The following is a 70051-nucleotide window of genomic DNA, read 5'->3' on the forward strand; positions in this document are numbered from 1 at the left end:
TTTTTAGTGCAAACAGAAACAGTTACTGAAATAAAATATATAACGTGGGTTCAGACACTGAAGTTTCCATCGTGGCAGTGCCTGTAAGGAGATAGCAGCCGTAAGGGGATCAGGTGCTTCACTCAGCGCCATACGATCTTGTTTACCTTCTGCGTATTTTCAGGATGTAGATTACCTACTGGTGGTCCCAAGTGCGCAGGTGATTTATTGCTTATACTCGACCAGGCATAAACCTGGGAGTTCAGTGCAGTGCAAACAGCTCTCACCAAGGGGTCAGAAATCTGGGCAATCTAGCAAGGAGCAGAGAGAGCCTTGGCCCTGGACAAGCAGGATCGACGAATAATTGGCACTGGGATCATTTAACTGGGGTGCGGGCCAGATGAAGGAACCCAGGAGGCAGCAGAGGAGGTGACCCTTGAAACCTTTTCCTTCTCCCACAAGCAGTTCAGACCCTTTCCTCTAATTGGTGGCTGGCGTCTTGGGTTGTTATCTGCTGTGGATAGGAATGGTGATGGTTCCTTTTCCAATTTATTCCAGAGGAGTCCAGTGAGCACTGGAAGTTTGGCCTCTTGGGTTTAAGAAGGACCATAGGGCGCCTACCAAGAACTTGGACATTAGACTACAGCACAGAGGAGAGAGAGGCCAGCCTATGCCCTTGGGGGACTTGTGATCGGTTGATAAGAAAGGTAAATGTAAAATCAAAACAAGTGTAAAGGTATTGCGCAAATAATTCAGGGCTCGTTCACAAGCTATTTATCAAGGATTTGCTACTGCGAGAAAGGAACCAAGTTAAGGGTGGAGTCAGAACACAGGCCAGTCCAGTGCTGGCCTTAAGTCAGGTAGCAAAAAGAGGAACAAGGAGCTGACCTGGGAGATGGTACAGCGGTAAGGGGATAATTTCAGGTCTTAGCGGAATTGTAACTTGGATCAAAATCATCTGGGAGAGGATACTGGAGGAGGAGGAAAGGTGCAATGCTGGAAAATAGAAGAGATGTAGGAAGGAAGTGAACAAGTGAGCGAGAGAGGGACACAGTAAGCACGACTTTTGCAGCTACTTTTGACCCAGTTGGAAAGACACCTCTTCCATGAGTGTTCCCACTTAGAAGCAGACACTCGTGTCTCCAGTTCCCCAAACCCTCCCCCTGCATCTCCTGCTTGAATGTTTCCTTACTATTTGTCTTACCCGGAGAGCTGAGTTCTGTATTCACAGAGGAGTGCCTCCTTTTACTTTAGCTCTTTACTGGCTTTCTAAAGCACAGCTTTCATACAATAAAATGTACACGCCTTAAGTGGATGGCCCATTGATTTTTTTTTTGAAGATTTATTTATTTATTGCTGGAAAGTCAGATATACAGAGAGGAGGAGAGACAGAGGAAGATCTTGCGTCTGCTGATTTCCTCCCCAAGTGGCCACAACGGCCAGAGCTGAGCTGATCCGAAGCCAGAAGCCAGGAGCTTCTTCCTGGTCTCCCACAGAGGTGCAGGGTCCCAGGTCTTTGGGCTGTCCTCTGCTACTTTCCCAGGCCACAAGCAGGGAGCTGGATGGGAAGCAGGGATGGCCAGGACAGGAATCAGCATCCATTTGGATCCCAGTGTGTACAGGGCAAGGACTTTAGCCATTAGGCTACCATACCAGGCCCAGCCTAGTGAATTTCTTTTAAAAATTATTGTTATTAATTGTTTAGAAGACACCACATGAGAAAGCTTGGTGACTTTTTTTTAAATTCTTTTTATTGGAAAGGTAGCTTTACAAAGAGAAGGAGAGACAGAAAGATCTTCAGCCCTTGGTTCACTCCCTAAATGAATTTGTATATACGTTTATGCCTGTGTAATGTGAGGGCTGAAGGAAATTTCTCCTCCAACCTCTGGAATAATCAGACAAACATTAAATAGGAGAGAAGTGGGTGGGTTTATTAACAAGCAGAAGCAGAGAGCACGGCCTGGTGGTGGGGAACTCGCTTAGCATTGCTCACATACTCACACACTTCCTCTCTTTAAGGAGGGCAGGCGGTGAGTATGGGAAGCAGAGACACTTTGGAGGGATCACAAATGATGACTGGGGAATGGATGGTCCCAGAGACAGGAATCTGGGGGTCTGGGAACATGAATGAGGGGCAGAGTCACGCTGGAATGTAAGTGCCCTGGTGAGTTATTCCTCATTCTCCTGAGGCTAGAAAATAAGATTTTTAGGGAGTTTGGAAGGCAATTAGGTGCTTCTTTTCCATCTGTTCTTTGTACAGAGAAGGGGAATTCCAAAGCACTCTTCTCCCGTGCTCGAGGAGTGAGGAAGCTTAGAGGGACCTTGAAGCTGAGCCTACCTTCAAGACCTTTCCCTGACCTCAAGCTCAAACTGCTCCATGTGCCAAAGTGGCTCTGTGTGGGGGGCGTCGTTGTCTGGGCTTCAGCATTCCCACCCGAAGCATCCAAAGTTCGTGCAATCATACTGACTGTGGATACGAAAAACCGAGTGGGTAGCAGAGCAGCTATAGAAAACAGCCCAATCCCCAGGGCACAGTAAGATCCTGTTCCAGAAGATGGGGTAGCAGATGGGTTTTTCCCATCCAGCATCTTTGCAAGATGCAGGCGAACAGATCTGCTATGCAAGAAATTTCCATGAAAGCCAAAGAAAACCCAGAGCAGTTGGACTCAGTCTGTGCAGACACTGAGCCTGCAGGGCTGTCAGCTGAAGAGTGTTCTAGATTTTTGTCTTATGCACATTCAGTCGGAAGAGAAGCAGGCAGCGGCCACCTAACATTTTCCTGAATTGTAGTAGGTGGTGAGTTCTGAGTCTCAAAGTCAGCCAGCCTTGGCTTGAAGGAATCAGAAAAGGGCAGTTTTAAAGTCAGCAAGTCCAAGCCAGGGCACTGGGAGAAAACTGGCAAACATTTGGAGCCAGACAAGAATTCAGGATACAGCCCCAGTGGTAGGTCAACAATAAAATCTCAAAATTGTCATCATCATCAACGACTCCAGGGACAGGAGCATAACCATTTGCCTCAGAAGCATAGTTTTTCTCATTCCAGTCCGTCCCCATAATTTCACCAAAGGCAATCATAATAAAGTCCAACGTACATCTCAGTCTTGTTAAACGTGGCTTAATGACTTGCATAATGTGCAACCGGAAGTGACTAACCTTTTAGTTCCTTTAAGACATATTGTGCCAGAACTTTTCCAATAAAGAATCTCAAATTAGACTTCATAGAAGCCCCTCCCCGCCGGACTAGAAAGGCACGCCAAGGACTTGCTGCCAGGCTTCACCTGTGGCACCTCGGTGAACCTTTTGTTTCTTGAGGATCTGGGTACCTGAGGTCCCTGAGCCTGTTCATTCTTTGCTCTCTGCAAGGCCAGGACCCCTGTAAAGGAAGCCTGGTTCCAAGCTACTTCTCCCAAGGGCTATTTGTGACTTCATTAAGTCAGTCCTCACATCCTCAAAGTGGTCTGGTGGAGCCTGGCAACATTCCATCTCGGGCAAAGCTTAGTAATGGCCACTATCGCCCATTGCATCCTGTTACCAAGAGAACAGATCCCTACTGAATTGATGCAAACAACAACATTGTTATCAGATGATGAATACTCACAAGTAGTTTTGAATTCTGAGGGTCATATGGGGAGAACAATAAACACTTCAACTCTGTGGGAACAAAGTGACTTTACCCTACTGATGGGAGCCACAGTTGGACTCAAAGTGGGCTCAAGTTCCTGCTGCTCCATTTCCCATCCAACACCCTGCTAATGGGCCTGGAAAAGCAGTAGAAGATGGCCCAAGTGTTTGGGCCCCTACCACCCACATAGGTCCCTGGCTGAAGCTCCTGGCTCCCAGCTTCAGCCAGGTCCAGCCTTATTGTGGCCCAGCAGATGGAAGATAGGTCTCTCTGTGTCTCTTTCTCTTCTTCTCTCTCTATATAATTCTACCTTTCAAATAATTTTTTTTTAAACATTTATTTTTTATTTTTATTACAAAGTCAAATACACTGAGAGGAGGAGAGACAGAGAGGAAATGGAGCTGCTGGGATTAGAACCAGCGGCCATATGGGACCAAGGCGAGGACCTTAGCCACTAGGCCACACCGCTGAGCCCTCAAATAATTTTTTAAAAAAGATCTATCCATCTTTATTGGAAAGGCAGATATACACAGAGAGAAGGAGAGACAGAGAAAAGGGTCCTCCCCACCTGCTGGCTCACTCCCCATGAGGCCACAATGGCCAGAGCTGAGCATAACCAAAGACAGGAGCCAGCAGCCATCTCCAGGTCTCCTACATGAGTGCAGGGTCCCAAGGCTTTGGGCTGTCTTTGACCACCTTCCCAGGCCACAAGCACAGAACTGGAAGGGAAGTGGAGCAGCTGGGACAAACCAGTGCCCATATAGGATCCCGGTGTATGCAAGGCGAGGACCCAAGCCACTATATAATACAATATACAATATACTATATATATACATACATATATATATATATATAAAGAAGATGAAAAAGAGAACCCAGTAGCTATGATGCGGTCTGAACAGCCAGGAGCTGCCTCATGCCTTTTAACCACATAGTCTCTCATGTGTTCTTACATACCAGGCAACAAATTTCTAGCTAAAATGGAAACCCAAAAATTTCTCTGGTCTGAATTTAAAATTCTTTATCTTTGAAACGCCTTAATAAACAGATTTCTTTCTGGATATGTAGTTCTATTTAGCTCAGGAAAGAAGTTAGTGTAAAAAAATAAACAGAAACTACAGTAAACAAAGTCTCCATTATGTTCTGAATGCAAATTAAGATTGTAAACCTCTGCATACCTGCACATGGCTAAGGTAACTCTTGCAGGAGGGAAGATTCCGGCAGAGAGTATTCCAAAGCCAAGTCACACAGACCAGAACAAGTTCTTTCTTACAAATATTTCTTTCCTCAAAGGAAGTTAGCCAAGCAAATGGAGCTGTTGTGCATGAAGGGAGTTTTTTGTTTGTTTGTTTGTTTGTTTTTAAGATTTTTTATTGCAAAGTCAGATATTTAGAGAGCAGGAGAGACCCAATGGACTTTTTGGCTTAAAAGTTTCTGTGTTCAGGGCTCGGTGGTGTGGCCTAGTGGCTAAGGTCCTCGCCTTGATCCCATATGGCTGCTGGTTCTAATCCCGGCAGCTCCACCTCCTCTCTATCTCTCCTCCTCTCAGTATATCTGACTTTGTAATGGAAATGAAATAAATCTAAAAAAAAAAAAAAGTTTCTTTGTTCTAATTTGGTTTCTGTTTTAAATCTTAGTGAAAGATGAGGAGCAGTGTGTCTCGAGTGTTCCCAAGGTCACACAAACATGGAGCTTCCTGGGGACACCTCCAGTCACAGTCCTGTTCATTCTAACACCTGGCAGGCACCTCTAGGTCTGCACTGGCCCACCATTGACCAGGCCTTAAGAGTTCAGATGACAAATGGCCCTACCTCATGGAACTTCTTCTTTTAAATCAATTTATCCTTTAATTTTATTCTTCCAGGAACATTTTCCAAGAGATTTATTTATTTGTTTATAAGGACTCCACATCTGGGTTTTACCTTAAGGAATCTTTCCTGACAAGTGACACAGGAAGACAAAGGACAGAGAAAAGCAAAGTCTGTCTAGAGGAACGGGATCCAACGAGACAGAATCAAATCAACATATGCCGGTGTCGCTAAACCTAAAGACTAATCCATAGAAATCAAAGGCTTTTTGCCCAGTGATCTGAGTTTGGAGCCACAGAGAGATAAGCAGAGATTTTACTTTCTGCTTAAGCAGATTCTAGATATCAGGGCCTGAGTGATAAGAAAGCCTTCCCCTTCCGGCCACAGACACCTCACGTTCCATGTCTCCTTGACCTGGCCTCCAGCAAACCAGAGGAACTTTAGAATTTCTTGGACCCAAGTAAATTTCTCTTTTCATTTCATTTTTTTTCCATGAGCATTTTTCTTATCAAATACATTTTTATTTATTTTCTTCTACTTGAAAGAGTGACAGAGAGATCGTCTCTCCACTGGTTCAACTCCCTAAATGGCTGTCACAACCAGAGGTAAGTCAGATGAATGCCAGAAGTCTAGAATTCTGTCTCTAGATTCCAAACCTGCAGGGGCAAAGGGTCCCTCCACCCTCTGAAGATGCACTAGGCCAAACAAAGACTGATGAGAGGAAGATTCATGCAAGTTCTTACCACACCAAAAAAAGTCCAGATCTACAGGGACGGGAGTAGGATTATTCAGTTTCTTAACATTATTTACAAAATACCCATTTTTCTACAGGAGAGACAGAGAACTGAGGAAGTAGCAGTTTTCAGGGCTTATAGATAATTTTTAGGGAAACAAATGGCCCCAGAGACCATCTCTTTGGAATCTGGGTGATTCCAAGGAATATTGTCTTCTAATGTTCACACGGGTGTTTCAAAACACTCGTGGGGATGTCGGGCAGGTGTCGTGGTCCCTGGTACGCCCACATCCCCTCCTGGAGTGCTGATTTGAGTCTTGGCATCTCCACTTCTGATCCAGCTCCCTGCTAATACATCGTAAGAAACAGCAATGAGGGCTCAAGTGCTTGGGGCTGTGCTACCCACATGGGAGACCAGAATGAGTGCTTGGCTCCTGACTTCCTCCGGACCCAGCCCTATTAGTGAACCAGCCTGATGAAGACATTCACTCTCTCTCTGTCACTCTGCCTTTCAAGTAGATGAAAAAAAAAAATAAATGAAATAACATAACAAGAAAAGAAAAAACTCAACAAAATGAAAATTTAAAAATGTTTATTTTGTTATGTAAATCTTTGAAATCCACACATAGGCTTTTCATATCACATTTCTCATGGACTGATCACACATACAGTCCTCTATTCTGAGATCAATCATGAGAGCTCGGGGTAAGATCGAAAGGCAATTTTGTAACCCCCTATTTCTTGTCTGGACTTAATACACATAGGCTAGATTCCAGAGTCTTCTCCCTGAACCCCGGAAAGAGAAGGAAGAGAGGCTAGAGAATTCCTGGGGGACAGCCTGCTTTTCTCCAGCTCGCTTTGCTCAAAACTTGCTGCATTTTTGGGGTGCTGTTCTCTGAGCCCAAAAGTGGCCACATGGTAGTTCTCAGGGCATGGTGCCTGCAGCTGCAGGAGCTGGGAAGCATATCCAGGGAAATGACTGCAGGAGTGTGGGCCACAGGAGCAGTTCCCTGGGCAAGGTCACGGTCTGTGGAGGACTCATGTGCAGAGCAGTCAGACTGGCTCTGTGGGGAGCAGGTGTAGGGTGGAGTGGTTCAGGTCAGCCCAAGCCTCTTCCTGCAACCAGCACTGGCCCACAGTGGCAACGGCACCCCAGCCAGCAACAGGTTTGCTCAAGAGCAGCACTAGCCAGCAGCACCTAGCAGCAAAGGCAGATGAAGGCCACCAGGCTGACTGCAGGTTGTTCCTGCCAACGGCACATTTACATGGCCCTAGAATTCTGTTAGAGTGGCACAGAGCACTCAGTCCAAAACTCATGGTTGTAGTCCTACCTCAGTCCCAAGGACAACTCTGTACTTTATCACAAGTACTGTGCAGGCTGTCCACTCTCTAAGTACTGCCACCACCTACATGTGGACTGAACCCCAGGGACTCTGGTGTGTGCCTCTCTGGTGCTCTGGCTGGGGAGGTGCCCCTGTGAGACAAGACCAGTACTTGCAGGCGCAGTCGGCTGCCAACACTCCCACACCTCCTTGGTCCTTCCAGCCCTGGTCCCCAAGGGACCCTGGGCACAATGTCTTGGCTCCCACCACTCCTGCCGCTCCTCATACAGACGGCCAACGGCTGGATACAGGACCGTCTTGCTCTGCCTCTGGAACCTATGCAGGAAGCCAGCATGTCCTGCCTGCCACCGTTCAGGGCACAGGACAAGGGACTAGCAGTCTGGACTCCTGGGGAAGGGACAGCAAGGGACAGTGCCCTGGCTTCCCCCACCCCCAAGTCCCTACCCTTTCCCAAGGAGTTTTTCAGAATTTCTGCCACGATCCTTCAATTTTTGAGGTTACTGCCAAGGAGGGGGCCGGGGACGGGCCAAACCAGAGGGGTAAGGCGCCTTCGTGCTCCCTCCTGCACCTGCGCAGGGCGCAGAATGGCGGCGTCGTTGGAGAGGGCCTAGCTCGCTCCTAGGGTTTTCCTTGCAGACCAGAGGTGTTGATGAACGAAAGGCACGCACCTCCCCCAAGAACATCACCTCCACTTGAGACTTCACCGTCTGGGCGAAGGCGCAGGGAAGCTTGAACAGCCCCCCCCACGTCCAGCTGCGAAACCCCCACGTTTAAAGGGTCCGGGGACCGCTTTCCTCCACCGCAACACCCCACTGGTGTGTTTGCCCAGTGGGGAGCTCATCGTGGCTCTCCCGGAACCGGGAGAAGCGCTGGAGCGTCCCGTCCTTCAGCCTCGATCGGTTGTCTCGATTTGCAAATTGCCCAACTCCAAAGTGGGGAGCTCAGGTCCCGGGAGGGGGCTCCGAATAAACAAACGGGAGAGGCGGGCAGCTGGAGGGGGGGGGAGCGAGGACGCGGCGCCCGGTTGGTCCCTGCAGCCGAGGAAGGCGGGCCTGGGTGCTGAGCAGGAGCGGGAGCCGCGCCAGGTGCGGGGTCCAGGCGCCCTCGCCGCTGCCCGGCCGCAAGGCGGGGCCCCGGCGTGCGGCCCCTCCCCGCCCCGCCCGCCGCGGCGCGCACTCGGTCCCCGGGATCGCTAGCTCCGAGCCACTGGCGGAGCCGGCCGAGCCATGGGCTGCGACGGCCGCGTGTCGGGGCTGCTGCGCCGCAACCTGCAGCCCACGCTCACCTACTGGAGCGCCTTCTTCAGCTTCGGCCTGTGCCTCGCCTTCCTGGGGCCCACGCTGCTGGACCTGCGCTGCCAGACGCACAGCTCGCTGCCCCAGATCTCCTGGGTCTTCTTCTCGCAGCAGCTCTGCCTCCTACTGGGCAGCGCCCTCGGGGGCGTCTTCAAGAGGACGTGAGTGCCACCCCTGCTCCGCCACCCCCCTATCCCTGCTCCGCCACCCCCTCCCCATCCCCGATCCCCAGCCCCGCCGGCCAGGGCGGCCAAGGCGGTCTCCCTCCCCCCAGTCCAGCCCAGCTCTCCCCGGAAAACTCTCCAGAGACCCAAGATGACTTCTGCATTATGTGTTCGTGTTCACTGGCCCCCGGCCCGCCCCGGAAGAAGGTGATGGGATGAGCGGAGGTGGGCAGGGTCCGAGCTTCGCCGCAGGCACCTCCACCGGTGGACACCCCAACCCACCAGGGGCGGCGGCAGGGCCAGGAGCCAGGAGCTGGCCTGCGGCTTGACCGGGTGCCCAGGACCCTGTCAGTTCCACACCAGCGGGCAAGGTGCACCTAAAGGGGGCAAGGTGCACCCAAAGGGAGCCAGGACATACATGCTGGGATGGCCCCTAGAGACAGAGCCCTTTTCTGTGGCAAACTCGAGTAGGAAGGGCTTAGGTGTCTCAGGGAGGAGACTGCCACCAGGGTGCCAGGAGGCCCTTCTGTTGCCAATTCTGCCTACCCAGCACTGCCCACCCCCCACCCTCTGCCCCAGCACAGGGCCCTGGCCCTCCATCACACAGACCCCAGGGATGCGACTGTTCTGGAATCTCCCTTTCCTGGCAGTGCGGGTGGAGAGGACCACCTCCGCAGGGCCCTTCTGGAATGGCTGCTAGCACAACCGGGAAAGCAGAGCCAAGCATGGAGGAGCAAGTGACTTGGGATCCGCTGCGGGCTTGCCCTGGTCCCAGTTCCCAGCCCATTGCCATTCTGGACTCAGGCAAGCAGCTGGCCTGGGGACAACCATGCAGCCAGGCTCCCCCAGCAAAGAGTCTGGCCGCACACCCTTGGGCGCAGACTCCTCCCTGGAGTGTGGCGGTGGTGGAGAACAGCACAGGTGTCTGTACAGATGGCCCCCCCTTAAGCTGCTGAGGCATTCTCCATCAGGGAGTGATTATCCACCCACCCCCCTTTCCCCAAATCCTCTTGTAAACCACAGAATTCTCAGAAATGAGCGTCCTTCAGTACACTCGGGATTGTGTGGGTTTGGTGCAGGATTCGATGGAAATTATGTTTGGAAAACCTTTTTATTTATTTTTATTTTTTGAAGATTATTTGTATGAAAGGCTGTGTGACGAAGATGTGAAGATTTAGAGAGAGAGAGAAAGAGAAATCTCTTGTCTGCTGGTTTACTCCTCAAACGCCCACTACAGCCAGGGCTGGGCAGGCCAAAGCTGAGAACCCAGAACTCCAGCCAAGTCGCTCCCATGGGTGGCAAAGACCCAGATACTTGAGCCATCCTCTGCTACTTTCCTAGGCTGCTTAGCAGGGAGTTGTATAGGAAGCAGAGCAGTCAGGATTTGAACTGGTGCTGTGACATGGGATGTGGTCATCACAGGTGGTGGCATAGCCCATGTGCCACAATGCCAGCCCCCAAACATCTTCAAAACGAAAACAAAAACTCAAGATCCTTTGCCTAGAGGCTTAATTAGAAGTAAAGAAAAGGGATTGCTAAGCATCAGAGGTATTTTTGTTTATTTGTTTTTAAACTATTTGCACTTCCCAAAGCTCCCTTACCTGGAACTTTTTAGCTTACACAGTGCCAAGAGCAGGAAAGACAATGAGAGCAGCATGAGTCAGAAAGAGCAGCGTGGCAGGTCTGGCTTTGTGACACACCTGACTGGGCCACCTCTTCCGGGATAGCTCTGTGTCTCTCGTGGGGCTCTTCAACATCACCGGGGGCTCTTAATAGATAGCAGAGAGGGCTCTACTGCAGGAAGCAACTCCCAGAAAAGCCTCAAGTGATGACAGTGGCGATCACTAACTATGGAGCACCTGCTCTGTACCAGGCACTAGTATCTGTCCTCTGGCTGTACTGACCCATTTTGTCTTTCCAGAATCCCTGAAAAGTCAGGCCGTCGTGTCTCTCATATGCACAAGAAAGTTGAGACCCAAAGAAATCAAGAAACTTGCCTCACATCACACAGCTAGCCAGGATTCGAACCAGATAACCCAGGCAATGCCTCTTGCTTTCATGAATAATCAGCCTGCACTCTGCTGTTGGGACCCAAGCCTGGCATGAGTATCCTGTGAGCTCCAGCTGCTCCAGGGACAGCGATGCTGGACCTTGGGAAGGGGCTAGAGAGGGCAGGTCCTGTCTGTGGTTCAAGGTTAAATTCTTTTTTTTTTTTAAAGATTTGTTTATTTTGGACCCGGCGGCATGGCCTAGCGGCTAAAGTCCTCGCCTTGAACGCCCCGGGATCCCATATGGGTGCCGGTTCTAATCCCGGCAGCTCCACTTCCCATCCAGCTCCCTGCTTGTGGCCTGAGAAAGGAGCCAAGGACCACCCAAAGCCTTGGGTCCCTGAACCTGCGTGGGAGACCCAGAAGGAAGTTCCTGGCTCCTGGCTTCGGATCGGTGCAATACCAACCATTAAAGTCACTTGGGGAGTAAATCATCGGACGGAAGATCTTCCTCTCTCTCCTTCTCTCTAGACGGAGAGGAAGATCTTCCGTCCAATGATTCACTCCCCAAGTGAGCCGCAACGGCCAGTACGCACCGATCCAAAGCTGGGAACCAGGAACCTCCTCCAGGTCTCCCACGTGCGGTGCAGAGTCCCAAGGCATTGGGCCGTCCTTGATTGTTTTCCCAGGCCACAAACAGGGAGCTAGATGGGAAGCGGGGTGACCAGGATTAGAGCTGGTGCCCATGTGGGATCCTGGCGTGTCCAAGGCGAGGATCCTAACCACTATGCTATCATGCCGGGCCCTCAAGTTTAAATTCTGAACCTCAATCCTGCCACCCCCAAAACAGAATGTCATAAAGAATCTTTCCTTGGGTGGGGTGCCAGGTTGGACTTCCAGCAGCAGTGGGTGGATGGTCTTGGGTGGGATCTGAGTCTGCCACCTCCCACCTGACTCTGGGCAGCTCTTGTCACAGTCCCTGAGTACCCCCAAAAAAACAAACAGAACCTTCATCAGCCCCAAAAGTGACCTTTACACCTGGTAAGCTAGGACCTCACTGCATCTCGGTGAAGATGCCGATACCTCCCAGCTTCCAGTGCTTAGCAGCTAGCATGCTGCTGGACTGCCACGTGGGAGTGGGGGGCTGTGCCCACAGAGCTTCAAGGGCCAGCTGTTGCGAGGGAGGGGTTCCATGTGACACATGGGGGAGGAGAGTCAGGCGTGTCTCTTTTGATGGGGCTTCTTCTCAGATCCTGCCTGGCCTTTAGCCCAAACTCAGGGCCCCTGGCTTCAGGGATCTTTGGGAAGTCTCCATTGAGCTAGGGCAGGCACTGGAGGGGAAAGTGGATGTAGAGGAGGACTTGAGCCCTCACTGCCTGGACAGCACCAGCCATCCGCACCCGTCCTCTGCCTCCCACCCACCCCCAGCTTCTAGCATAGACTGCAAGATTGAAAGAGACTAGGAAGGAGGGAGGGGGTGCTGGGATGTAGCCAGAGGAAGACCTCTCTTGGGAAAAGCTGGCTTGCCGTGAGGAGGAAATGGCTCAGAGCAGGGAAAGCCAGGTGCCTGTGGTTGGCAGGGTTTGCCGCCGTGTCTTTTATCAGGGAAGGGGCACTCAGACAAAAGGCTAGGCTTTTCCTGGTAGTGGGGACCTGTTAAACCACCCTGAAGAGTTGCCCCTTATCTTAGAGGCATCATTAGGGCCGAGAAATGCCTTTGAGAGCTTCTCTGGCCTTCGCCCAGTCCCCTCCCACTTCCCTGTATACATGCTCCTCGTGAGAGGCTGGCTAAGTTCCTCTGTCATTTTCTCCAACTCCTTTTTGTCTGCGTGTCCTGCCTGGCCATGGCCCCAGCCCTGGCTCTGGCTCTGGCCCCAGCCCCAGCCTCAGCCTTGATCCTTGCCCCAGCCCTGGCCCCAGCCTCAGCTGTAACTCCATATTGAAGCTCCCAAAATTCTCAGACCTGCTCCCCAGTGGCTGACCCCTGCAGCATCTGGTACATAATATAAGTCAGTTGCCCAGGCTCTGAGCTGGGCTCTAGCTGGTCTGGTCTCCCTTTCAGAAAGCCCCTGTACCTGTGCCCCTGCCCCCTTTCAGCCCATTGTGAGTCCCTCACCAGAGGGGCTATTTTGGAAAAGGCCCCTCTCCTCCAGGTGACATTAAAGCTGACATCTGAATGACAAGAGACAGCCAGATGTGCAGGGATTGGAGAGGGGTGCTCCAGGACACAGAGTGAGGACCCAGCCAATACCAAAGGTCTCCTTTCTGTGCGTAGAATGCAGCCCCAGCATGATTCTGACAGATAGTCTTGCCCTAGGCTGGAGTGTCCCCAGACACAGGCTTATCTGTGCCCTCCCTCAGCTTTGTCAGAGTGGGGGCTGCAGGCGCCTGAGATAGAGGGTGCTTCCTCTCTCCAGCCCTCCCCAGCCTTCCCATCAGCCCTTCCCATTAGCCTGGGAAATTGAGATTCGATTCCAGTGTCCCCTCCTAGCTATAGGGGCTGCCTGTCCCTTTGGGGATGACTAAGAACTGGGCATACCCCCATCTGTAGTTCTGCCTCCCTGGTGCTTCTGGAACGGGGAATCCAACAGGCTGGGCAGGGAGGGAGGGTGTCCTGGGAACTCCTGCTGGGCAGAAGCGGTCCCTGTGGCCAAACTGTCAGAGGGTGGTGTGTGCTGGCACAGCCTGGACCAAGGGTGGCACAAATAGAGCTTCCATACACTCCCCATCCCTGAAGGACAGGAGACAGCTGCCTGGTGTCCTTGGCGCTCAGGTCCTCCTCCAGTTTGGAGTCTGGCAGTCCCTCCACCTTTCACAGAACCAGGAAAACCCAGAGCAGGTGCACAGGTCAAGGTGATCACGTGCCTGTCTGGGTGAGGCCCAAGTGTACCAAGGCCCAGGTGGGGAAGGGAGGAGGTCAAAAGTACGAACAAGGTCACACTGGAGAGCGTGAATGCAGCTGAGCGGGCACCTCCAGCCGAGGCCCCTCCCCGGCTGCACCTCCTCTGTGGGAGCAGCCAATAATAAGTGACTAGGTTATTTCTCAGGGCATGCTGACCTCCCTGAGCTGTGTCCTGGGCCTCCACTGGCCTCAGGGGAATGGGATGTGTCCTCTGACTGGCCTGAATTACTCAGGGTGGGGTGGGGGTGGAGTTCAGGCCACCCTCTGCTGGTCCTTTGCCTGGCTTTAGCATCATTAGACTCAGATCCTAGCTTTGATCTGCTCCCTTTCCTGCCTGGCTGGGGGATACAGGTCCTCAGCACTGCTGTAGCTGGGAGGCCCTAGGTGAGAGGCAGTGATGCCGGATGGTCCCTGACAGCTACTGAGCAGCCTGCTGGGGTCACCCCGGGTCACTATGGCCAGAACAGTTCTGTCACAGAACAGTGGTTGACAGGGGGGTAAGGAGGACCAAGAGCTGGCACTGGTCCATGCTCTTGCTGCTGAGAGTGGTTTGCAGGAAGCAGCACTGTGTCCTGGGGATGCCCAGGGCCAACAGGGAAGGGCTAGCATGGGGTGGGGCTGAAGGTGGCTGGGGTCAGGGTGGGAACATCAGTGAGTGAGCAAAGGAGGCTCTGACGTCACATCATTTCCCAGCTCAGTTTCCTGTGGCAGAACTGGTTGTCCTTCCACTGTGCCACATTGCTGGGAAATGGTTCAATTAGACCTGCAGTCCAGTCTTGGGATTCCAAGCCACTCTCTATCCTCGAAGGCAGGCAGATGTCTTTGACATGATTGATGTGTTGTTTTCATTACCCATGGTCCTGGAAGGGCCCTTGACCAAGCTGTTTGGAACAGATGAGAACCATATTTCAGTCTGGCTCCAGTACACACTGGCGACTTCCTTGTGGGGGCCACAGCATACATACCATTCCGGATACATGTGTTCCTGCTGATTTCTGGATGCCCAGGCACAGCCCTGCTGATGCAATTGGCAAGAGCCTGGGACCCCCAGCAGGAGTTTCCCAGGTGCCAGGAGCAAGTCCCTATTCCCCTGGCTCAGCCCTTCCACCCTCCGCTAGAAGGTGCTGAGCCTCAGGCACCACCCAGGCGTGTGGACCCCCAAGCCAGCCAGGCACTCTACAGCTTCTTTCCTGTCTGTTCTTTTCCTCTCCCTCCTGCGTGTCTCCAAGCCATGTGGGTCTCTCGCATTGTGCTCAAGAATGACAAGAAGGGAGGCTGCAACAGAGCAGGCTGGACAGGGCAGCCCCCAGACTCCACCTCCACCCCCACCCCTGGTGGCTGCTGCTTCCCTTTCCTCCCCCCACCCCCAACCTGCCAAAGTCCCCGGGTTCCTTCCTGGCCATTGCCCTGTGTTGCTACTTATCTCTCTGTCCTTGTCATTTCCATCAGATAATCTGGCCTGGCGGCCTACAGCCCCCTTCCCCAGGCTGCGCTATGCAGGGTTGGGAGATGAGGGTAGAGAGAGACAGGCCGATGGGGCTTCCGGTGGTACCAAGCTGCAGCAAACGCCATGGGAAGCTTGCAGCGAAGCCAGCAGTTGTAATCATGCCTCTGGAGCCCAGCGACACCAGCCAAGGGGCCATGGGGGTCCCACAGCCAGGCACTGTAGCTGCCTACCCCTGCCATTCATGGCTCTGCAGAATTGGGCCTCTGGCTGTCTGCGAGCTGCCCTCTCCAGACTGGCTGGGTCCCTGGTTGTCACCAACCCGTGTACAAAATCATACGCACGCATGCACCCTTCCACAGAGAGGACAGGCAGCATAACATCAGAACACCTGGGTTGGCTTCCAGGCTCCAGCATCATCTTTCTCAGCCGTCCTCAGCCTAGTGTTGCGGTGTTGCTCCTGAGGCCAACAGCATAGGCCTCTTCATGGTATCGTTTCTGCCAGCGTCTCCTTCCACACTCCATGCCCCACACCTCGGTATAGGCAGGGCTCCTGACGTCACACTGCCTCTGCATGCTGGCCTGTGTGTGCGCCCCAGGGCTGGTGCTGGGCCACAGACCCAAGCAGGTGCACACAGGTGCTCTTTGCTCTGAACCTTGCTCCCGGACTTTCCTGCTTTCATCCGGTTCTTTCTAGGCCATCACAATAATGCGTTCATTCTCCCAGGCACTATTTGCACTTGGTTTGGGGGATCCTGCTTGACCGTGTGGAGGAGTCATGTCCTGGCCCAGTGGGGTTATTATATGAGAATGCAGTGTTGGCATATCGTTGCTGTGGGGTCACCCCAAAGGCTGCCTGGTCTGTCTTATGAAGGAAAAGGAAGCAGGGTTGGGGGTGAGGACAGAGCGAGCCTGGGAACACTGCTGTTTGCATGGACTCCATGATGTGCGCTGTTGCCCCAGTGTGCTGCGTGCCAAGGAGGAAACAGGTGAAATGGAGTGGTTTTGTTACATGAGTGTCCCAGGGCAAGGTGGCAGAGGCAACCAGTTCCAGGACTGTCAGGTGGGGACCCTAGGTGAGGTGGAGGGTCAGGAGGCATTAGACAGCCACCGCTCCTTTGCTCTCCTCCCATCTGAGTTCTGAGCAATTGTCTCTCCAAACAAGAGAAGAGAAAATACTTGTCTTTGATAAATGACTTTTCCAGATACAGGATCAGAGAGGCTGGGAAGGCACATAGAGACATGACAAGGGCCCCAGAGGGCGCTTCCCGCCTGGCCCACACTACCCCACACCCTGGAGATTTCCACCTAGCAGTCTGGAGGCTGCCTGGGGGCTCTCCAGTGTTTTGGACACAACCTTCAGACCCTTCCAGAACCTTGCTGCCCAGTCTCACCACTCCCCTACACACACACACACACACACACACACACACGGACATTTCAGACTAGTCCCCAAAATCCAAGTCTCAAGTCCTTTCTCTGCAAGCCTGGTTATGGGGGAGATCCCAGAAGACCTTGTGACAGCCTTAGTGCATCGTTCATTTGTGTGCTCATTCAATGATTCACTCATGAAGAGGCAAGCCCTCCGCCTGCTTGCCATAGGCTCTTCTATTGTTGGAAGAAGGGGAAGGGCAACAAGATTCCTGTCAGACTCAGCTCAGCAGGGAGGCCCTCGGGGTCCCCCACTTCCTTCCAGACACCTGCCAGGCAGATGACCTCTGCCTACCATAGGGGCATGTACTACTTGGCTGGGGTGGGTGCCCTAGAGGATAGCACCTCTCTGTGGGTAAGTGATCCAGGGACCCACACCCAGCCACATACACCTGGTCCTATCCCCTGTAGGTGTTGCTCAAAGCAGCCTTTCTGACACAGCAATCCATTTGCACTCAGCTGTTTGCAAACAAGTAACGTAAGGTGTCAGCAGCATTGTCATTTGCAAGGAGAACAAGAAGCAATGAGGCTTTGTGGAACGCCACCACAGCATCTTGAGTCCTCCCAGGAGGAAGTGTCCAGGAAGCAAGTGGGGAGGCCGGGGAGGCTGGGGCCATTTCTTAGAAGGCTGTGGGCTTTCCACTGACCCTGGTCTTCTCCCGCTCAGCCTAGCTCAGTCCCTGTGGGCGCTGTTCACTTCCACGCTGGTCATCTCCCTGGTGTTTGCTGTCATCCCCTTGTGCCATGATGTGAAGGTGCTGGCCTTGGTCATGGCGCTGGCCGGTCTGGCCATGGGCTGCATTGACACTGTGGCCAACATGCAGCTGGTGAGGATGTACCAGAAGGATTCAGCCATCTTCCTCCAGGTGAGCCACGCCTGCCTGTCCTATGGTCCCCACCCACACCAGGATGGAGAATCTGCAGCTGGACCACCCAAGCAGCCTCCTGACACCTCTAAGATTGGGTTCCCTGGCTTGTGGGGTGGGGCAGGACCAATTCCTGCACTGCCCTAACAGGAAGTTCCTTGTAACTGGCAGAGTGGTAAAGAGGAAGGGCTTGCTGTCCCCACTGTGCCCTTATCTGTCACCTTCTCCCTCTGCTTAGTTCCTGCTCCTCCCTGTCATCAGAGGTTCCTATCTGGCCCTTTCCTTTATGGCGTTGTTTGCCAGTGGATACAAACTTGGTGACCATCCCCAGGGGTGGGTTCAGGCTGGGGAAGGAGGAGGAGGGGCCAAGGTGGGATTGGCCTCCATCACCCAGGGTGCTGCAGCTCTCTGTCCCCACTCTGGGACCAGGCGGGGGTTCCTCAGCCACCACTTCCTGAGCCTGAACATAGCAACACCCCTCCTTTGCCAGGTACTGCATTTCTTCGTGGGCTTTGGCGCTCTGCTGAGCCCCCTCATCGCCGACCCTTTCCTGTCCGAGTCCAGCTGCCTGCCCGCCAATGCCACAGTTAACGCCACCTCCAGGAGCCACCTGTTCCACGCCTCCAGGGTCCTGGGCCAGCATCATGTGGCCGTCACTGCCGCTGCTGGGACCCAGCTGCGGCCCAACCAGACGCTCCCGGGGCTGACCCCAAAGGATGGGGCAGGCACTCGCGTGTCCTATGCCTTCTGGATCATGGCTCTCATCAATGTGAGTGGCACTGGGGAGGCAGGGCATGAGGGGCACATGACCTTCCACACCTCCAATCCACTGTCCAGTCTCCAACAGGGGTTCTACATGTTCTGAGACACGTCCTGCAGCTGAGGTGTGTCATGCAGAGGGGTGGGGGATGTTGCTAACCCTCCCAGGGCATTCGGCTGTGTCTTCTGCCATCACAGTCTTCAAGGCAGTCCAAGCACAGTGAATATTGCCACCACAAGATGGCAATCCGCTTCCCTTCCCTTACCCCAAGGCAGGATGAAGTAGACTCTGGAACCAAACTTAGGTAAAGATGTCGGGATCTTCTCCAGGGACTCCCACTCCACCCAGCCACATCATTGCCAGGTGCGCTTATAAAGGCTGGGGGTAGACCAAATGACCCCTAAGAAGCTCCTCTGGCTATAGCAGCAAGGCAAAGAGACCATCCTTTAAATATACTGTACCCCAAGTGTGTACCACTGCCAAGTCAGCTTGATCAACTTGGGGTACTCTGCAACCCAAGATCAAACTTTACCTAGGTTTGGTTCCAGAGGCATCCTCCCTCAACCCAGGATGCAGCTAAAGGCCCAACTGAGGAGACCCTCTCCCGGACTCTGCTACCTGCCTGGCCTAAGCAGTACTTGGGGAGTACCAGAGTACCCGCCTCCTGACTTGGGCCCTGTGTGGAGCTGGGGGCAAGGAGTGTCCCAGGAGGCCAATGGCCCCGCTGAGGAATAGAGACACCAATTGCTCTTCCCCCTGGCTTAGGGCCCCATCTGTGCTCCAGGAAGACTTGTGGGGCAGGTTGCCCAGCAGGTGCCATGCTACAGGCAGCCTCAGCAAGTTGCTGCACATGGAGTTCTGCAAGGGGCCTTTAGTCTGCCCACTGGCACTGAGCGGCATGGCAGGTGACATGTCCCCCCACCTCCTGTCCCTGGCTCAGAGCTCCAGTGAGGCTGCATCAGGCTAGAAGCCAAACTTCAGCACACAGCCACTGCTTGCTGCCCACGAGTCAGCCCCTTTGGAGCCTTCCCTGGGCAGTGCTGGAGTTCTCAGCTGTGTACCTCCCCTTCCCTCTTCTCCCCTCCATCCATTGTTTGGGGAACAAAGCATTCCTGGGCCTGGGCACTCCAAGGAGGACTTGGGGAGGGCAAGGGGCCCTGTTTCTGGCCAGGGAAGGGGGACACCACCACCAGGGACCGGAAAGGCCGGCTGAAGCCCGATGGCTGTCTCGTGCTTCTGGAAGCACAGGCTGGAGGGACTTTGCTGCAGAATTTTCGTTCTTTCTCTGCAGGTTTGCGCCTGAGAATAAACAGTGTAGTGCAGAGGAACATGGGGAGATGTGTGCACACGGGCATGCTCTCCTGCTTGCACATGGGTTCACCTCACCTGTCACTCTTGCTGCCCAGCACAGGAGCCTTTTAGAAGCCAGGAGAGTCCCCCCCGCCCCCCCCCCACCAGTGGCAAGCCCCGCCTCCAGGATCTGCTGCTTTCCCAGCTGTTTCCCCTTGGCCTTCCCCCAGGCACTACGCCCTCTGGGTGCCTGTGTGTTTTTCCTGTCCCTCCACTGCACAGTGGAGAAGGGTTGTGTCTCTCGCAGAGGACCTCCCTAAGGGAACCGGCTGGCTCTTCCCACCAGGATTTGTAGGTTTCCTGCTGCCAGGCGCCAGCAGTTCTGAGTGCAGAAATTCCCAAGGTCATCCCTGGGAGGTACCAGGAGCTCTTTAGGGGGTATTTTTATTCTGTTTTGTGGCCTTTCACAATGATGGAGGAACTGGGGAAATGCCAGTGCAAGTCAGCCTGAGTCCTAGGAGTGAAGGAGGCTCTCTGAGCAGCTGGCTGGCAAGCTGGCACAGACTCAGGCTAGGCAGTGGCTGCTGGGGAGGAGTCATGGGCTCAGCTCACTAGCCCCTGGGAAAGCCTGAAGGACCCTGGCTCAAGTTGCAGCAGGTGGCAGGCAACACCTGGGCTTGGTCCAGGGCTCCCTGGCAGCCAGGGTTTTAAGACACAAGCAGGGGCACCTGCGGGAGGCACGAGGCCTCTCCAGGCAACCCTGAAGCAGGGGACATTTCCCACTGCTCCTGGGAGTTCAGCAAAAGCCTCCGTGTAAACAGCAATGAGCAGCATGGGGCGGCAGGCAAGCGGGCCTGTGAGGTGCTCCTGGTAAACATGCACTTGGCATGGCAGGAGGCCAGGCTTGGGTTTTCTGGTTCAGAGGCATGGCCCCTCCTGGAACACACCACCAAGGCAGCCCGGAGAAGGGGCCCAGACACTTGACCATCACTTCTGTCTTTTCCCAGGCCATTAGCAGGCTTCTACAAGGGAAGTGGAACAGCCAGGACATGCACTCAGTGCTCACATGGGATGCTGCTGTTGCTGTGTCACAATGCTGGCCTGAAGTCACAGCTCAGAACCTCAGTTGCCCCATTGTCCAGTGGGGTTGTTAACTGCCCCTCCCCACCCCCAATCTTGGAATACCATAGTGGACTCAAATGACGCTGCTTTCTGGAGTGTTCTATGACCTGCCAGCTGGAAGGCCGGAGGCACAGGGGTCCACAGCCCTCTGTTTAGCTCAGGAGGTGGGAGATTACCTGCTGGTCCCCACTCAGCGGCCACGGAGGCCCAGAGGGACTGGTGGAAATGAAGCAGGAGTTGTGTGAGGCACCTGGCTCATGGGCTGGGAGCAGCTCTCAGGTGGGCACCCTTGGGGAAAAAAAACACCTGCTCCCAGGACTGTGCAGATAGGTGCCGGCACGGGCAGGAGCAGGGGCCTTCCTGACCCGATGCCCCTGCCCCCTGCAGCTTCCGGTGCCCATGGCAGTGCTGCTCCTGCTCTCCAAGGAGCGGCTGCTGACCTGCTGCCCCCAGAGGAGGCCCCTGCTCTTACGTGCCGACGAGCTTGCCCTGGAGACGCAGCCCCCTGAGAAGGACGATGCCTCTTCCCTGCCCCCCAAGTTCCAGCCACACTCAGGTGGGGGCTCCTGGGACCTTTCCCACTTTCCCCGCTGAGAGGGTGCATCGAAGTGCTAGTGGTTAGGAAAAGGCCTTGACCCTGCTGGCCTGGGGGTGGGACTAAGCTAGAGCAAGTGGAAGCAGCTAGTGCCCCCCCCCCCAGTGCCTTCCTCCAGCCATGCCCCTTCCTGCACCTCCCTAGGGCACGAGGGCCTGTTCAGCTGCTGCCAGCGGAAGAATTGCCAAGGAGCCCCCAACTCCTTCTTCGCCATCCACATCACAGCTGCTCTGGTCCTGTTCATGACGGACGGGATGACGGTGAGTCCGCGAGTGAGGGATGGGGGGCCACATCCTCATGTCTGGGAGTGCACCCAGGATTCTTAGAGACCCAGGAAGAGTCACCTTTGCTCTATTTGGATCAGCTCTCTAAGTAGGGGCCCATGTGGATTGTCAGCACTGCCCGGGAGTGCATAGCCTTAAGGCACAGTGCCTCTTCCAGAACACTGGACAAAACTGGCCTCTGGGCCGGGCGCAGCTATTCCTGCCTCTAGTCACCTCAGCTGCCTTGGTGCGAGTTTCCGCTGCCTTCTGCAACTCTCTTAGGAGGAGACTGGCTCCAATAGCTGACTGATTAACTTGCTGCCCTGCGCAGGAGCCCTGGTGAGGAGGGGTTGCTTAACTAAGAACCTATCGACCGCGGGGAGTGCTTGTGACGCTGGTTGACTTGCAGTGTGACCTTGGCCAAGTTGCCGCTGTCGGTTCTTCCACCTGTGAAATGAGATGCCTGTGCACACCTGGGAGTGTTTGGCTGGGGAGCAGTGCCTGTCCAGGCCTTGTGGGGTCCCTGTTGCTTCTCTGAAGCTAGGCCCTGAGTCACCAGCTGCTGCCCGGGTTGGGCCACAGGTGTGCTCAGCAGGGGTCTGGTTTCTCCCCAGGGAGAATATTCTGCCTTTGTGTACAGCTATGCGGTGGAGAAGCCGCTGTCGGTGGGTCACAAGGTGGCAGGCTACCTCCCCAGTCTCTTCTGGGGCTTCATCACACTGGGCCGACTCATCTCCATCCCTGTCTCCTCACGAATGAAGCCAGCCACCATGGTGTTCATCAATGTGGTGAGTGGCCAGCGCTGGAGGGGAGGGGGCACCTTCCGCCCAGGAAAGCCCACGTGCCCCCAGCCACTGCCCCAGGACACGTGCTTGGAACTGGACACTGCCTCCTGGCTGGAGACGTAGACACGAGGGAGGAGAGGTGCTGACGAGGAGGGCAGGGCAGCTTGTGTGTCCGCAGGAGCATCCCTGCCCTGGCCAGAAGCAGACAGGAAGGAGCTGGGACCTCGCAGGACACAGGTTCCTGCTGACACAGGCTGCCCAGAGAGGGACGCATGTGCTGGCCTCCCCAGCTTACCTTGGCACCAAGCTGGTCAAGCCTTCTTGCTGCCCAGAGAGGCCTGGAGCCCCCAGACGTCTGCATCGCGCCCCCCCACCCCCCAGGCTGGGGCCTGGTGACTTGCATGTTGTAGCTATGCAATGTGATTTTTTTAAGAAAAGATGTCTTTATCATACACACACACACACACACACACAAATCTTCTATTCACTAGCTCACTGCACACATAGCCAGGAGCCAGGTGCTGCAAGCACTTAGTGCTTGACCCATCCCTGCCGCCTCCCAGGGTGTGCAGTAGCAGGCGGCTGAAACGCAGCAGAGCTGGGAATCAAACCCACGCTCTCCTGCACCTCTGGGCCAAACGCTGACCTCAGTGTAGCTTTGGGAGCCGGATTAGGAACCTAGGACATAAACCAGTTGTGCGGCACAGGTAGGATTCTCATTTGGTCCTCTTCCCAGATGTGTTTAGCCTAAAATTAATGTGGACGCAAAAGCGTGGGTAGAAACCTTAGAGATGGGGTGCAACAGATGCCTATGCAACAGAGAGCCTCTTTTTGCCAGGAAGAGTTCTGGGCCCAGCTGCCCGTGGTGGGGAGGGTCTAGGGGAGGAGCCACACTGGCTGAGGAAGCCCCTGGGTCTCCAGGGGGAGCTGGCAGGAGCTCCCAGAGGGCGGAGACCCGCCGCTCGACAGACAGCTTCCTCTCTGCTCTTCTCCCTGTGGACTGGAAAGGAGGGCGGTGGGTGTTCATCCCCCGCTTCCCCTCCAGAAGAAGCTGAAGATGCGGGTGGAGTTCCTGGGGCTTACGGATGAGACTCTGGGGCAAAGGCGATGTCACATCCCAACACCCACTGCTGGCGGTGGGTGCGTGGGTGTCAGATGGGGCGCTCTTCTCAGTGGTTTCGCACGTTCTTGGGGCTTCCCGGGCAGCTCCCACTAAGGGAACTGCAATTCCCAGATGGTCCACACGATGGCGTCCTCTCCAAGTCTGAGAGGCGCTGGGCTGGTCGGTGGGGACACCCGCCTTCCCCCACCCCATCCCCGATTTTTAATGCCCACCCCCCTGTGGCGACAGGTCGGAGTGTTGGTGACATTCCTGTTTCTGCTGATTTGCTCCTACGATGTCCTCTTTCTGTTCCTGGGTACCGCGAGCCTGGGCCTGTTCCTCAGTAGCACCTTCCCTAGTATGTTGGCTTACACGGAGGACATCCTACAATACACCGGTGAGTGACCGGCCCCAGTCTGCCTCTCTTCCCTCCACCTCTGTCCCCGCCTCTCTGCCCCTGTGCCTCCTCCCGGAGAAGAGCTACCAAGTGCTCCCAGCTGGCTCTGGCCCCAGCAGGAGCACCGCAGGGCTGGCTCGGGCCCCACACTGTTATTCCACATCTCAGCTGTGTCTGTGGACTCACAGCTGGCATTTTGTGCGTGTGCTGGAAAGTTCCAAATTCAAAGGAAAAAAGAATAAGTGAAATTATGAAAGAAAAAGGAAATTATGGCCTAAGACACGTGTTTTATGATTGCAAGCAATAGTGCCTGCCAGCTTGCCTGGTGTGGCAGACGTTGGAAGCACGCAGGATTAGAAGGATGACACCATGCCTGGCTGGGGTTGTGACACAACTTTTTGATGTCAGAAGCTTCAGATTCTCTCATCTCCCCAGCCCTGCCCCAGCCCTCCCAAGTGCATATGGCAAAGCCCTTTATAATGAGTTAATTAAACATAATTGCATTTTTGAACACTTAACATTACTCTGAGAAGCAACTGGAATCATTCTAGAGGTTGGAAAACCAGTGCTCAAATGAGTGAGGCTTCTTAGAAGTGGAGGAAAGGGTATTCAGGGAGGGCAGGACAATTACAGCTGCACCTGGCCCTGTTTCCCACAGCCACAGGGGGACAAGAGGGGGTTGAGTTGTTGGGGAAACGACATTTTAGGGCACAGTGGGTAAAGCTACCACTTATGATGGGGACATTTATGTGAACACTGGTTCGAGTCCTGGATGCTCCACTTCTGATCCAGCTCCCTGCTAGGGTGCTTGGGGAAGCAACAGCAGAAGATGGCCCTGGTGTTTGAGCCCCTGAAACCACATGGCAGACCTGGAAGAAGCTCCTGACTCCAGGCTTTGCTGTCTGGGGAGTAGACTCGTGGAAGGAAGATCTCACAGAGAGAAAAAGAAAAAGATCTTCCATCCACTGGTTCAAGCCCCAACTAGCCCCAACAGCCAAAGCTGGGCCAGACCAAAGCCAGGACTTGGAATACCACCAGGTATCCCATGTGGGTGCAGAGGTCCAAGTGCTTGGAAATCTTCTACTGCACTTCCTAGCCCATTAGCAGGGAGCTGGAATAGAAGTGGAGTAGCTGGGATTTGAACCAGTGTTGGACTTGAACTGGCACCCCTGTGAGGTGCCAGTGTTGCAGTTGGTGGCTTAACTTTACTGCAAAATGCCGGCCCCTTGGTCCTTGAAATTGAAGGATAATCCACAAACCATCTTAGCACAGAATATTATTACTGAGTATTTTCTATGATAAATCTGCACGGTGTCCCATTTTCAAAATGGAAAGGCTGTATTATAAAAGCAACATGTTCCTTACACGAATCTCAAGCCACACAAGCAGTGGGTAGAAATGGCTGACAGAGCCCCCTTGTTCCTTCCCACTTGCCTTCTGAGTACTTCCTTGCAAACTGAAATCCAAATGAGCCTGAGATGTCTACTGTGTGCTGTCTGTAACTTAGAGGAAAGGCAAGCCTGCCCCAGTGACCCTGAGAGTCATACTCCCTGTGTCTGACTTTTGACTCCTTTGAGTTGGGGTCTCCGTGGGCACCTGGGACCAATTCCATTGACATGTGCCTCTGAGGAGGCCCTGACCTTGACAGAGATGGGGACCAGAGATGCTTCCTGCATCCTGTCCTGATCCAGCCAGCCAATCCTGCTCCTGCCTGTTCTGCTCTGGGTGCAGTGCTGGCTCCCTGGGGTCCTGCCCAGGGAGGCACAGTCTCTCCTCCAGCTTGCCGTGCAATGCCCTTTCTGGCTCCCGCACCCCCTGATCTATCCGCTCTCCCTTTCCTGCTTCCCCTCACCCCGTGGGATGCTCCTCCAAGCCTGTTGGAGAGCTGAACCCCCCTGACATTGTGCTTGGCCCTGGGGTCAAGTGCAGCTCAAGGCTTGCACCTGTGTTTCCTGCCCAGGATTTGAAGCTCACCTCCACACTTTCTGACTTTATGACCTTGTTTAATTTTTTAAATTTAAATTTTAATTTATTTAATTTTATGATACAATTCCATAGGCTCTGGGATTTCCCTTACCTCCTCCCAAAATTCCCTCCCCCACTAATTTCCCCTCTATTATTACAATAGCATAGTCCTTCATAAGCAGTCATAAGTCCATCATTCTGCTATTTCAGTGTATCCTGACATTGTGGGTATGGACAATGGCAGAGTCCAGCACCCTATTGTCAAGATACATTTCACAGTTTCACTGGGAGTCCGTCTGTGATTTGGAAGTCGAGATGCACACTGCATTGTATCTTCACATCTGGTTATGAAAAGTCAACTCCAAAAGGACAAATATCATATGTTCTCTTGGATATAAGGCAACCTTCATGCAAAATATGAGATCAACAGCCCTTTCAAAACTATTTTTGCTGCAACTCATGGGTTTTGATATTTTTATTTTCATTTCTTCAAAATAGTTTCTTTTCTCTTATTGAATTCTTCACTGACTCATAGGTCATATAGTAGTATCATTTTCTGCAAGGTTTTTTATTTGCTTTTTCATTTCTTCACCAATATCTTGGCCATCCAGTAGCATGTTATTTAACTTCATGCAGTTGTAAATTTTTAAACTTTATTCCTGTTGTTGATTTTGTTTTATGGCTTTTCATTTAAGGGAATGTATAGTAGCTGTGTAATAGAGACTATCCTATCCAGATGTGAGGAGACCTTGTATAATTTCATTTCCTGCTCTTTAAGTCACAACTTTCCCATCTGTAAAATGGGAAAGCGGAGACCTATCTTTTGGAATGTAGTGCTTTAGAGGAAACGTAACTGCACAGCGTGGCTGGCCCACGGGGGCTCAGAACTGGCCAATTCTTACTCTCCTGCACAGCCTCCTATGTACAGAAAGTCCTTGACATTTTAAAAAATTTTATTCATTTGAGACAGAGCTCTCATAGGCTGATTCACAGGCACAGAAAGGCCAGAGCCAGGGGGTCAGGAGCTCAACCCTGGTCCCTCATGCGGGTGACAGCAGCCCAGCGACCTGAGCCAGCACTGCTGCCTCCCCAGGGTGGACGTTAGCAGGGAGCTGGAATCTGGATCTGAAGCTGGGAGGCTTCCAGGCCTCCTGATGCGGGGTGTAGGCATGCGAATCTAGATGCCTCCTTCCCTTCATGGTTCTGGGGACAAAGAAGTAAGATAGACAGTTGGGGGGCCCTGGATTTGAGAGGGGCATGGCTAGCACTGGACTTGCTGAGGGCTTTGGGAGGAGAGAGGATGTGAGCTGGCCCCGGGCTAAGAAGAGGAAAGGGGAAGCCATGAAGGGTCAGGGGGCATTAACAGAGAAGGTGTGAACCTAAAGGAAAGCGCTAGAAGGAGCTCACTGCCCAGAGGAGACAACGTAACTGTTTTAATCCAAAGCACTGAGATGCCTGCTACACGTGGCCACTGTGTTTCCACTCAGTGCCACTGGGTGCCGCTGGGCAGAAGGGAAGGCAGAGAGCAGACGGGGTGGGAGTCGGGGTGGGAGCAGGGTGTAGGACCCATCTGAGGACATGGAAAAACAAGGAATCCAGGCCTGGGGACAGGGAGGAGTTGGTGATGAAAATGTCACCTGGGACCTGAGAGATGAACAGCAGTCCACCAGACCAGGAGCATCGGGAGTCAGGTGTCAGAGGCCACGGCAAGGGCGTGGGCTTGGCCAGGGACCCAGTGAAAGCTGCTCCTGGCTGGAGCATGTGCAGAGAGGGTGTAGCCAGGCCAGGGCTTAAAGGGATTTGTCTAGGAGACCACGTGAAGGGTGTAGGTGCGGGGCTGGCCTGGGTGCTGATAGTTCCCACTACTGCTTCCCCATGCACCTGACTTAGGTCACGTCAGAGTCCACAGTGACCCTAGGAGGATCCAGTGTGAGGTCCAACAAGGCCCAGAGAAACTGGCCAACTGGTCCAGGGTTGCATGGCTGGCAGATGATGTGGCTGGGCTTGGAAGCAGAGTCTTAGCTGAGCTCGGGCCCCACAGGCCTGTGCAGGTGGCTCCCCAGGGCCAGGCCAGGGCCCTCAGCGTGGGCAGATTGGCCTGCATGTAGGAGAAATGCCCTGGGAAGAGCTCTGAATGCCAGGCTAAGCAATTGCAGACAGAAGACTCCAAGATAACAAAGGGCCTTCATGATGCAAGACCTCAAGCAGACCTCACGAATGGTTGTCCCTCTTTGCGAGATTTCCTGTGACTGCATGGACTATGACGGCTGACTTCTGTCTACTGGACATGCTTGCACGGAACAGAATCCTTCTCTTTTTGTCAGGTTGTGCCACCACCGTGCTGGTGACCGGGGCAGGAATCGGCGAGATGGTCCTGCAGATGCTGGTGGGCTCGGTACGTGGGGGACTCCAGGCCAGGCTGGCGGGGAGGTAGGGGGAGCATCCTCCAGCAGGTGGGAAGATGTGTCTCTCCTCTTCCCTCCCGCTACTGTTGCTTTCCTGAGTTAGCCAGCACAGCCTGACCTGGCTGGTGTTGCCTTGTTCCCACTTCTGGCTCAGCCTTGGATGATGAGCCCCGTACTCTGGGTTCAGGAGATTGGACAGAGCCAGTGCCAGGAGCTGGGCTGGGGAGAATGGGGAGGCAGTCGGTGGGAACATTATCAAGCTCCTTTTCAGCCCCACCCCTACACCATTGCTCACGGATGCTGCCAGGGCTGCCCGCCCCACTCCTGACGCAGCCACGCTTGTCCACAGGACAAAGAAGTGTCTGATTGAAAGCTGTTGTTCACAGATGATCTGCGCTTTGACCTCAGCTCTGGGGGTGTGGGCACTTGGCCTAAGTCAGCCACACTCGCAGCCCCGGGCTCTGTCTGCAGAGCCCTTTCCATCTGTCACCACACTGCATGCTCCCTCCTGCCCAGCCCTGTGAGGTGATGTCTGGGATTCGTTTCAATGTCATCTGGTGCAGGAAGTAGAAGGTTCCAGATGAAATTGCTGCTAATTCCTTAAGGATGTTCCAGAAGCTGCTGTTTTCAGACCTTAGCTAATATTTGATTGGGAAGGTGACAGACACAGACGTGAACAGGAGAGCCCTTCCACCCAGCGGCTCAGTGTTCATGAGAGCCAGGGCTAGGCCAGGCCAGGGCAAAGAGCCGAGAACTCCATCAGGGCTACCACGTGGGTATCAGGGAGCCTGACCACTTGAGCCATTCCGTCCTGATTCTTGGGGTACATGTCAGCAGGAAATGGGAATCGTAAGCAGAGCTGGACCCCAATCTGGGGCACAGGGGCGCCCTTAGGGGTGTCCTAACTGCTGTGCTAAATATCAGCCCCTCTCTATGCTATTTCTGATGTATGTTTGGCGTTTTTATAAAACAAATATAAGGTTCAAAAGTGTGTATCTTCTGCAAAGCCCCAGTTAGGTCTTACAGGTATACAGACACCTGGCAGGACTGTCAGTAATGATAGGGAGATTCTTAGAAAGTTCTAGAACTCAGAACTGAAAATGACTGTGGGAGGTCATGAGGTCCAGCTCTACCGAGGCGCAGGACAAGTGGCTGCTGTAGACAGGCAGCCCTGTAACGGGGCCCGGCTCAGTGTGCCCTCCACTGTGTGCTCCCAGCCCCTGTTGATGCCTGTGTCCGCCCCCCCGCCCGCAGATATTCCAGGCCCAGGGCAGCTACAGCTTCCTGCTGTGTGGCGTGATCTTTGGCTGCCTGGCTTTCACCTTCTACATCTTGCTGCTGTTTTTCCACAGGATACACCCTGGACTCTCATCAGGTAAGGAGAGGCTCGGCTCCCACACAAGAGGCGGAAAGCGGGGTGGGGAAAAGGCTGGGGGCCAACCAGGCTGGGCCAGAAGCGCTGTTCTATTCTGTTCTGAGCAGAATGCACGGAAATGTTTATTTTTCTACAGCTTCCTCTTCCCCTCTTCCTGCTTTCCGTGAGATTGTTTAAGGCGGGAGGGCGTAGGACAGCTGACTCAGGGTTTCTATGTTAGCAGAAAGGCATGGACTGTGAACTTGGCTTCCTGCATCCCACCGCACCACAGAGCTGAGGGCCAGGGATCTCTTTCCCAGCCAGGCCCCAGGCCCTGCGAGGTAGGGCCTGCCTCCTGGGCTGGAACTGAGCCCAGCGGCCTAATTGGCCATCCCTTTGTAGTTTCGGGTTTTGACTCCAGTCCAGATTCCCTCCCCCCCAAAAAAAAAGCAGCCTTAGGGCCACAGGCCGGATGGAAGCAGCGCCACCTCCTAAGAGAAGGCTCCCTCCCAGAAACCCTAGGCGGAGCCCAGCAGCCAAGGCTGTGCTTCTAGACAGTTCTCAGGAGACAGGACCCTGGGCAGTGCCTGACCCTCTCCAGAAAAACACTAATGACACAGAGAGGGTGGGGCCCAGGAGTCATCAGGCCCAAGCCTGAGCAGAGAGCTCTCCGAAAGACATTCTGGGAGACTTTGCTGAACAGCAGGTGAACAACCAAATGGCTTCTATATTCATGAGACTAAAAGCAACCAGCAATCCCAGTGGGCCAGCACTGGGCAGGTCTGGCTTCACTCTGCTGCCTGCCCCGGGAGCCACAGAGCTGACAAGAAGGGCACGAAGACAGGGTCATGGATGAGGGGCGGCTGCTGCTCAGCCTGGCGTTGGGTTTTTTCTTTCCTAGACTCCACCCAAAACAAACCACTGGACGTGGAAAACTCAGAGTGCTACCAGAGGTAAACAAGCACGTGGGGGCGACGAGCAAAGCCCTCCAGCCAGCTTCAGGCGCCCGTGTGAGCCGGATCATTGCAAAGCTGAGGGTTGCAGTGGAGGCAACCTTTTGATGCCTTTGTCTCTCCACTCACCTGGTTCGTTGAAGAAATTCCATGGAGTACTGATGCCCAAATCTCGCCCTGGCACATTAGCAGACTTCTACCTGGCTGTTCCCATCCCCTTCCCTTGCCTGGTTTGGGGACGCGCCCTGGTAGGAACCACCCAGGAACCCCCATGGGAAGGTAGGAGCCAGCCTGCACTTTCATTTTCCACCTCACGCATGGACCACCCCTGGGTTGGTGAGGCTGAGAAACCAGGTTGAAGTTATAATGCTCGGTGATCAGTGCTCATATAGATGTGTTTCAAAGGACCCCAGGCCAACCCTGAGTTTCTCCCTGGCATGCGCACGGCGTTTCTGTGCTCTTAGGGCCCAGGCCAGAATCTGTCCTTCCCAGAGCTTAAAATGCCCATTGCAAGATTGATTCTTGCTCTTTGGGGCCCTGATTCAGTGGTATGCTGGGCCAGCTCACACCAGCTTGAAGAAGCTGCCTGATAAAATTGAGGGCTGGTTGTTAAAACATCAGCCGTTATGAAATTTTTATGGACTTCAATTATGAAAAGCTGAGGTAATAAACACTCAGGACTCCCCACATCCCCATGTCACGGATGCTCTTGAGGTGCTGGGTTTCCGGGGAATGAAATGACCAGGTGATGGAAGCTTCTGGGCCTCTTCCCACCTCTGCTGACTGTGGCAGCATGTCCCTGTCTTGAGATCAGCCACAGTGAGAGCATTTATACCACAGAAATTGGCCACAGCTATCACGTTAGCCACTTTCCAGCCCACGCTGCTAATCATTCATGTTTATGGGTCCAAAGCCTGTGGGGACGGTGACATGCATGTTCTCATTTTCCCTACTGAATTGACAAGCATATAAAAGGCACTGAGAAACAGCACAAAGAATTTCCCAAAGACTTGTCATTTTAATTCTACATCTTTTGTACAGAAAAAAAAAATAACTCCACGTCCAGCTCTTTAACAAATGACTAAGTGTGGCACAATTCCAGCTGTGCAGTTTGCTGAAAGCAGTAACGTAAGATGGGACTCAGCAGGCTGCGAGTTAGGACAGCCTCCTGCTTGGCTTGCATGTTCAAGCATACGCAAATGTTATACACCTGAGCAAAGAAGTGGATCAGGGTTCTTGGCCACCTGTCCCAAGTGCTGCGGCTCACAGGCCTGACATCTGGCCAGACTACAGGTGTTGTCCACAGGCTCCGACCACCAGCATCCTGTGTATGATAAGGATCTGGCTGGAGAGACCTGGGTCAAGCCTTGGTCTCACCCTCCAGCTTGGGTGGCCCTGGGAGCACATCTGAGGCTCTTCCAACCTCACTTTTCACCAGTAAAGTGGCATTTCTAAAAGTACCTACCCTACCTCAAAGGCATTTTGAAAGAATTAAGTGAATTTGTATAAAGCGCTTACTCTAAGCCTGACATAGAGATTGCTTAGTAAATGCTGGCAATTTCTATTTTTAGAATTTCCTTCTAAGCAGTTTCAGGAACTGCTCATATGCTTGGTACATATTTATTATAAGTTCAACAGATCCAATGTCTTAGGAAAGCTGGTGGTCAGGGTATAGTTTTAATTGTAAATACTTAAGAGGCCAGCCGATGTCAAAATGCAATCCTACGTGGACACATGTGATCTGGGCAAAGGAAAATAACCTTTTTTATATAGATCTAGAAAGAAGACTCAATGGTTACATCTAAGTTGATTGTGATTAATTTGTTACTATAGAAGCCAATAACAGATTGAAGCCTATCTTTCCTAAAATAAAAGTATTTTAAACTTGATAAATGTGTTCTCCATGGGGAAGGTCCTGCTCTATAAGCTCAGAACTAAGTGTCCCCGCGTCACCAGAGACAGGGTTCCACGGCTGCTGCTTATGGACAGCCAGAGGCCTGGGCACCAGCCATGGGGCAGCGCCGGCTGGCCAGCACACCTGCAAGGGCCTGACACGGGGCGGGGCAGCCGCCTGTTTCCAGCTCCCCAGGCTGTCCTGTCCAGGACTCACACTACCCCAGGGTCAGGGACGTGCCACTCCATCCTGCTGTTTCAGAAACAGCTGTCTCTGACGGGCTTATGCCACCTCCTAATGCCACTTCCTGTGGATGTTGTATCAGCCCAGTTTCAAAAAGGCTTCGTTTTGTTAAGGAATAGAAGCCTCCAGTTTGTTCTCTCAAAAACTGTACAAACAGTGCCTGGAAGAGAAATAAGCAAAACTGCTCCTTTTCAAGGGCTTTCAATATAAGCAGCTAATTTTATTTTAAACCCTTTTAAAATGTTAATTTTTTTAAATAAAAGATTTCACCTGGTGAATAGTCTTTTCAGGCAGTCGTTTCTCCGAACCTTTTACGTTGACAACTATTTTGCAAGTTCTCTTTGCCACTCATGACAGTGTCATCTTCAAATATGTTAATGTATGAAACACAGCGAATAGCTCAGTGCAGGCTTTTTTAAACATACATGTATATATTTATATTCATATACATGTGTAAGAATTGCAATCTTTTTTTTTACTTTATTTTTTTACAATCTTGACATAATTAGGGTAAAAAGGTTCAAGCACTACAGGAAGATGGGTAAGACAATTAGTTCCATATTGTTTCCTTAATATAGCTGATGTAAAAGGAGATTTTAAGGCAGAAGCCCCACCCAGACTCCCACCCACCCCAGGTCCCAGATGTGGGGCATGCTCCGAGGGTCTTGCCCAAGTGGTTCTGATAATTCAACAGTTCTGAATTGTTGCCACTCTCACCACTCCAAGCACAATGTGGTTGTTGGAGATTCCACTGATCGACCTTGTCCATCATAGCGTCTCCGTTTGCCCAGTTTTTTCATTGCCAACATATAGCTGAGGTGGTTGGTTGACTTGTTCTGTCCTCTGTCATTTGATGGTTAGCGTTCTGAGTCCAAAAGCTCGATTGGGGGGATCCCCAAAGAAACTTTGTCTGAGGTGTTCCCAGACCAGATTCTTGTATGTACTAGCAAGAACGGGCCTAGCACAGTCCATCGCCCTGATCAGCTGGTGGTTTCAGTTGCTGGGTTGGTTCTGTTTCCATCCCTATCTTCCTCTGGAACCAATGGGTGTTTGCAATCCAGCCTGGTTCTGCTCAGCGCATACTCGGCCCTCACATAAACCAGGGGGAGCTGCAGCCTAGCTGGAGCAACCCACAATAAGGCCAACCAGGCCTGCCCCCTACCCTGGTTTGCCAGTATGTGTGGCAGACTAGTCCAGTCTGTCCCACATTCCCTTCTGCTCTCATACAAGTCAATGGGTATTAAAACCTTGTTCCATCTAACCAGCTCAACTATCCAGCCTTCACAGAAGTTGTTGGGTGTCTGTCTAGCCACCCCAGCCCCGTCCTAGTTTTTGTGCCCTCCCATGTGGGGTGGCAACCCAAGAGGGAGGAGCCCACTATTTCCCTCCCACTCCCAGATTATGAGTGCAGGTTTTAATAACCAACTCCCAGTGGGAGAATTTACTGTTTGCTTACCCCGGATGAAAACATGACCCCAAGGCTACTTCAAACAGATCAGAGAAGGAAATGAACGATCAAGTCAATAATCATTTTGTTAAAAACATTTATTTAAAAAAATACAATTGTCCATATCTAGCTGCACATTTATTAACATATCTGTATAATTTTGGACTTTATAGTAAACTTGATACAGTGCTTTCTTAAAGCTAGGCTGCATTATACAAAGCAAATTCCTGTAAGTTCTTCCATAAAAGTTTTTTTCTTAAAATATCATCTTTCTTAAAAGATGCATTTCACCATTATAGAATTTAACAAAACATCTGCATACCACTGGGGAGCGGGTGGGCAGCCTGCCACCGGCCTGCTTTCTGGAGCAGCCCTTGTCTCTGGAAATGCATTCAGCATCCACTGCACTATTTTCTTTTTAAAAATTCATTTTTTAAATTTTAATGTATCTTTATTTAAAAAACAGAGAGAGCAAGTGAGATCTTCTATTCCCTGGTTCCCTTTCTCAGTGCCTCCAACAGCCTGGTGGGACCAGGCTGAAGTCTGCAGCTGGAAACTCCAGGCAGGTCTCCCACGTTGGGGGCAGCGACTCAAATACTTGAGCCATCAGCTGCTGCCTCCCAGGCTGTCTCGACAGGCAGTTGACACAGCAAGCAGAGCCGGGGCTTGAACCTAGGCCCTCGGAGATGGGGTGGGCAACCGAGGGGACACTAAGTGATCTGCCAAATGCGCTCCCCCCCCCCCCCCGCTTCACCGGCAGAGGAGGACAGAGGAAAACCCTCCCAGTGCTAGGGCATCCTTCTTTGCACCGGTTGCAACCCTGTCAGGTTTCTTTGCCACAAACAGAATTCAAAACGGCAACAATCATCCTAACCGACCTTGCCACAACTTCCCTTTGTGTGTCAACAGGTGAGCCAAGCTGCTGGGGAGGAGACAGGCCGTCTCTCTCCAGCTGTATCAACACACGATTACCACTCAGAGGCATGTCTAGGACCAAGAAAATGTGGTTTTCTTTGAAGGGTTCCCTAAAAACAACTGAAATGAACGGCATTTGCTAGGGACACTTTAAATTACTAGTTCCTTTGGGTGGAAGGCACGGTGCAAAGCATGGACGTGGACAGTCACACAGAAGTCAGGGAAGCCAGCAAGTGGGGAAATACACAACAAAGAAAAGGGCTGGTGGGTACTGGGAGAGCACCCGAACAAGTTGGTACTGCCATGGCTCCCGAACCCGGCGCCCCATCTGAGCTGCACTGCAGCAGTCCCCAGGGATGCATGGGCTGATCCTTTGGCACCCCACCCCCGAGTCCACACATGGCCAGCGTCCCTGCACCCACCCACCGCTGCTGCTACAGCGCCTCTCTCAGGACAGCCTTCTGTACAGCTTGTCCAGCAGAGCTAATGGGAAATTTTTCAAAATGCAAAGGTGGACACCTTTTCTTTAAAAGTTCATTTTTCAACTGGTGAATAAAGGACATAATCCTAAGAAACTAATATTAATCAGTTTTGTTCACCTCAAACCCAAGTTAACCACGAGCAAAATGGCTGAGTTTCATCTTGAATCTTCCCTACCCACAAAAATAAACAAAACTACCACGATCTGAAAGTGAAGACAGGGGTGCTTGTGATTAGCAAAGACCCCAGGGCCAAGCCAAGCCAAGAGACTTCAAGAAATCAAAGGTTTGTATTCGTTCCTGTCCTTACCCATACACACACGCGCCAGCTAATGTCACTAATACTGAGTGGGGCAGTCATGAAATATGCTACCTTAACACAAACACTGATGGCAAGCCACACCCACCAAGGGCCACGCACTGCGAACACTACCCCAAAGCAAAACACTGAAACGTCTTAAGAAGTCGCCAAAACAACAGTAATTAAACAGCAACAACAAAAAAATTAAAGTTGGACACTTTACAAAATTAAGTGTTGTCTATCAACTGCAAATCATTACAAAAACCATACACTTCTACAAAACACAATAGTTAAAGCTTGTCAATTATTTTACAACATCCTAGACATAAGAGCACACCTTACAGAGCCTAGGCGAATGGCTCAGTAGGTAATCTGTTTATCTTGTCTGCAAACACTCTCCAGTTTCAGATAATCTGGATGAGAAATAAACCCGACTTCCCTGACCCTCAAGATCCTTACACTGAAATTAAACAAACAAAATAATCCTTAAGTGCTTCCAGTTATTAAAAAAACAGTGCTGATAATGGTGCCCAAGAAAGTGCCAAGTGATTTAATACCAGTATACATAGCATTTTCACCCCTGGATCTAAGCAGACAGATTGGAGCGATTCCCCTGGTGAGAACGCGGGGCTAGCCACAGGAGGCATGTGTGAGTGTGGCTCACAGCCTCAGAAGGGATGGAGCCGCAACGGGCCTTTATGAGACAGAAACAGGCACAGCAGAGGAGATGGTTCAGCCCCCGTGACTGATGAGATCAGGCCACAGTGCCAGAAAGCCCCCAGGCTCCCATCAAGTCGCTGTCAGGTCTCTGCATTTCAGAAATCCCACTTCTCACACAATCCTCCTGAGAGATTCACAACAATGGCCTAATGGATATTTTACATAAAAGTGAATGCAAATATACAAATTTTAAGAAAACATCCTTCCTTGCTCAATTATATGTGAATGTAAGAGAACAGGTTAAGATGATTTGGAGTACGTCACATATAAGCATGGTTCCTCTGTTAGCAAGCAGTTAGTCTTTCAGGCCTATGATTCTACTATTTTTTAAAAATGAAATGTACAAGGCATTAATCTCTAAAAAAAAATGGCAACTGCAAGGTGCAGCCACATTTTTCTTGGTTTCAGTATAAAATAGACTGGGATCCTTCCTGGTCCATAGGATAATACATGTTCCCTTTGAAAAACAGATTTATACACACAGTCCACACATCAGTGCTCATGTACACATGTATGAACTCAGAATACTTGGAAAGAAACAGTCTCGGCTCCATTGAAATATTTCAAAGCAAAATTTCAAGCCTCTTGCGACTTCCTGATGTGTATTGTATTCAAAAGGAGAGCATTATGAGCTCTCACAGGTGTGATTGTCTCCCACGTGGATTTCCATGTCATAGGTTTCACTTAAAACTAAGTTAATAAAGACCTGGATTTCCTGGTGTCTGCCAGAAACTTAGAGCCATACTCTCCCCCTCAGACAAACCCCACTGGATCTTTTCATAATGGCAAAGAAGCCAGCCTGGCAGCACCCTAGAAACCAATCATGGCAGCCAATCCATCTATCAGAGAAATAGCTTCCAGAAGCCAACAGCTTCAAACGGAGCACATCTACCACAAGCAACAGGTCAAAACACGACTTCCCCGGAAACAGGCTCCATCAAGGCCAAGCAATGAGATCAAGCGCCTTTTCTGTCTTGTTCAGCACGTCACTGCCCGCAAGGATTCCAGATGCTGAAATGGAAGCTCCAAGCTCAGGAAACAGAGTTCTGAAGATATGAGAGAGCATAACAGGGGCCCATGACCCAGGCGATGCTGGCGTAAAAATGGTAGCACAATACTTACCTGTTGACTCTAAACCAGGAAGAAAAATTAGCAAAACGAAACAAAACAAAACAAAACCAAAAAAACCACAACTTTCCATGGGACTCCTTCTCAGGTCAGAGGACATGCCGCTGACAGTCAATCCCAGCTATCTTCTCTATGATGGATTGAATAATTACCTACTCAGTCTGTTTTGGAAATACCATCACACCCTTGGCTGGCACGCTGGGTCATGAACAGCCTGTGGTTGTGCACAGAGACCCGCAGGCCCCTCCACACTTGTTTGTGCACCTAAGAATGCGAACTCAGCACACGTCTGTGAATACACAGAATGGACACCAAAAAAATGAAGTGATAAACAGAGCAGAGCTAGCAAGAAAAGTATTCCTTCTGAAGCTGAAGAGTTACTGGTGAAAAACTTAAAAAATGAACAAACGGGAACTACCTGAACAATAAAGCTACCTGAAATTTGCCTTGAAGTTAGTGGTAAAATACAAGGCGAAAGTTATGAGTCATAGCCAAAAGGTCATGGAAAATACTGACCAAGCAAAAAACAGCTGCACCAAAACAAACTTATCTCTAAACAATACTTAAGGATGTGGGCGGTGGCAGCTTGGTGGTGTTAGGGTGTTGGGGCAGCTCCTGCGATGGACAGAGCTGCAGCCGAAGCGAATGAAAGAGCAGACACACAAGAATAAACTCCCCACAGCTGGCTCCCTTCCCAGGTGCCTGAAGTGTGCAATGGGAGATCCTAAGCTGACATCTGGCACCAACGTGCCCTCGCCCTCATCCATGCCCTCACCCCCACCACAGGGGAAAAAATGAAGACATGGGCACCCCCAAACCAAAACAATCACTTTCTCCCCAGATGCTCCCCCTGCAGCAGCAACATCAAAGACATGCAGCTGCTGCACAGCTCGCCCAGGAACACGCACCTCACAGGACTGCTGCAGGAAGACAGCGGAGGAGGCAGAGAAACTCAATATGCACTGAAATAAATTTTTTTAAATAAAAAAAATATATTTGAGAGCCAGATTTCAAAATGAGAAAGAGAGAAAGGAGAGAGAGGGGAGAAAGAGCACTTCCATCTGCTAGTTCACCATCCAAATGCCTGTAATAGCCAGGGCTGGGTCAGCCTGAAGCCAGGAGCCAGGAAACTCCATCCGCGTTTCCCATGTGGGTGGCAGGAACTCTAGTACTTGGGTTATTTGCTGCTTCCCGGACATGACAGCAGGAAGCTTGGAAGTTGATGTGGGGCTTAATCCCAGGCCATCTGATATGGACGCAGGTGTCTCTAGTGGCAGCCTGGCCCACTGCTCCACAGTGCCCACCCTTCAACTTATCTTTTAACTCCATTTCCTGTGAATTTTTTTTGGAAGTTCTCATATTAATAACAAACTGCAAATATTTACTTTTATGCCACCCTTCATTTATTTACAAAACGTGAAGTTTGGAAACTTTACTGACCCAAGTGTGTGCTGAAGAAGACTGGAGACTGCTCGCTTCCCTCAGCGTCACTGGGTGTCTCAGACTGTGCTCTGTTCACTAGAAACCCAGAGTGACCTTCTAGAACTTTACCATCAACATCCTAGGAACTCTAGGATCAGGATAACACAGCGTGTGCTGCCTGAGTGGGGCAGGCGATACTGGCACCAGAATGCCAAGCCTCTGACACGGAGCACCCGGTCCTGCCTTTCTGGATTTCTAACATAGTATGTAAACCTTCACAGAATTTTTCCAGTTTAAAAAAAAAAATCCAGTACTCCATGTGGGCTCAAGTGCTAACCTTTCCCATTGACATTTGAAAAAACAAATTACGCTTAGTATTTCAATACATTTTGAAATGTGAGAGAAACTTACATTTTAATCTTAAGACTCTGGTTGACCTTGAGGGCCAGAGTCTTCAATTTAAACACACAACACCTGACACAACAGAAGTGCTGGGACAAACCATTTTAAACAAGGATTGCTGAAGTCAAAAACCAGCACAGGAACAAGACAAAGATGACTTTAGAAATACCATGAAGATCCACCTGCCAATGATACAACCGCAGTGGTTTCCTGACACAGGCGCCCAGCAACTGCCATCAACCCAAGGCTTTTCCAGGTCTCCTGGGTGCCAACCATCTTCTAGCTGCTGCTGAGTGGCCAGGGAAAGCCAGGGCATCTCAGAAAATGCTGGAAAATCCCTGGCAACCCACTCCTCTTTAACCTGAGCCACTGGTGCCCAATGGCGCTCCTCCCAGTGGTGACTACCAGCAAACACACATCTCTCCAGGGAAGACAGCTCAAGCTCAGGTGCTGAGAATGCTCTGGGTACTCAGAAGACTACGGAGCTGAGACTTTCCAGGAAGGAGGTAGTCTGCAAATAGAACTGTCTGCCTCAGACACCCAAGTGAAGGCTGTAAACTTTAAAAGGGCACGCGCACGCACGCACACACACACACACACACTCATCTCAAAAAAAGCAATCTTCATCAACTCCTAAGGCCTCATGCCTCTTGGGCATCAGCTGCGGGTTTACCGAAAGGACTCCCTAAATCTGGTTTCCAGGAGACTGCTTAGCCTGAGTGCTAATGGTGCCCTGCTTCAAGGCACCTCTGTGCTGAGACAGCTAATCAGCAAAGACATCATCTGTGAAAACAAACCAATGGCTTTTCTCCTTTAATTCAAAAAGATAAACACTTTTTTGTATTCAAATTTAAAACATCTAGTTACACCTACCTATCAATATTTACCTATCCAAAATACAAAATGCTAATCTAAAAAAATGTTTTTTTCCAAAGTGCTGTGAGAGCTCTAATTCCAAGCAGGCAAGCAAGCTAACTAATTCATTCAGTACAGGGAGAAAGTTTGGAGCGTCTGCTCTCCACCAGTCCTGACTGCCTCTCAACATTACTATTGCACATTTCAAGAACAGAACTTCGGGCTGATGACCACGCATGAGCAGTCACGGCAGCTCACTGAGTACTTCCCTCCTCTACTAGTGACCAAACCTGGAGACATCCCCAGCAGCGTGTCTACATGGCGCAACAATGAACTTGAAGTGAACACCGTGCAAGATGCTGGTTTGTACCAGTGTCATTTTAAGCCCTTAAGAACTGACTTATTCATTCTGTTTGGTTTGTGTGATTCAAGGGTGGGACTAAAAAGACTAATTTGATGGACAGGTCATGGTGGTGACAGGGTTTGATTTCCAAGCAAAATTTTCAAAAGACAACACTGAAATATTGCTATCAGTTCAGAGTGAGGCTCAACAAAGCTGTGTGCATCTGGCAAACTTCTAGTTGGGACGAGTCTACAACTGTGGTGGTGCAGAGAGGGCTACACCCGCCCTGCATCACAAGCCAACTCCAAGGCCACACTCTTCTCCAATTATTAACAAAACAGGGTTCACAAGAAATAAGCCAGCTTTACCCCCCTACTACCACCTCTTTAAAATGGCTACAGCCTTTAGCAACCTTACATTTCAAAGGAAAGATGACAAATATGCCACAGGAAAAGACAGCACGTCAGCAGAAAGGTGAGATTCCTTCACTCTGGGTATTTCTAACCAAGAAAAGCTCCACATGCTGCTTCAAATAAGGCAACTGGATCTGTCATTCTCAACACTTGAACACCCAAGTTCCTCTTTCAAAAAAGCCTCATTTCCTAGGGTGCATGCCATGCGGGCATCATCAGATCATTCTCAGAGAACAGGGAACCCTTCTGGGCTATGTATGGGGTCCCATGTTCTCACTGGATCTTCCAAAAACTGTCTTAAAACCCCAGGTTTAGAAATCTTTTGATACTGAAATACACTAGCTCCCTGCACTGCTGACAGGCCCAGGCTATAGTCTGCAGCTGGGAGACCCACCCTAAGTCAATGTAAACCAGTTGCCTTCCCCAGGTGTCAGCTGCTCATGGCGCATGGCACAGTGGGAGGAGATTCTTGGTGTGCCTTGAATGGAGGACTCAGGATGGCTCTTGCTTCCACTGCGCATGAGCAGCTCATCTGCAGTCATTCACCAGAGCCCGCTTAGTCTTAAAGATGCAGCCCATTTCATCTAACTGCTATTTCTTTAAATAACAGACTCTAAGTGTAATTTTTTCCTGTCCAGAGGTCCCAAGAGCCAGGAATGAGTAACTTTGTTCTTGATCGTTCCTGTAAAGCATAGCTGCTAAACTCCACTAAAGGTTACTTTAGCACAAAGCTCACAATATTTAAAAAGAAAATAAAAATGGAAGGGGGAGGTGGAGTCTGAGCTCCAATTAAGGCATTTTTATACATAGTCCTCTTGAGTTCTAGGCAAAGGGAATCCTACAAAGTGTCCCATGGGGAACGGTCTCTCGTCAGCACTGCCGAACACCAGCTGCTCACTTCAAAGGCAATCCTGCCGAGTGTCCCTCGGTTTCTTTGCTTTATGGTTCTCATTCCTTGAGTGCATAGACTATGTCTTCTGTAGGTCTGGGGAAAACGGGCCAGGCGTGGAGGGTCCATCCAGGCCAGGGAGAGTGAATGGCCCATGAGTATTCAGTACAGAAGGAAACTGAAAAAAGAAAATACGTTAGTGCCTTCATCATTCATCTCCACCTTCCCTCTCGTGTCCTTAGTCCTCCCTGAAGCAGAGCCTGACCACATGGTGCAGCACCCACATGGCAAACACAGTAACTGCTTGAGGGAAGAACAGCATGTCAGAGCACGAACCATTTGTCTTTTCCATTAAATATGAACGCCCTCCAAGTAGTAGCAACAAAAAGCAGGTGACAGCTCCCCCTCGGGCCCACAAGTACACAGGTTTACTTTGAAGCTCAAATAAAGGCTATTAAAAACTAAGCAGCAATGTGCACCACCTGGTGTAGCCAGCAATAAAGCAGATTATAAAGCCCTAAAAAGACAAAAAGAGCTACAGTGTGCCTGCCCTAGAAAACGCATCCCCAACCACTTATCCTGACCAAACCTACATGGCGAGTTGAGGTTGAAGCTTAAGGTCTCAGATCCTGCTAAGCCCTATCACCTGCAGACAAGAGGCAGTAAGAAATCCAAAAATGAAATATGGGCAATTCTCAGTACTCTTTCTCTTCAGTAACAGAATGAATTTTGTAACCAAACAACACACACACACACATAAAACAGAAAAGTTAAATTATAAAATTTAAGAAAATGTCTCACAGAGTCACCTGTACTAAGTGAATGATTCAACCACAAGAAAATCTACAAGTTACAAAGTCTATTTTTTAGGAACAAAATAATGACTAAATTCATTAGGAATAGCAAGACAACATGATACTCATTTGAAAACATATATACTTAAAATGTTCTCAAACATAAGTCCTGAATAAAGAGTAAATAGGAATATTTGATATACCATTAGTGAGACTTTATTGTTCTCAATCCCAAATAAGAGGCAGAAGCCTATTGCAGAGATTCTCTTCGTGTGTGTGTGTGTATGTGTGTGCGCGCGCACGCCTGTATAAGCAGGCAAGGCAAAACGCTTATGGGAAATTATTTTGGGAGCAGGAGATTGAAACAGCAGTTGTATAGGCACTTGAGGTGCCTATGTCCCATATTGGAGAGCCTGGTTCAACTCCTGGCCATTCCTCTTTCAATCCAGCTCTCTGCTAATGCATACCCTGCAAGGTAACAGTACTTGGGTTCCTCACACCCATGTGGAAGGCCTGGATTGAACTCCAGGTTCCTAATGTGTCTGACCCAGTCCTAGTTACTGTGGGTGTTTAGAAAGTAAACTGGTGAACAGAAGATAGCTTTGTCTCTGCTTTTCAAATAAAAATTAAGAACTTCCTAAGTAAGTCTTCTTACAAAAAAGATCTACTTTTGTGCAAAAACATTCTGAATGCCATGTAATTTTTTGAGAGATCCACTCCCACCTGCTAGTTTACTTCTCGAGTCTGGGTCTCTCCCACATGCTCAGCAAGGAAGGATGACTGGAGCCTGATGCTTCCTAGGGTGTGCGTCAACAAGCAGGTGGAACAGGGAGCAGAAGGCAGTCAAATCCAGACTCTGACCCAGCAACCCAAGCAGCACCCCACTGCATGCCAAAGGCTCCACCTATTTTTTTTAAGAGGCTTTACAGTGTTTTAAATGACAAATATATATACATAAGTGCAACATGTTCCACAGTATTAATTCTTGCTCTGATATAAATGCTGTTAACAGTGAATGAAAGGCAACCATCTGCTAATATTTACCTCAAGAGTGTGCTGGCAAAATTTCTCAAGAATATTAACTAAACTGAAAGTTTATAATGATGAAGCAATAGTGGGAGACTACCTTTTTGTCTTTCTTCATTTAACATGCTCCACTGACAAGAGACAATATCCGTGCCACTTACCTGAAAAAGTGTGTTAGCACCTTGCAACCTGGCTGGACTCAGGGGAGCAACGGGGCTGAGGGTGCTCCAGAAGTGGATACTGGACAGCAGCGGGCTCGGGGTCAGGAGGATGGGGGTCTGCAACACATGAAAAAAAACTCCACTCAATGACCTGGCATGAGTATGCCTTATCCTTTAACAGCACAAACAGCCTGATTCCAAATCCTGCTCTACTCTCCCCTCCATGTATCTCCAAGCCTGAAATTTTGTCACAATTAAAGCAAAAAAAGAAATAAACACAAATAAACAAATAAATAAAACCACCAAAAAACTCAGAAATTATGTTTACAACCAAAGAACATAAAGATCAAAATAACTACCTTTTCAGCCAACTTTTATATAGTATCTCCCAAACAGAACACCTAGCCAGAACCCAGATCCAGGAGGCCGGGCAGTAGCCTTGGCCTAGTGAGCAGATGGTCCGCAAGGGATTTCTGAGCCGTTGCCAGCAGGTTAATGGAGAGAGAGACTGCTCTGACTGCACAGGCTGCCCCTCAACATCACACCAGTCACGATCCACCAGCACCTTAGCACCTACTACTATCTGACTTGACACACCAACAAGCCTTCTGAGACTGTAAGGGGCAGGAGGGAACAGATCATTTTCTTTAGAAAAAGGTAGAAAAACTTTATTCAAAAGTCTTACAACCACGCTCCAACTCTTACTTGGGCAGTCCCAGTTGAGGTGAGGAACTGTGTCACTTTCACAGGGTCATATACCTTTCCAAGACAAATCTAAGTGACAGATAGTAAACCTGAAGGTACACATCCTGAATTTTAACCCAAATAAAGGTCTATAAAGGTGAAGAAATACAAACAATGAGAGAGAATTACCTGTGAGAAGAGAGCCGGTGTGAGAGACGCTGTAGGCAGAGAGGGACTTAGTATTCCCAGGGGACTCGGATCACTGCCCGTGATCACCAGGGTGGGTGCCAGTTCCAACCCTTTGGGTTTCTTGGACCTTGATGAATTGCTGGTTTTGTCCTTTTCTGGCAGAGCTGAATCCTGGTCTTTAGGCTCCAGCGACAAGTTTTCGGGAAGTGCCACAGGCTGAGAGGCAACTGAGTCAATATCTGTGTCGAGGTCTTCGTTGGAGCTCAGAGGGGGTGAAGGGGTGCTGCTGGGAGGCTCCTGCACGGCAGGGGAAAGGGCCAGGCCAGGTGCTGTGCTGGTGAACGTGGCCGGCACGCTGCACGCAGAGCTTGGAGCCTCCAGAAACGGCAGTTTGGGGGAAACCAGCGTCTCCAGTGTTTGCATGGTTTCCTCTGAAGATGGAGAAATATCTGGGCCGGCTGGCACGGCAGTGGCAGCCAGTTCACCCGGTGACTTTTTGGAAGGTGTTGTGACAAATTTGATTACAGATGCTGCTGGCTCCTGAGGAGACTTCTTCTCAGCCAGTTTCTCAGCTGGATTCTCAATCTTCATTGATTTGGAAAGTCTCTTAGTGCAGGAGTTCAAAGAGTTCAGAGTGAAGGATGAATACAGCCCAGAGTGAATGTAGTCATTGCGACTGGACGCCTTGGCAGCAGGCAGAGGGGGTTTCTCCTTCCCGCCACTCTCCGTGTCCTTGGAACCACTGTTGATGTCACTGAAGTTCAAAATCTCAGAATCTCTCTCAATCCTGCCCACTGTCATTGGATCCATCTTCAAAATCTCTGGATAAGAGACAAACTTGTATACAAACTTCTGACCATTCACTTTTTTGATGATGTTCTGTAGGTGAATAAAACAAGCACTCTTACACTTCTTTATACACATCCATGGCTCACGGCAAAGCTCCCTTCACGAGGTGTCCTATCTGACAGGTGGACACAGCTCCCAGTGTCAGAATCATCTGAATTCACTGAGCTACACCAAACATGCTCCCTACTATTCAGAGAAGTCAGGGCAGGAACATTGAAATTCCTTAACAATCCGCTGCACTGTTACGCAAAAGCAGATTGGAAGATTGGAAGGGCTTAACTATCTCAGTCAAGTATCTGTAATAAGCTGGAACTCACTGGACAGCTATCATCCAGTTCCAGACACAAGCCACACACATCCTAAGCAAGAAGAAAAAAAAAATTCGAGTATTACATCTGCTAAGTCTTCCACTTCATTCAAAAATTCCAGTTGTTAGGGCTGACACTGCTTGCGTCCCAGCTTGTAACACCCACATGCAACATCCAAAAGCTGGGATCCAATCCCACCTCTGCTCCCAACCCCATTAATGCACAAGCTGGGAGGTAGAGAGGCCTCAAGTACTTCACTTCCTGCCATGAACATGGCAGACCTGGATGGAACGCCTGGATCCTGCCTGCAGTCCACCCAAGACCTGGCTGTTGCAGACATGTGACGAGTGAATAAGCAAACAGAGCTCTCTGTCCCTGCCTACCAAATAAACTTTTTAATAATTCTTTTTAAAATCTAACTGCTTCCTGGGCCCGGCGGCATGACCTAGTGGCTAAAGTCCTCGCCTTGAAAGCCCCGGGATCCCATATGGGCGCCGGTTCTAATCCCGGCAGCTCCACTTCCCATCCAGCTCCCTGCTTGTGGCCTGGGAAAGCAGTCGAGGACGGCCCAATGCATTGGGACACTGCACCCGTGTGGGAGACCCGGAAGAGGTTCCAGGTTCCCGGCTTCGGATCGGCGCGCATCGGCCCGTTGCGGCTCACTTGGGGAGTGAATCATCGGACGGAAGATCTTCCTCGCTGTCTCTCCTCCTCTGTGTATATCTGGCTGTAATAAAATGAATAAATCTTTAAAAAAAAAATCTAACTGCTTCCTACTTCTTGTCATACTGGAAAGCTGGTAAGATTAACCATTTAAAAGGTAAAAGAGATCAAGATTTCGGTCTTCCATTTTAAGACTGTCATTTACAGCCATTTACTTTACTTCAGTGCCCAAGAGGCAGGAGCATGTTAAATGGTATAATCTTCACTAAGAAACTGATTCTATGTATTCTTTAAGGCTTGGTAATGAAAATTTTGTATGCTGAGGGCCAATCAGATATTTATTCCATCATTCAAACTCCATATGAAATGACCAATTTAAAAATTAACCTGCTTCCTGTTGAATTCTTGAGTTAATGAAGGGTTAAGCTTGTGATTACAAAAGTACTTTGATAGTATGTTATTAGGTAAATAAAAAATAAGGAAGGAGGAGGAGGAAAGATGAGCACTGGGCACATGGTACAAGTACCATGATGGTTTGCTTTTTTTTTTAATTTACTTAAGATCTACTTTATTGGAAAGTCAGATTTAGAGAGAGAAGGAGAGACAGAGACAAAGATCTTCCATCCGATGGTTCACTCCCCAAGTGGCCGCAACGGCCAGAGCTGAACTGATTCCAGCAGCATCTCCTGGGTCTCCCACGTGGGTGCAGGGTCCCATGGCTTTGGGCCATCCTCTACTGCTTTTCCAGACCACAAGCAGGGAGCTGGACGGCAAGTGGAGCAGCCTATGCGATGCTGCAGCAGGCAAGGCATGGATTTAGTCACTAGGTTACTGTGCCGGGCCCTATCATTATGTCTTTCAAAGCTTTATGGATGAAACATGTAAAATTTGTTCCTTTTCTGCAATTTTTTTTTAAATAAATGAAAACATCAGCCTGCTACAGATTTACTGTTTTTTGAGTCCTTGGCAGGGCTGGACCAAATGATTTCACCGGCCTAATGCTGACCACAGTCCAGACACGGCCCATCCCTACTAAGGTACTGATTCATAGTCCCTGATTAAGCTAGAACTAAAAGTTTTAATAAAGATATACAAATAATTGTACAAGAGCAAGGATATAGTGTAGTGGTTAAATCGCCACTTGGGACATTACTATCCCACACCAACCTGCCTAGTTTGAGTCCCAGCTCTATTTCCAGTTCTAGCTTTTTGCTACACTCAAGGAGGCAGTGGTGACGGCTAAAGCCACTCACACAAGACCAGAATGGAGTTTCTGGCTGCTTCCCAGCCCAGACTTAGTTGGGAATCTGTGAGACTGGGGGGTGAGCAGCAGGCGGAAGATCTCTGTCTCTACCTCCGTCTCTCTCATCCCCTATCCCTCTGCCTTCCAAATGGAATGCACAAAGATGGAAAGCAATTTCCTTTTCAAAATTTGTTTTTATTTATTAGCTAGAGAGAGAGAGAGAGAATATGTTCCCAATCACTAGCTCACTGCGCCAAATGTTGCAAAGCAGGGACTGGTTAAGGCTAAAGCCAGGAGCCAGACATTAATCCAGGGGACTGTGCCATGGCATAGCCTTCAGTGTCAGCATCCCATAGCTGCCAGTTTGAGTCACAGCTGCTCTATTTCTGCTCCATCTTCCTACTAGTGTGCTGGCAAAGCACTGGAAGATGGCTCCCACACCCACATGGGAAACCTAGAAGAGGCTCTTGGCTTCAGACCATCCCAGGGCCCACCCTTGTGAGATTTGGGGAGTCAATCAGCAGATGGAAGATCTCTCTTTTTTTTTTTAATATTTATTTTATTTTTATTACAAAGTCAGATATACAGAGAGGAGAGACAGAGAGGAAGATCTTCCATCCAATGATTCACTCCCCAAGTGAGCCACAATGGCTGGTGCTGCGCCAATCCGATGCCGGGAACCAGGAACCTCTTCCACGTCTCCCACATGGGTACAGGGTCCCAAAGCTTTGGGCCGTCCTCGACTGCTTTCCCAGGCCACAGGCAGGGAGCTGGATGGGAAGTGGAGCTGCCAGGATTAGAACAGGCGCCCATATGGGATCCCAGGGCTTTCAAGGCGAGGACTTTAGCTGCTAGGCCACCGCGCTGGGCCCGGAAGATCTCTTTCTCCTTCCCTCTCTCTTTCAAATAAAACACATACAAATTAAAAAAACAAAAACAAAAACAAAAACAAACAAACAAAAAAAAACAGGTCTCCCACCTAAGTGGCAGGGAGCATCAGCATCAGCAGGAAGCTAGTCAAAAGCCAGAGCTCCAACTTAGGATGTGTCCTAACCAGCAGCCAAAACCAGAGACGAACTGCCTCCTCCAGCACAACTCTTCAAGAAACTTATAAAACACACACACATTTATTTTATCCTTGAGATTTTCCAAATTTCTTTTCTTTCTAACACAACTGCAATTAGGAATAAAATACGTACACTCAGAATAGCTAACGGAGTAAGAGTTTGTAGAGCTGTAACTGGAACACTGATGCCTTGTATCCTAACTCCCAATGGCTGAAGCTCTAAAATAAACTGGAGTAAAAAAACAAACCACCTCAATAGGAAGGAGTTACTTCTTGAGGTCTGTCTGCATCTTAGCACCATCAGGATATGTATTACCTTTACATAGTAGTATCTGAGGGCCCGGCTGAGCTTGTCGTAATTCATGGTCAGCTTGTTCTTGCGGATCCCCCAGAGACGAGCCACCTCCTCCGCCTGTAGAAGCTTGAACTCCCCATCGTTGGATGTCCAGCAGATCACATCCTTATTCTGTGGATCCTGCAGGAGCTGGAGCAGGAACTGCCACAAGGTGACAGCACTGTCCATAGCAGTGGGCTGCAGGAACACAAACACACGTTCGATGATGTGAGCAACAGTACTAACGCCAACACTGTGTGTCCGGCACTGTGAGCACTCCCCGTCCACGCACTCGGGTCACCCACACAGCACTACTCCAGGGCATCCTCACTGTAGGGCAGAAACTGGGGATCCAGTCCTTGAACAAGTCTTACACACTGCTTAAGCAAATGCTGCTCAAGCAAAGTCACAGGCAACAAGGAAGACAAAATGACTTCCATGTGTTATAGGAGCAGTCTAGCAATTGCCAGTCACCACGCTGTTATTGTATCATAAAATCCCATTACTCAGGGGCTGGCACAGTGGTGTAGCAGGTAAAGCTAGCATCTGTGACACTGGCATCTCATACAAGTGCCAATTCAAGTCCCAACTGGTACCTTCCTGATACAGATTCCTGCTAATGGCCTGGGAAAGGCAGTGGAAGATGGTTTCAGTGGGGCCATCTGGGAAGTGCACTGGGTGAAGCTCCTGGCTTCAGCCTGGCCCAGCTCCAACCACTGCCACCATCTGAGTGGGAGTAAACCAGCACATGTAAAATCTGTCCTCACTCTCTGTGTAACTCTTTCAAATAATTCTTTAATAATAAAGACAAACAAATAAAAAAACCTTCAGCACCCAATTCTCTCAAAAAGTCATCATTTCAAGGCCAGCACTATGGTGTCAAAGGTGGAGTTGCCACCTACAATGCCAGCATCTACTATAAACACCAGTTGGCGTCTACTTGCTTTGCTTCCAGTCCAGCTCCCAGCTAACGTGCCTGGAGAAGCAGAGAAAAATGGTTCAAGTCCTTGTCCCCTGCCACCCACATGGGAGACCCACAAAAACACTTGGCTTTGGCTTGGCCCAGCCTGGCTGTGGTGGCTTTCCTCTAACTCTGCTTTTCTGTGGTGTGGTGTGGTGTGGCGTGGGGGTCACACAGTGTCGTGTGTTTGTGTGTGCATGTATGTCTGTTTGCTTCCTAGTTGCCCAGATAAGTAACCTACTTCAACCCTAACTGGTACTTTTCAGTTTCCTTTACCATAAATTTATACACAATTTGGCAGCACTAGATTCCAGGAAAATGGTTCCTGATTTCTTGACAAGTTCTGTCCGCCTTCTATCCTTAGGAATTCCTCTTGCCTACACTCCCCCTTTGATTATCAAGACAAAACTTGAGGGGCTAGCACTGTGGCATAGCAGGTTTAGCCTCTGTCTTTGGCATTGGCATCAACATCGGTGCTGGTTCATGTCCCAGCTGTTCCACTTCCAACCCAGCTCCCCGCTAACGGCCTGGGAAAGCAACAAAGGATGGCCCACGTGCTTGGGGCCCTGTACCCACATGGGAGACCCAAAGGAGGCCCCCAATTTCTGGCTTCAAACCAGTCCAGCTCTGGCTGTTGGTTACAGCCATTTGGGGAGTGAACTACTGGCTAGAACAACTCTCTGTCTCTCCTCTCTCTCTATAATTCTGTCTTTCAGAGCAATAACAACATACGAACTGCAGAAAAATCCTTGATTATCTGAAGTTTTATCATCTCCCTGTTTGGCCCAGAGTGTTTCAATTGCGGACCGGATGGTTATCTGCCGTGGGGGCTGGCCATGCACCATTCACCAGCATCCCTGGCTCTGTGGATTCCTCGAGGCCTGTTGCAACAATCAAATTCCACCAGCTGCCAACATTCCCCTGGGCTCCAATCAGCCAGGCAGATTTAGGCGGAGCAGCAAGGAAATGACATCACAAAGGTATTTTCCTCATAGAGCCTCAACTCATCTTTCAGCAGCAAGAATCCTTCCAGGCAGAAACCCTGGCCAAACAATGAGCCTGTCCTAGGAAGCCAGTGACTCAACACCTTCACTGGCACACAAACAACTCCTTCCTTTCTCCAGGAATGCAATCTCACTGGGCCACAGGAGTTCAAAAACAAATCAGACCAATGCCATTCAAACACTACCCACTCAGGTCAGTCAGACTACGTGACAACTTACAACTGCTATGCTGCAAACAATACTATCCAGTGAGAACACAATCCCCAACATGGAAGAAAACATTTTAAAAGCATGGATCTCAAAAGGAATTTCCATCCAAAATAAGGAAAGAACTTCAAAAAAATTTATTTACGTATTTGAAAGGCACAGTTATGGAGAGAAAGAGAATTTTCCATCCACTGGTTCACTCCCTAATGACAGCAATGGCTGGAGCTAGGCCAGTTCAAAACTAGGAGCTTCTTCAGGGTCTCCATGAGTGGGACAGGAGCCCAGGGTCTCAGGCCATCCTCTGCTGCTTTCCCAGGTACACCAGCAAGGAGCTTTATAGAGAGAGGAGCAACTGGATGGGATGCAGTGCTGTGGGCAGCAGCTTTACCTGCTTCACCATAGCACCACCAGCCCCCAAAGAACTCCTACAACAACAACAAATTAAAAATTGGCAAAGGATTTAAAAATATTTCTCTAAGTAAGAAAAATAAATAATTACTAAGTACTCAAAAAGGCTCAGTATCATTAGTGATTATGGAAATGAAAATCAAAACCACTTCAAGAAATCATCTTCAACTCACAAGGATGACTGCAGTCAGACAGACAAGTAACAAGTGTTGTCAAGGACATGGACAGATATAAAAATTCCACTCCTGGATATACACCCAAGAAAAATGAAAACATGCACTCACATAAACCTTTTTTTACATAAGATTTATTTGTTTGCTTATTTATTTATTTGATTTAAAGTCAATATTACAGAGAGACTGGGGGAGGGGAGGAGACAATCTTTCATCCACTGGTACACTCTCCAAATGGCTGCCAAAAGTCAGGGCTGGGCCAGGCCAAAGCCAAGAAGGAGCTTCTTCCAGGTCTTCCACGTAGTTACAGGGCCCAAGCACCTGGAGTATACTCTGCTGCTTTCACAGGCACATTAGCAGGGAGCTGGATCAGAAGCGGAGAAGCTGGGACTTGAACCAGTGCTGAATCAGTTTAACCCGTTGTGCTACAGCATGGCCCCCACCATCAATATTCACAGCAGAATTACTAATAACAAAGAAGAAATAACCAATGAGCGGACAAATCAAATGTGGTGCATGGAGTCACAAACAGGAATGAAGTACTGACACAACAGGGATGGACAGACCTTGCTAACACTACCTGAGTGAAAAACCAGTCACAAAAACAAAACCTAAAGCATGATTCCATTCATATGAAATATACAGAACAGGCAAATACAAACACAGAAAGAGACCACTGGCTGAGAACTGAGGGGAGGAATGAGGAATGACAACTGATGGACAGTTTCTTTTCATGATGTTGAAAATACATATTCTCAAAAATGTATTTATTGGACAGGCACAGAGAGAAAAGACAGAGAGTGCTCCCACCTGCTGGTTCATTCTCCAAATGCTGTCTGCAATGCCGGCATCTCATACGGGCACTGGTTCATGTCCTGGCTGTTCCTAATGGTCTGGCAAAAGCAGCAGCAGACAGGCCAAATGTTTGGGCCCCTGCCACCCATGTGGGACACCAAGCTGAAGCTCCTGGTTCCCAACTTCAGCCTGGCCCACGATGGCTGCTGTAGCCCTCTGGGAAATGAAGCAGCAAGTAGAAGATCTGTCTCTTTTTCTCTATCTTCCATCTCTTGGTCACTCTTTCACAACAATCTATCAATCTTTCAACATAAACAAACATGTTCAAAATAAACCCTAATACAACCAATATCAGAAAACCTAGGCCAGGAAGACTAATTCCAACAGAAAACACATAGGTGTGGGGTCATTCAGGGTCATCCACACCTGCTCCACAAAGAGCAGCAACAAGGGACAGCAGCAGAAATACTCAGGTCCCGGACACTTTCCTGAGACTCAAAATGCTCTCCAGGATACTTCCGGGATGCCACCTGCACAGAACTGACACCAAACATTAGGAAGTGAGATGACAAACAGTGGGAGATGGGTCCCCCAAACAGGGAAATGCAGGCCTTGAATCCAAGCCTCTTTCAAGGGTAGGACAAAAGCTTTCACTTCACCAGCTCAGTGTCAAGAGGAGGGATGCACTGCACACTCTGACAATAACCCACACAGTATCTCCTTAATGCCAAACAGCCACACCTGCTAGAAAAGTTACAGTCTCATTAAAGCTACGATAAAATATTTATGTATTTGAAAGGCAGAGAGCAAGAGAGAAGGCAATCTTCCATGCACTGATCCACTCCCCATATGCTGGCAATGGCTGGGCTCCTCACTTCATCTGGGTCTTTTACGTAAGGAACACAGACTCAAATACTTGGACCTGTGGTGAGGTAGGCAGCTTAGTTCAGGGTCATGAGCTTGGAAGTCACTCCCCCACCACCTAGGTGTTCCCTCCTGCCCATCTGTGACTCACCTCACCTGAGAGGGGGCAGTATTGAGTGTAACCACTCCCCTCACAAGCCCCTATGACACGGAGGGGCTCTCTCTTGGTTGTGTGCTCCCACTGCCCTGGCACTGTCTCTTGGCCTCCCCAGTACCTCTGAGAACAGGTATTCCCTGAGCATGGCCCCTATTTATTCTTATTAGAAAGTCAGAGAGAAGGAGAGACAGAGAGGAAGATCTTCCATCCGATGATTCACTCCCCAAGTGAGCCGCAACGGCTGGTGCTACAGTGTTGCATCGACCTGAAGCCAGGAGCCAGGAATCTCCACCAGGTCTCCCACATAGGTGCAGGATCCCAAGGCTTTGGGCCGTCCTAGACTGCGTTCCCAGGCCACAAGCAGGGAGCTGGATGGGAAGTGGAGCTGTCAGGATTAAAACTGGCGCCCATATGGGATCCCAGCACATTTTGGGCGAGGGCTTTAGCCGCTAAGCCACCGCGCTGGGCACCAACAGCAGATTTTTAAAGATTTATTTTTATTACAAAGTCAGATATACAGAGGGGAGGAGAGACAGAGAGGAGGATCCTTCGTCCGATGATTCACTCCCCAAGTGAGCCGCAACGGGCCAGTGCTGCACTGATCTGATGCTGGGAACCAGGAACTTCCTCCAGGTCTCCCACACAGGTGCAGGGTCCCAATGCATTGGGCCGTCCTCGACTGCTTTCCCAGGCCACAGGCAGGGAGCTGGATGGGAAGTGGAGCCACCGGGATTAGAACCGAACAGCAGGTTTTTAAATCTCTATTACGTATGGTGACAACACTGTGGATGTGCTGTCACTTTTCTGAGTTCATCACACACCTGTACTCTACACAGCTTTCCACCTTATTTTTAGAGTGCCAGTGTGGGTGTAGCAGCAAAGCTGCCACTTGAGATACCTACACCATACATCAGAGTCCCTGGGTTCAAATCCAAGCTATGCTCTTGATTCCAGCCTCCTGTTAACATGCACCATGGGAGGCAGCAGACGATGGCTCAAATAGTGAGGTCCTTGCCGCACAGGTAGTCCTGGACTGAAATCCAGGTCTCAGCTTTAGCCTGGACCAGCCCTGGCTGTTGAGGTCATCTGGAAAGTGACCCAGCAGAATGGAGATACATATTCTTTCTCTACCTTTCAAAAACATTTTTGAAGTTTTATGTATTTACGCAACTTACCTGAAAGCCACTTAGAGTTTCCCTCTGCTGTTCACTTCCTAATGGCCACAACAAACAGGGCCTATCCAGGTCTCCCACGTGGGTGCAGTGACCCAAGTACTTATGCCATCTTCTGCTGCCTTCCCAGATGCATTAGCAGAAAGCTGGGTTGGAAGTACAGTAGCCCACCACTCTAACTGGTGCCCATATGGTGTGCCCGCATTGCAGATGGTAGCGTAACCAGTTAGGCCACAATGTTGGCTCCCCAACTTAATTGAATTACTTGCTAGTCTAAGCTACACTGCTTCCCAGTAAACATTAGCTTAACTCCAGAAGTCAATGTCCACATGCCCACACACGACCTCCCCACACAGAATTGCTTTCAGGGTAGGGGTATGAATGTGGGGGTGAGACATGACGAAGAAGGGAGACGGAAGCCAGGCACACAGCCAGAACCTCTAGCTTACTACGAACGTGGTGCTTGGGATTCCACCAAGTTTGGAAAGCTTTCAAAACCCAGTTTCTGAAGTGCTCACACCTGTCACGAGGATACAGCTGAAGCCCTCCAGGTTGAGGATGGCGAAGCTCTGCAGAGTCAGAACTCAGATTTCTCCAGTGAGAATGCAGGGATTACCCTGAGCAAAGCAACGGTGTCCCCAGGGAGAGCCAGGCTTGCCCTCCACCCTCCCCTTGGCTCACCGGTGGGCCACCAGCTCTGACAGACGGGTCCTTTAGGGTACTGCCTACCGCTGTCACTAATGTGGGAGCCTCCTGTGTGCAGCTTGGTTGTTGACAGTAGAAGAAAGACGGGGCTGTGGCTTTGGATGGAAGCACTGGCATTTTTTATTTATTTTTTTTTTTTGAGAAACACATATAAAGGACATCTTCTGTGGGTTCTTTAAAGGAATATCTGATTAATTCAATTTTGATAACAGGTTATTCTTTGTACTGAAAAACAAATGATCTTTGGGGTCTGTAAGTGATGTATTTAATTTCAGTTCCTAAAAGTGTGATGTTAACTATCAACTTTCATGATTTCCCCAACCATAAAAAGAGGACTGAGGGGGGAAAATTTTTCAGAAAAGAGTAAAAACATTACAAAGGTGAAATGACTTTTCTAATATGAAGATTTTCAATTCCTGTTACTTGTTAGAGGGCAAATATTTTATTCTTCCTTCTTACAGTTCCACAATTACCATTTTAAATGTTTTTTTTTTCTTAAACATAACAAGGCATGAAAACAGCAGATTCAAATAAAGGAATTTGTCTTTTGAGGAGTTAAATTCGAAGTTATAACGATCCCATCTCTGCCCTTCAAAGAGCAGATTCAGTCCCTGGGCCACACTAAAATAACTTACTGGGGCAAGGAAGACGTGATTAAGCGAACTCTTTCCCCCTAAACATGTTTATAATACACACAGACCAGTTGCTGTGGAGACCCACAACCCAGCTATTTTTTCAGACAGTAGCTAAGTCCCAAAAAACAAGTAAGTTTCCAAATTCTTCCGTGAGACGCTTGAATAAAACAAAACCAAAGTATACAGTACAGCAAGCCCTAGATCGGAGTTCAAAGTCATCAGCGCTCAGTGGACCCAGGGCAGCTAAGCAGTACAAAGCTACGCTCGCTCCATCACAAAGTAACTGGCAGGGTCTCCCCAGGAACTTAAGCGACTCAGGTAGTCTGAACATCTCCCTAAAACCAAAGAAAAGAGATGGGGGGGGCACTGCACCCTAATCAAAACACCGTGGCCAGTCCTAACGGCCATCAGAGGGGTGAGAAGCCAGCCCCAGGCCCCCTACTCACAGGCTCCCAACTCCACAAACGCCAACTGTGCCAGTCCGAACAACCTCAGTCAACCATGCCTTTTTCTTCCTGCGGAGCGCAAAGGCTGTTCCACCCCAACTCCATCCCCCTACCACCCCAAAGATGTTTGCAGCCCTCAGATGTCTTCCCAGGAACGCCAGCAGGCACCAGCCTCGCGGCAGCAGCTCCACCACGAGTGGAAAATGAGGGAGGGCGGGGAGTGCAGTGGAGAGGGGGGAGACCGGCCCCGGAGAGCAGCAGAAAAAAGAAATGAAACTCGACACCGGATGAACAGCACGGCCCGAGGACAGGAAGAAAACACCAGCGACCGTGTGCCCCAGAGGAGATCAAAGTCCGCGGGGCGGCGGCCTTGGTAGGCGCGGAACGGCCGCACTTTCATTTTCCAACTTCCTGTCCCTAAACAAAGTCTGCCTGGCTCCCTTCCTCCCCACCCACGCGCGCGCGCATACACTCACACATACACACACACGGTCTGCCTGGTTACCTTCCTACCCACACACGCCGCTGCCACCCTTTACCCCCAAAAGATCAAATAAGGGGCGCGGCGGGCGGGGCGCTCGGTGTCCACCTGCGCGCGGCGGGGCGTGGGCGGTCCCCAGGGTGTCCGCTGCGCCCCCCGCTCCTCTCCGGTTGCGCCGCGAGCTCCCCACGGCCCCGGGCGCCGCCAGACCCCGACGGGGCGCGCCGCTCACCGAGGCCGCGCGCTGGGTCCGGGTCGGTCACCGCCTCCAACTCGGTGCTTCTCTCCTCCCGCCGCCGCCGCCTCCTCCTCACGCCGGGAACCCGAGGGCTGCGCGGCAGCCGCTGCGAGCCTCGCGCCGGAGCCGGGGCAGGCGGCGGCAGCAGCGGCCGAGCCGAGCCCGCCGGGTGCCCACAGCCGCCCGCATCTCCCGCCGCCGCACGGCCGCCCGCGGCTCCGCCCTGCCCGCCCCCGCACGCGGCAGCAGCAGCGGCGGCGGTTGCGGTGGTGGCGGCGGCAGCGGCGCAGGCCGTTGGGCCGCTAACCGCAGGGCGCGCGCTCGGGCCGTCCCTCGCCCTCGTCCGGCCTCGCCTGTCGCGCCGCGGCCACCGCCGCCGCCGCCGCCGTTCTCGAGCCCACTGGGGGCGCCCGGGCCCCTCCCCGAGGCCGCCGTCCCCGCCGCGCGTCACTTCCGGGGGTGTGGAGGGCGGGACCCGACCCCGAGGGGCGCAGCGAGGCTCGGCCCCGCCAGCTCCAGCTGAAGGGGGTTCGGGAGAGGACCCCCGCTGGAGGACCCCCTCCCCCACTGGCCACTCGCTGCCGCCCTCGGCTGTGTGGCGGTTCGTCGGTCACCCATCCGGCCAGCAGCCACCTGTGTGAGACCCCTGACTCTCCCTACCAGGGTTTCGGGGCGTGGTGCTCGCGGGGGAGCACAGTCCTAGCCTCGCGCCCGCAGAGCCGCCTCCGGTGGCATCCGCCCCCTCGCGCTGAATGGACCCAGGAGTCGGGTTCGCGCCCCCACCCCATCACAGTCCCTGCACCGGTACCCTCGACTCGAGGGGACGCCGCGCGGGACTGTGTGCTGGTGTGGAAAACACTCGAAGGCCTCAAGAGCCACTTCTTTCTCCATGACACGATTTTCATTATCCAGGAGAGACTGACTTCGAAGTGGTGATGATGAAGGGGGGAAAAGTGCCGAAAACCACGTGCCCGAGGGGGTCTAGCTCCTGGCTTCCCAGCGCAGCGGATGCTTCTGGAACCAGATCACACTTGGTACAAGAAGGTATTTGAAGAAAGAGAGAGAGAGAGAGGCGGGTTGAGCTGGCCTTGACTGAGCAAAACCTTTAAAACATCAATTGCTTTTATTTTACTTTTTTTTCAAGGTCACAGGAAGCCACAGACAGGTAAGATAGCGGCCTAGTGACTGGCTGCTCCTGGCCCATTTCCTGGCTGTGTGGCAGTGCCGGGTGGCTCGACTTCCCTGAGTGTCAGTTTCGTGGTGTGAGTTGAAGATGAAATGGAGAACAGAGTGCACTTCAGGCGGGCCCCCGGCACCTAGCAAACACCCCCTCCCCAGAGAACTTGTGGCTCACCAGATGAAACATGATCCCGGTCTCTGGAGGCTTTGGGACAAAGCTCCCCAATTCTTTGATTGCCAGCCTCCTCCTCCACAACACAGTGATTATATTCCTGTGAAAGCAACTCTGCCAAAAGATGAAGCTTTTCAAAAGGAACTCCAGCAAAGGAGATAAACATATTTGTCATTTAGAAATGTGTGTTTTTAACTGGAAAGGCCTTATCTGAAAAACCTAGCAATCTCAATGCCTAGTGGAAATGGTTCGGTTTAGTTCTTGTGGTAGAAACAAAGAGGAAAGAGTGAAGGTTTTTGTTTGTTTGCTTCTTGTTTCACTTGAAAGTCAGAGACACAGAAGGAGACGGAAAAGATGATCTTTGTATGGATGCAGCAAGCCACTGCCAGACCAAGCAGGGGTTTGGAGTTCCATCTGGGTCTTCCACCAGGACCCACGTCCCTGAGCCCCCTGAGCTGTCATCTGCTGCCTTCCAGGGTGTGTGCATTAGCAGGGAGCAGAGCCAGACCTTGAACCAGGAACTTCACATGGAATACCCAAGTCCCAAGCAGCAGCTTTACCACCGTGCCAAAGCGCCTACCCCAGAACAGTTTTCCAAGTTAGCTGTTTATGGTGCAACAATTGGAAACATTTTGTTTAGAGAAAACTTCCCTTGTAAAGTGCTGCACCAGCAGCATGCAGGACTGTGGTGGGCCCATGGGGTCTAGCCAGACTAGCAGCTAGCCCCTAGTGGAACCCCAGGGTCACAGATGTGCTGCCTCCCTTTGGAGTTGAGCTTACAGTATTGTCAACTGCTAAGTATTTTTGGGAAAGAGCCTGCTTTGGGAGTTCTTAAATTAGTCATCACAAGTCTGTCTGCTTTTAAATGGACTATTTTTCTTTTTTTAAACGCAGTACATGTTAACAGCAGAGAAACTAGGAGAAAAGTGGATTTCAAATTAGCTAATGGCAGGGTGGGGGGGATTCATTAATGGGCCTGACTTTTCCTATTCTTTGTTCTAGAAATATAGAGTCTCTCCATGGTCCCTGCCTCAACAAACAGATGGTTTTGTTTTCATGAGCTCCATGGTAATTATGTTGGTCAACCCAGAGGCTTTGCTTTTTGCTTTCGTGTTGGGTCATTTTCCCACCGGAAATGCTGTTGACCAGTCTCAGCTACTCAGGGCTATCCCAAATAAAATCTGCAGCTCTTGTTAGAATATGTAGGTGTATTTTCTGCCTGCCTTGCTGTAGATTGTGTTTTCTTTTAAAAAATTATTTATTTGAAAGGCAAAGAGAGGAAGAAGTTTTCCATCTGCTGGTTTACTCCCCAAGTGGCCAGGACTGGGTGCTTCATTCAACGAGGTCTTCATGCGGATGTAGTGCCAAGAACCTGGGACATCTGCTTTCCCAGGCACATTAACAGGGAGCTAGATTAGAACTGGAGCAGCCAGGACTCAAATCAGAGTGCTCTTATATGAGTTCCAGCATCCCAGCACCACGCTGGTCCCTAAATTGTATTTCTATAACAGGGATCCCAGCCCCACTGCCCCTTCTCCTACAGGAGTTACATTTCTATCTTAACTTTCTTTTTTATTCATTACATCTCAGAACAGCTTCCCTTCCTCCTAATTCATTGTTCCATAGTCACCCCTTTCTCCTGCAGAAGTGCCTGATAGCTGTGAATTGCCTACTGTGTTTTAGGTCTTACACAGGACAGGAGGAATAGGCCTTTAAGTAGAAGGAGGAACCAGGGATTCCAGGGAGAGCTGAATGTGAAGCAACTAGCAGCCAGGCTTGGGACAAGAATGACAGGGGTTCCTAGACGTCCTTAAACCCAAAACTCCAGCTTCCTGAGAAACCCCTGACTACACATCCTTTCTCTTCTTACTTTGAACATCGTTAAAAGAGACTTAGTGCCATTACTGTGACCTAGTAAGTGAAGCTACAACCTGAAAGAAACGCCAGCATCCCACATTGGCAGCAGGTCCAGTCCCAGATGCTCCACTAATCCTGTCCAGCTCACTGCTAATGGCTTGGGACAGCACAAAAGATGGTCTAAGTGCTTGGGTCCCTGTACCCGTGTGGGAGACCCAAATGAAGCTCCTGGCTCCTGGCTTTAGACCGTTTTCTCTCTGTAACTCTGACCTTCAGATAAATAAATAAAAATTATGTTAAAAATAATAAAATGGTTTAGTGGCTAAATCCTCACATATGGGTGCTGGTTCATGTCCCAGCTGCTCCACTTCTCATCTAGCTCCCTGCTTGTGGTTTGGCAAAGCAGTCAAGGATGGCCCAAAGCCTTAGGACCCTGCACCCACATGGGAGACCCAGAAGAAGCTCCTGGCTCCTGGTTTTGGATCAGCTCAGCTCCCGCTGTCGTAGCCACTTGGGGAATGAACCAGTGGACGAAAGATCTTTCTCTGTCTCTGCTTCTCTATGTAAATTTGCCTTCTTGATAAAAATGAAACAAATCCTTAATAATAATAATTAACAAAGTGACACATTTCACTTCCTGTCTATGATGATTAAAGAAAAGGGAAACTTGATCAAACTATACCTTGAGCTCAGATCACTCTTATTGGTATTGTATTTGTGTGGACTGAAATCTTAGAGCAAAAGTCATCTTTGGAAGAAAAATGTAGGCTGGCTGAACTTTATTATCAAATGTGGAAGCTTTGCAGATTCCACTGCCTGTCAAAGACCTCAAATTTTTCAAATTTAATTGGCAAAATGGCTGGATTTGTCCATACGCCAAGATAACATTCTGGACAAAACTTTTGCCTCCAACCTACCTTCCTCCGTACTTTGACCTTCCCCAGCTTAATCAGAGACACACATGGGCATACATTCTTCTCAATTATGTAAATAATAATTTTAAAATGCGAAATTAAAGAATTTTTTAAAAAAGACTCAGGGAGCCGTCATTGTGGTACAGTGGGCATGAGTGCCAGTTCAAGCCCTGGCTGCTGCACTTCTGACCCAGCTCTCTGTTGAAATGCTTGGCAGAAGATGGTCCAAGTCCTTGGGTCCCTGTACCCACTTGGGAGACCCAGATGGAGTTCCTACTCTTGGCTTAAGCCAGGCCCAGTCTTGGCTATTGCAGCCAGTTTGGGAGCAAATCAGCAAATGAAAAATCTCTCACTCACTATGCCTTTCAAATAGATTAAGCCTTTTTAAGGGTAAGAAGTGTTAAGACCAGCAAGTATTCAAGGTTCAGAGAAGCCCCCACTCAGAGCCCCTTGCATAGGGTGCTTGTGGTCTCTAGCCTGAGGCAAGTTCATGGCCGCAACCCTCCCCTCCAGCTGTGGTGTTTGCACACAGCATCATTTTCCCAGAGGACAAGACAGGACAGGCCAGAAGCTCTGGGTTCAAGCCTGGGGCATGGCAGCTACCTCATAAGCTTAATGACCCGTCACAAACAGGGCTCAGAAGATAGCTTCAAATAAACTTCATCTTTGCTTCAACACCCAGTCTACTTTCTTCCTCTAGTAATATTTTCAACCTGAAATAGTTTTATTGGTCTTTGGCAAATGTTATTTTTTTCTGGGCTTATAAAATTGACATAAAACATTTACTTGGAAGAGAGAACTCCATCGCTTTTTTTTTTTTTTTTTTTTTTTTTTTTGTAATGAATGAGTTGATTTGAAAGACAAAGCCACAGAAAAAAAGCTTCCATCTGTTGGCTCGGTCCTCAAATGGTTGTGATAGGCAGACCTGGGCCATGCTGAAGTCAAGACGCTGGAATGGCATTCTGGTCTCCTGTGCGGATGGCAGAGACCCAAGTACTCGGGGCATCTGCTCCTTCGCAGGTGCATTATCAGGAAGCTGGATTAGAAGCAGAGAAGCTGGGATTTGAACCTGCACACTTACAGGAGATGCAGTCCAAGTGGCAGCTAAACCCAGTGTGCTACAGTGCCCACCCTTTATCATGTTATTTGTAATAACCTCAGGAAAAGATGTTCCTAAAACTGACTGGAGCTCATGAAATCTGCCATTTGTGTGAATGTTTAAGATCCTCAGTGTGAGACCAGACCAGTCTTAAGCACACACCAACGCACACAGGAACCAGGTTTGGGAGCAGGCGTGGTGGGGTTATTGGGGGGTTGCTCCAATTAAGCTTCAGTTCCTGCTGGTTTGTGTGACAGGGAAGAATGGGCTGAACTGCAGCATTCATTGATTTGCATATGAATTGGGCGTAGGGACAGAACTGATGGGGCGACTACAACCACCAATTGTGTATGTGTTCTGACGTGGGTGACAGATTTAGTCAGACCCCCGTCACTGGCTGGCACACACAAGAGTCAGTTCTGGCTTCACCTCTGGTGATGTTTCTTTGGGGATGCCCCCAACTAGGCCACTGGACTCAACTCCAACCATGGGGAAAAATCACAGGATCTGACCTTGGGTTGCATGTGTCAGAATTGGGCCTCCTTGATTGTTGAAGTCTGGTCAGTGGATGGCACGCCCAAGTGTACATCGGGGACATGGCAACCAGTTCATTGAGGCCTGCAGACATCTAGTACCATGGAGGACAGAACAAATTGGACAGCTCTCCTGGACAAGCTTTGATAGTAAGTATGTGGGTAAATTGAGACTCTAAGGTGGATTATGTCAGCCAATTGCCCTTGGAAGCATTTCCTCAACCTTGGAGCAACAAAATCAACGTTTCAGAACTATTGAAACCGCTTAAGCAGTATCCTGAGAACATACTACACACGAGGGATCCTGGGATGAGATCGGGTGGCTAGCCCCCATCCCCAGGTACTGATGCAGTTGGGAGTGGCCCTCTCTGCTTCTCTCCCCACTTTCCCCAGAAAAGGGAGATTCAAAACAGTTGTCTCATCCACTTTCCCCCATCCCTTAACCCCTCCACCCTAATCAGTGGTCTGCATGGATGTACATCCTTCTTAACTATGTAAATATCAAGCAAATTTATTGTTAGGAAAAAATAAATAAATTTATTATTAGAAAAAAAAATTCTGGTGTGGGGTAATCATTGTGACATCCCGTATGGGCACCAGTTTCAGTCCTAAGGCAGCAGAAGATGTCCCAAGTGCTTGGCTCCCAACAATCCAGATAGAAGACCCCGATGAAATTCCTGATCCTGGCTTTCACCTGGCCCAGCCGTGGCTCTCACAGCCATATGGGGAATGAACCAGCAGATGAAAGCTCATCCTCTCTCTTTCCAACTGCCTTTATATTTTTTTAAGATTTATTTATTTATTTTATTGGAAAGTCAGATTTACAGAGAGAAGGAAAGACAGGAAAATTTTCCATATGCTGATTCACTCCCCAAGTGACCTCAACAGCAGGAGCTACGCCGATCTGAAGCCAGGAACCTGAGCTTCTTCCAGGTCTGCCCCATGGGTGCAGGGTCCCAAGGCTTTGAACTGTCCTCAACTACTTTTCCAGGCCACAGAAGGGATCTGAATGGGAAGTGGGGTCACTGGGATTAGAACTAGTGCCCATGTGGGATCCTTGCGTATGCAAGGTGAGGACTTTAGCCACTAGGCTACTGCGCTGGGCCCCAACTGACTTTTTAAAAGAGCCCAAGTGGTTGGACCAACTCCGTAAATGCGCACATTGCTCTGAATAGTAACCCAGGAGAGTTTTCTTTTTTCCTTTCCTGTTTATAATAGCTGGCTGGAAATGTCTTCTCCAATTAACATTAACTCATGAGCCACCAAGAGCTGCAACTGTGCTGTTAGCAAAAGGAACCCAAAAGGAATTTGTTGTTTACTCTAGGAACCTTCCACCTTGGCCAGCAGCACTGACACATGGCCACTGGTACTGTCCTCCTCTTCAGCATGTTCACATCTCTTTTTCAGTCCTGGTGACAGGGACAGGGAGCTCAACAAGGCACCCAGAGGTGATGTGACAGGCGGGGTCTGTGGGGACCTGGTGTGGCAGTGAAAGAATAAAGTGAGCTCCTCCCACTATGTTAAGGACCGTTTCCTAAGAGGGGGAGGTTAAAGACTCAGGGATGCTGGCCGGGAGGTATGGAATGCCACCTTAAAGCACAATGAGTTCTGCTGTGCTAGAGCACTTAGCTTCTAGGATGTGTGCAGGCTCGGGTCTGACGCCACCACCAGCTCCCGCTTCTGTCCCTGCAGGGAGGGCAAGTGGAATTTGGAATTCTGTCCAAGTCCACCCTGCAAAGCGGGAATGCTGTTGGGTGTGTGCGTGACTCTTTTTTCCTTCCTTCTTTCCCTCAGCCTTTCCTGGCCCTTCCTTTCTCTCTATGGACCCAACTGTGCTGTGTGTGGGACCTCCGCCAGCCCGAGGACTCTCTGGAGGAACTCTGGTCTCTTACCCCATGTCCTTTGCCCTCCTCTCCTGCTAGTCGGTCCTCAACGACCTACCCGTGTTTGCACGTGACCTCGTACCAGCACATTTTTTTTTAAAGATTTATTCATTTTATTACAGCCAGATATACAGAGAGGAGGAGAGACAGAGAGGAAGATCTTCCATCCGATGATTCACTCCCCAAGTGAGCGCAACGGGCCGGTGCGCGCCGATCCGAACCCGGGAACCAGGAACCTCTTCCGGGTCTCTCACGCAGGTGCAGTGTCCCAATGCATTGGGCCGTCCTCAACTGCTTTCCCAGGCCACAAGCAGGGAGCTGGATGGGAAGTGGAGCTGCCGGGACTAGAACCGGCGCCCATATGGGATCCCGGGGCTTTCAAGGCGAGGACTTTAGCCGCTAGGCCACGCCGCCGGGCCCATACCAGCACATTTTTGCCAAGGGATAGATGCTTATTAAGCCTTGTGTTAATTGTGATCTCCAGTCAAGGTGAATCCCCAGTACCAGCCAGGAGGTGAGGTAGGCGGGCTGTGCCTTCTTGAGTTCTGCTTCTTCATCTGCAAGCTGAAGTCCCCAGGTCTGGCATCTCTGGATTGATGATTGTAGGATGTCCGTAGACAAGTCTGGAGGTCCTCATGTCCTTCTGTGGCCCTGTGGTCCCCAGCACAGCAGGGTCCCATTGGTATCAGGGCTTTCCAGAGAGACAGAGTCGACAAGACAGGTGTGCATGTAGTGTGAGCGTATGTGTGTGTACCTGTGAGAGTGTGTGTTCGCATGAATGCACACACATGCACAGGTGCACACACAGAGATTTCCTGTAACGAATGGCTCAGGGAATTTGTACGCTGACAAGTCCAAGCTGTAAAGCACTTCTGCAAGGCAGAGACCTGGGAGAGCTGATGCGGGAGTTCTAATCAAAAGGAAGGAAAAAACCCAGGTCTTGGTTTGAAAGCAGTCAGCGGGAGGAATCCTCTCTTAGCTTCTTTGTTGTTGTTTATATTTATTTGTTTGTTTGAAAGGCAGAGTTAGAGAATCTTCCCTCTATTGATTCACTTCCCAAAATGACTGCATTAGCTGTGGCTGGACTGCATTAGCTGAAGCTGGGGCCTGCAACTCCATCTGGATCTCCCACATGGATGCAGGGGTTGAAGCACCTGGGCTGTCCTCTTCTGCTTCTGCAGGCTATTAGCTGGATTGGAAGTAGAGCAGCTGGGACTTGAACCAGTACACACATAGGATGTCAGTGTTGAAGGTGCAGTGGCCTAACCCACTGCACCACAGTGCCTGCCCCCAGTCTTCTGTTCTGTTTGAGCCTTTCCCTGATCAGAGGAAGTCCAGACTGGCTGCACTCAATCTGCAGTTAAATGTTCATCTCACTCTAGGACCAACTCTTAAGTGTATGGGATCCCAGTTGACCTAACACACACCAGGTAACCATCACACTCAAGGAGGCTGGTAACAGTCACTCAAAGGGCCTGGCCCTGGAAGTGATCGACAGAGACATTGGGAGGACAGATGGAGACGCGGGGAACTGCTGTGATGCAGGGGACCAAGCAGCTTTTTGTGACAGCAGCACCCCCACCATCTGAGTCCCGACTGATCAACATTCAATCCTGATCCCTGCTTATGTACCCAGGAAAGCTATGGAAGACAGCCCAGGCACTTGGTTCCCTGCCACCCATGTGGGAGACACAGATGGAGTTCCAGACCCCTGGCTTTTGCCCGGTCTAGCCCCAGCTAATGTAGTCATCTGGGGGGCGAATGCGTGTGTGGAAGATCTGTATTTCCCGTTTTTTCTCTCTGTCGTTCTACCTTTCAAATAAATAAGTCCAGGAGAGAGAGAGAGTTTTCTTGGAACTCCCAGACAGAAAGGCAAGATTACCTTTGATATCTGACTCACCTTATCTCTCCACCCCTCTACATACCACCTCTAAAATTTCCTTCCTTCTTCTTAGACATGTTTTAAATTTTTAATTTGAAAGGCACAAAGACAGAGGCAGAGAGAGACAGAGAAATCTTTCAGCTCCTGGTTCACTCCCGCATGCATACAATAGCCTAGAATGAACCAGGCAGAAGCTAGAAGCTTGGAACTCGATCTGGGTCTCCCATGCAGGTGGCAGGGACCCACCCCCACCCCCTACAATTTTTTCTCCTGTCCCTCACAGCTTTAATTCTTTTTTTTTTTTAAAGATTTATTCATTTTATTAAAGCCAGATATACAGAGAGGAGGAGAGACAGAGAGGAAGATCTTCCATCCGATGATTCACTCCCCAAGTGAGCTGCAATGGGCCGATGCGCGCCGATCCGAAGCCGGGAACCAGGAACCTCTTCCGGGTCTCCCACATGGGTGCAGTGTCCCAATACATTGGGCCGTCCTCGACTGCTTTCCCAGGCCACAAGCAGGGAACTGGATGGGAAGTGGAGCTGCCGGGATTAGAACCGGTGCCCATATGGGATCCCGGGGCTTTCAAGGCGAGGACTTTAGCCGCTAGGCCACGCCGCCGGGCCCCATAGCTTTAATTCTTTTCTTTCTCAGCATTACAAAGCATTATAAAATATTTTTTAGAAAAAAAGTATTACCCATGGGGCCAGGCATGATAAATCAATTGGCTAATTTTCCATCTCCAAGTGCAGGCATCCCATTAAGGTACCAATTCATGTCCCATCTGCTCCACTTTGACCCATCCAGATCCCTACTTGTAGCCTGGGAAAGCAGCACAGAATGCTCCAAACCTTGGGACCCTGCACCTGTATAGGAAACCTAGAAGAAGCTCCTGACTTTGGATAAGTTCAGCTCTGGCCGTTGTGGCCACTTGGGGAGTGAACCAGTAGACAGAGCTTTCTCTCTGTCTCTCCTCTCTGTAAATCTGACCTGTCTTTCCAAGAAAATGAATCTTTAAGAAGAAAAATAGGGCATGGAGGCGTGGCCTAGTGGCTGGAGTCCTCGTCTTGCACGTGCCAGGATCCCAGATGGGCGCCGGTTCTAATCCCAGCAGCCCTGCTTCCCATCCAGCTCCGTGCTTCTGGCCCAAGGACGGCCCAAAGCCTTGGGACCCTGCACCTGCCTGGGAGACCCGGACAAGCTCCTGGCTCCTGGCTTCGGGTTGGCTCAGCTCCAGCCATTGCAGCCGCTTGGGGAGTGAACCATTGGACAGAGGATCTTCCTCTTTGTCTTTCCTCCTCTCTGTATGTTCACCGTTCCAATAAAAATAAATAAATAAAACTTAAAAAAGAAGAAAAAGTATTGCCCATGGAAGTTATAAATATTCATAAGTTAAATGAAGCAAGTCTCTGCATCACACACTGAAACAAGAGCCACAATTTTATTGAAAAAGTGTGAAACCATTCATCATCCCCTGCCAGCACAGACATCCCCTCTTATCACCCACAATCAACTATAGTTTGAAAATATTAATGGAAAAATTCCAGAAATAAACCATCTGTAAGGTTGCTGTTGGAATCCTGTATAGAATTGTAATACACTGCTGAGGGTGGGTAGTGTGGGTAGTGTATGCAGGGCAGATACTCTGGACAAAGAAATGGCACTGGCATCCCCTTTTGGAGGGTCTGGAGTCAGCTCTGCTTCTGACTCCAGCTTCCTGCTATTGTGCACCTTGGGTAGCAGCAGATAGTGGCTCAGTAGCTGGATCCCTGCCATCCACGTGGGAGACCTGACCTGAGTTCCTGGCTGCTGTGGACATTTGAATCATGAACCTGTTTTAAAACCATCTTCCCAGCTGGTTTCTCTCCCAGTCTCCCATTTTGATGCCCTGTGCCGTGTGGCACTTGTCCAGCAGTCTCCTCCTACTGTGACAGTTTTCGTATACACACGTGTGAAATTTGCCCACAGAGGAAATTGTAAAACCCACAGAAAGTAAGAAGTGCCTTTGACACATTTTCTCCCTCCTCCCCTCATTTACACGCCCAGGTGCCACCTGCCAGCCATGTGTTTTGGACACAGGGAGCCTGACTGGTTTGTTGGTGTGTGTCAAAAGGTAACAACATGACAATGACAAAAGTGTTCCAGTTTTGGAGAATCAAGATGGTGGAATAGGATAAGGATACATTTAAACAGACAGAGAAACATTAACCAGTGTGAAGCAGAGAGGGCACATTCCAGGATATAGGAGAGGACAGAACAACAGCAGAGGGGCGCCTGGAGACGGACAGACACAGGAAAACAGCTGACACAACGGAGTGATGTTGCAGTGACCTATGTTCCAGCAGCATTCAGTGAGTAGCAATCTGAACTGCCTTGGCATCTGGAACTCAACCAGCAACAAGGTGGGAAGGGATGCTCACCAGGAGTCAGGAGGTGAACCCAGACAAAGAACTGCCTGTCCTGCTGGTCTGTTGGATTCAACCAGAGCAGCAGGTCCCAGATGGGCAGTGTAGGAACAGGGTAGATTTCACAGCCCAGTCCACCCTCTAGAGCTGAATTGGGTGCCATTTTGTATAGAAGAGAAAAGGCTATGGGACAGCACTGTGCATGTACTTAGCTAGGAGTGAACTCATTTCTGGCTCAGTGAACTGCAACAATGTGGTATCCTACAGGTTCCTTGCAAAATAGGTCCAAGTAGCCCTCAGACCTGATGGCCAACAAATCAAGAACTCTAGTAGTGGCACATCAGGCGTCATTTTGTACAGTTTGGAAAGACTTACGTCTGCAGGGACAACAGTGAGCTGTGCATGTGCTGAGCTGGGAGTGAACTCACTGAGCTCAGTGCATTGCACTGGTTCCATAAGGAAAATAAATCTGATTTTGGCATTGTACTAGTCAAAATAGGTCTGTGTGGTCCACAGACTTAACAGCCAAACAGGTTCTAATTATATA

At 50.3% G+C, this 70051-nt stretch overlaps 2 protein-coding genes across 4 annotated transcripts; one reads left to right on the top strand and one right to left on the bottom strand.

Annotated features, from left to right (window-relative positions):
• Positions 1-8632: 8632 nt before the first annotated feature.
• On the top strand, positions 8633-31253 carry MFSD4A (major facilitator superfamily domain containing 4A). Its single transcript, XM_004578711.3, has 10 exons — positions 8633-8941; positions 17377-17575; positions 18066-18344; positions 21135-21303; positions 21487-21602; positions 22220-22393; positions 23742-23889; positions 28179-28249; positions 29514-29634; positions 30515-31253. Exons 1-10 carry the CDS (start codon positions 8712-8714, stop codon positions 30568-30570), a joined length of 1563 nt encoding a protein of 520 aa, XP_004578768.1. The 5' UTR covers positions 8633-8711; the 3' UTR covers positions 30571-31253.
• A 9049-nt stretch (positions 31254-40302) lies between these two features.
• On the bottom strand, positions 40303-57897 carry ELK4 (ETS transcription factor ELK4). 3 transcript variants are annotated; one of them, XM_058669092.1, is made up of 5 exons: positions 57575-57897; positions 49317-49532; positions 44872-45750; positions 43999-44115; positions 40303-42195 (listed from the first exon to the last, which is right to left on the bottom strand). In XM_058669092.1, exons 2-5 carry the CDS (start codon positions 49521-49523, stop codon positions 42097-42099), a joined length of 1302 nt encoding a protein of 433 aa, XP_058525075.1. In that variant the 5' UTR covers positions 49524-49532; positions 57575-57897; the 3' UTR covers positions 40303-42096. The 3 variants fall into 3 exon arrangements, with proteins under 3 accessions (XP_058525075.1, XP_058525073.1, XP_058525074.1); XM_058669090.1 differs by lacking the exon at positions 57575-57897 and adding an exon at positions 51103-51535; XM_058669091.1 differs by lacking the exon at positions 57575-57897 and adding an exon at positions 51138-51159.
• Between the last annotated feature and the right edge of the window lie 12154 nt (positions 57898-70051).

The sequence above is a fragment of the Ochotona princeps genome, chromosome 10, assembly GCF_030435755.1.
Source record: "Ochotona princeps isolate mOchPri1 chromosome 10, mOchPri1.hap1, whole genome shotgun sequence".
Classification (NCBI taxonomy): Eukaryota; Metazoa; Chordata; class Mammalia; order Lagomorpha; family Ochotonidae; genus Ochotona; species Ochotona princeps.

Bases quoted from the DNA above. Each gene is read 5' to 3' on its own strand.
- ELK4 (XM_058669090.1), bottom strand. From the start codon at position 51,150: ATGCTGGTGAATGGTGCATGGCCAGCCCCCACGGCAGATAACCATCCG. The intron at 49,533-51,102 runs GTCCGCAATTGA...GTGTTCCTGCAG, and splicing joins CCACGGCAGATAACCATCCG to CCCACTGCTATGGACAGTGC. The intron at 45,751-49,316 runs GTAATACATATC...ATTCACCTACAG, and splicing joins TCAGATACTACTATGTAAAG to AACATCATCAAAAAAGTGAA.
- MFSD4A (XM_004578711.3), top strand. From the start codon at position 8,712: ATGGGCTGCGACGGCCGCGTGTCGGGGCTGCTGCGCCGCAACCTGCAG. The intron at 8,942-17,376 runs GTGAGTGCCACC...TCTCCCGCTCAG, and splicing joins GGGGGCGTCTTCAAGAGGAC to CCTAGCTCAGTCCCTGTGGG. The intron at 17,576-18,065 runs GTGAGCCACGCC...CTCCTTTGCCAG, and splicing joins ATTCAGCCATCTTCCTCCAG to GTACTGCATTTCTTCGTGGG.